Source organism: Bos taurus, chromosome 11, assembly GCF_002263795.3.
Source record: "Bos taurus isolate L1 Dominette 01449 registration number 42190680 breed Hereford chromosome 11, ARS-UCD2.0, whole genome shotgun sequence".
In the NCBI taxonomy this organism is placed as follows: domain Eukaryota; kingdom Metazoa; phylum Chordata; class Mammalia; order Artiodactyla; family Bovidae; genus Bos; species Bos taurus.
In genome coordinates, this window is record NC_037338.1 from 88,602,238 (window position 1) to 88,673,111 (window position 70,874).

Consider the following 70,874-nt stretch of genomic DNA (forward strand, 5'->3'; position numbering starts at 1 on the left):
TGTATTGGTTTTGCCATCAGGTAGGATTAATTGCAGAAATGAAAGGGTAGTTCACATCAGAAAAATCGGTATCATATACTAGAGAAATAATTTCAATAAATATGGTAAAAGTATTTTACCAAATTCACCCCCCAAATTATGATTTAGAATTCTCAAGAAATCCCTAACAATGGAAGGGTTCTTCCTCAAATGGATAAAGACGATATATTACAACAAAATCCTAGAGTCAGGTCATCCATAAGGGATGGAGGGTGACCTGTGCTCCAAGGGCCAGGATAGGACACGAATACCCACTCTTACTCACCCCTATTCCTTTAACACAGCATTGAAGATTCTGGCCAAAGTGCTTAAATAATTCAGAAAAATAAATAAATAAGTAACATTCAGTTAAACAGAAGCTTAAGGTAAGAGAAGGGAGAACGTTCAGGCTTTCGTTGGACTTGACAATCCATTTTTCTCCACAATCGCCTTATCATCTATTTGAGGCCAAGGATCACACCTGATACTTTTTTAAAAAATCTAGGACCCCACCTGGTGTCGAGTTGGTGGTAGATACTAGTTTGCAAAAGGGATCTTATCCAAGTTATGAAGTAGTAAAGATGAAATGAGTCGCATGTAGAAACCACTGTACATGTGCTAGAGAAGTAAGCTTGCAGGACATCATCCTTCGTTTTCAAAAGGCTGCATCTCCCTTCCACTTCTAAGCCTCAGAGCCCCCGCGCCCGCGACCTGCCCTCCTCGAGGCGGCCAGCAGGTGGCGCCCGGCCTCCACCGGCAGGACCCGGAAAGGCCCACTGGGCTCCGACGTCCCAAGTCCCCTCGGAAGGGCGCCCGTTTCCCGGACGCGGCTGCTCCCTTAGGTCTTCGATCGAAAGGCGCGAACGGCCCGCGGCTCCCAGCGACGGTGTGGGCCCGGCTCGCCCCACGCTTCCCTCGCAAAGCCAGGGAGCCCTCGCGCGAGGTCCCCTCCGTCCAAGACACTGTCTCGGTCCGAACCGACCGCGGGCGGGGCACCGAGCCTGGGGTCTGTGCTCCCCTCCCCCCGGAGAGAAAGGCCGCAGGTGGGTAGAGACCTGGCCTGGCGCTTCCCGCCCTCGCCGCTCCCGGGTGCAGCCCCACGCGGGGTGGCCGGTCGTGCCGGGCGCTGGAGGGACAGAGGACGAGTGGACCGACGGCCTAGGCCAGTCCTGAATGGCGGCCACGGTAGGAATGACCGGCTCCGGAGCCCGCCTCCCCGGGGGTATGATGATCCCCGACAACGGCGACGGCCCCTGGATCCAAGGACAGGCCCACCTGTGGGCGAAGATGCGGTCCGGGGGCGGGGACGATGCGCAGCGCGCGGGTGATGCGCAAAGCTGGCCCGGCCGGCTGCACGGCCCCCCCCCCCCCCTCCCCGCGCCCTGGAAGGGTGCAGGAGCCCGGCGAGGCTGGGACCACCGGTGCCCCCGCCCCCGCCCCGCGCTCGGGCGCGATGGATTCCGTGTCGGGCCCGGAAACGCCGCAGCCACCCGGGACAGACTCGCCGGCGCCACCCTTACACCTGCTCGGCTGGGCCTGAGACGGTAGCCCCAGGTGAGACCCTCCCCCCCCCCCCCCACCCCCTATCCTCACCGGCCCGTCCTCCCCGCTCCTTCTCCAGGTCCCGTCCACCCTGGATCGGCCTTACGAGCATCCCACCCCCACCCTCAAGCCACATGCCCTGGCGGAAGTGTCTTCCAACGTGAGAAGGTAGTATCAATACACGGGGATACAGATGATTTGTAAACACGTACCTACACTAGCTCTGCATTTTAAAGCCAAGTCCCAACGTTGCCACGTGAGGGATGCGGTGGACACAGCACTTGGATCCTTCCCTGTGGTTCCCTCTCTCTCCTTCCCTGCGCAGTCCAGGGTGAAGGGCGATTTAAAGATTTAAACAGAAACCTGTCTCAGAGCCCGGGCAGGGCCCAAGCCTCCTCCCCAGGCTGGGTGAGCTACAGGTGCAGGAGGGAGCTCGCGGCCATATTACAGCTTCATCCCCAGGGCGAAGTGGCCTTAGGAGTAGCATGGAGGGTTGTTTTTTTTTTTTTTTTTTTTTGCCCCACCTCTAAATCTTAAAATCAGGTTCAGAAATTCTGTGGATTCTGTTCTTTCCTGATTAACAGCAGTTTCATTTGCTGCAGAAGTGTCTTATCCACTCGACAGGTCGTCATCCAGATTCCACATCTAAAGTGCTAGGAGTCCTCACCACAGTAACTCTTGGGTTGGAAACCCCACCCCAAGGCACAGAACTACTTTTTTCTTGACAGACTAAGAGAAACTTCTGGGTCTATAGACTCCCCAGCACAGTCAGCTTCCCTAAAAAGCAGCAGCAGCCCTTTGCCCCAGAGTGCTAGCCCTGACCACACATCTATCTGATAAGGGCCTTCTCTGAACTGCAGATTCCAAGACTTAGGGGTGGTAGAAGTGATGAAGGAGGAGGAATTAAATAAAATGGCGAGACAGAGACAGAATCTTAAAAATGATTCAGAATTCAGGCATTGACTTCAGACATGTTTTATTATAATCTTATACAGTCTACATAAATTTGAACTTGTATTTATTTGGGTTCAGTTATAACATAGCATAATAAAAATCAAAGCACTGGTCCTCTGAAATAAAGCAGGCAATCACCATTCAATAAACACACTTGATTTATTTTGTATAAAAGGGTTAAGTTTACAACTAAACTTTTATAAAAAGTTTAGCATGAATAAGTACATTACACTTTGTATGCAGAAATGTACATTTCTGCCACTATACAAGAAAACTCTAATTAAAGAGTTCACAAGGTTTCACTCAATATATATATATATTTATATATAAATATATACACAGCATTCAGTAGGCTTGTGTCAAAAAAGGTAATTTCTGACCAAAAGACTTCATTTAAGTAACTGAATACTGATCCTTCTGGTATTCACGCTCCACCTTTGAAAAAAGGCAAAGTCTGCTTAAATTGGGCAATTCCTTGTGATTTTAACGTTTTCGCTCCCCATGGTGGGAATAGTATATAAAGAAAACCTTCCAACTGCAGAAAGGGCATTTAAAAGTCTTTTTCATAAATAACTAATATCACAGTCCAGGTCAGAAAACACCCTGGGGAAGTTGATCATTCTTAAGTTTTCCTTCCATTTTTTTTTTTTTAAAAGGTCCATTTGACTTGTCCTCCTCCTTGTGAAATGGTTGAAAAATAAGTTCAGCGCCTTAAAAGAGCCTGTGGATTTGTTGTTGTTGTTGTGCAAAGGGAAAAAAAAGTCATGAACACCTGCAAGAGATCGAGAGAGAAAGGACTGTTTAGGAGGTTTTACCCTAAGGGCAGAGTCAGGCAGACTGGCGCCAGGAGGAAGCCGCAGTTTGAACATTTAACCAAACACTCAAACATTGGGCAAACCCTGGCGTCCAGATGCAGCGCACACACTCGGCCTGGACAGCGCAAATTAAACATTAAAATAGCAGAGGCTCCGGGGAAAACTTCCCAACGCAATCTCCTATTTGGATCTCCAACGGCAGTGCTCACAGGCGCCAGTCTGCTTCTTGTAACAATTATTTGATTGAAAACAGCCCTTTAGTTAACAGATAGGGAAGTCGGAATCCCACATCACAGGGTCTGAGACACAGGGTAGCAATGCTCAGCTGGCCGATCCGAAGGGGCTGGAGTTTTGGGGAAGGAGGATCCCTATGGAATTTGCGGTGATAAGATTAATTATATGGAGGTTAGTACCTCATAGTACCAGAGCAATAGCAGAAAACAGCCGGGGCATGTTACAGGCGCACGAGAAGCCAGTAGGTATTCTCCTTCACCACCTTGGGAGTGAGTTACAGGCATTGATTTTTTTCTTTTTCTTTCCTTTTTTTTTTTTTTTTTAAAGGAAAACGTTCTGGGATTTTGAGTAACAGGAGCTAGATGACTCTTCATGTCTAGGACGCGTAAACAATGTACTACGTGCAACCCAACGCAGTACACGTTCATTTACCAAACCCCCAAATTTTACAGATACGCAAGTACCCACGCGCGCACACACACTCTCCAAGCGCCAGTTCACCAACGGGGGACACAAGCAGACACTCACCATTTATTCAGCCACAGAGAGCTTTGCTGTCATTTGACATTAACTCAGAAGGGAATTCAGAAGCCTGCGAGAGAAAGGGGGGGAAAAGGCACAAGACGTTAGACAACCTTAAGGAGAAAGAACCTTTAAAAAAAAAATAGTTTTATTTTGAACAGCAAGTTCCAACAACCCACGTTTATACTGAATTCAGACTCGGAGGCATTAATATGTCATAACTTAACAATTTCACGCACACGACTCTTTCCACAGCAGATTTGTTTTTGTTTTAAATGACAGTAACAGGGATAGTGATGATAAAGTTATTAGCCTATCTGTAAGTGAGCGACTAGGGCCCGCCGCCTGACAACGGCTCTACCCGAGCATCGCTGGGGGGAGCGGGTCTTACCTGCAAGGACAGGATGCTGATGTCGGTGTTGAGGGTGGTGAGCGGCGTCCTGGACGCCTGGCTCTGTCCGGGTCGCTGGTGGTGCAGGCTAACGATGGTGGGGTGCGAGTCCAGCGCGATCTGCAAGTCCAAGATGTAGTCGATGACGTGCTGCAGGATTTCCATCTTGCTCACCTTCTTGTTTTGCGGGATGCTGGGCACCAGCTCCTTGAGCTTGGAGTAGCAGTCGTTCATGTTGTACAGCAGGCTCATCGGGTCGTCCACCGGGGTTTTGCTCCGGGAGATGCCCAGGCCGTGGTCCGAAAGGCTGTTTTTCCTAACGGACCTCACTGGACTGAAGGCTTTCATGCTGACCGCGGGGAAGGGAAGCGAAGCGATTGGGAGGAGGGAAGCGGGCTGCCCCGAAGCTCAGGCCGCCGCCGTCGCTGCCGCCGCCTCCTGCGAAGCTCGCTACGTTCGGCACCGCGCTCGGCTCAGAATGAAGCGGGGAGCCCGGCCCGGCGGCTTTTATACGCGCTCGCCGGGGCCACACGACCCGGCTTCCCCGCGCCCCCATTGGTGGAAGGCGGTGCGTCCATCAGGCCGGGCGGGCGCGCCCATTGGCAGGCGCGGGCGCGAGGGGAGAGCTCCGTCCTTCCGCGTTCGCAGCCAATCGCCGTGGGGGTGGGCGGAACGGGCGCCAGCCCAGCTGAGGTGGTAAATAGAGTACAGTGAGCGCCGGGCCCAGGGGGACCTGGGGGTGGGCAGGGGCCGGGGGAGGGCCGAACACCGGGAGCAGGGGGGCGCGGACGCGGTGGGGGCGGGGACACCCCGGGAACGTAAGCGTGCACCCCAATTCCAATCCCGATCACTAGGCGGGACCCTCCCCCTAAAGGTGCCCCCCGACGGAGGCTGCTACACCTCTAGGCTTTCAGCATCACTAAGATCACAGCACCCCCGACGGGATCTGCACGGCAGAGGGGGAAAGCCATCACGGTTCCCCGCGCCTCCCGGAAAGTCATCAAGACGTTATAGAAAGCATTTCCGAAAAAAGGGAAAACGCAAATAAGTTTGCCATCGACAACTGATGTTTGTAGATTGAGATCGGCCTCTTAAGATCAGGAAAAGCTTTGTAAAAACAAACCCCAAAACACCCACGCGCGCGCATTTCAACGACAGGTTTAAGTGTGGGATCGTGCAACCCGGAGCAACGTAGAAGGCAGTATTGTAAACTCTGTGAAATGAGTACTTACTGGATAACCGTGCTGATCGCTAAGGAGCTCCGAGACGCGCGGGACCCTTCCTGGGTTCCTTCTCTAGCACTGGGAAGGGCTATTATAATAAAGCTATTAATCGGAAATCATTAGGAGTATTTGCATATTGAAGCTGTATTTACATACACTACCCTTGAGAGGCTGCTGGTCCGCTCTGCAGTGTCGGTGGCAAAGGAAGGTGACTAGCTATGCACACATCATGATTTCTGGTGTCACATTTCAGCGCCTGCTGTATTTTTAAAGTTCTGTACAGGTAGGTGGCCCTAGCCATGGTCAATATCTTCACACTGTTTAAAAAAAAATCTATCGGGTACCAGGATGGGAATCTTCTCAGCACTAGTACTGGAGGCAGCTTCAGGTTGTGTCCCCGCCCTCAACTTTTTAAAAATTTTTCTTTCTAGAAATCTTTTAAGAACTCATTCCTGAGGTCTAAATAAAAAACGGTTTGCAGTTATTTACTCAAATCCTTTTCAGTGAATTCACACATAATTCTAACTTAAGGGAAGACTACAGTAAATTAGTTGTGTGTTTTGAAAATCATTTTTCTAGAATACAATAAACTAGGAAGTCTGAAAAAGCATTCTATTTTTAAGTGTCTTTTACTTTATCTCAATCTGCATCTCTTTGGCCTTTAAGAAGGAAAAGGAGGGCAGAACTGGAGAAAAAGTAAAGCTTAATAATGGGTAAACAGTATATTTTTCTTCAATTAATGATTAATTCCTCAGCTGGTGGACCAGCCGGTCTGGTCCTGGACAACAACTACAAACATGTGCCTGCACTACAGCTGCTCTCGAGGGAGGAAAAGTTGGTGGCGCTAGGGTAGATATCACCTACCGAAAATCCAGCCACCTCAGGTGGGAGGATGGAGGTGATGGTTTCCTGACCAGCAGAGAAATCTGCTCAGGGCCTGCCCAGCAAATGCTGCCTGAGACTTCTTTGCGAACAGCAGTGGAGTCCCCACCTCTCCTCTGCTATTAAGTCTGGAAATGATTTCATCCTGAGTCCCCACAGTTCGAACCTTTTGATGTACTTTGCGTGCATGTGTTTCTGTCACATACGTGCCACAGTGGAACAGATTTTGTTTTGACACTATTTTGGTTCATGATGTTATACTTTGACTATTTTACAATAATAGCCAATGTAAACAAACATCTTTGGGATTCTCAAATTATTACTTGTGATTCTTGGACATTGCAGCTCTGAGATACTGACGCATTCCTAGCTTTTTCCAAGGACACCGTATGTTAACATCCGTGCCAGCCTCATTATCCCTCCAGCCGGGCTCCGGGCTGCTTCCTAATGAGCGTTGTGCGGGATTACTTTGCACACTCGCAAAGTTGATGAAGGCACTGCCTTCTCCCAGGCTCGTGTGTGTACCCTGATGCAGTAAAACTGCTAAATATGGTGAAAGTGTTCTGGTGTTTCTTCCTCTATCGGCCATGTCAGAGTCCAGTCAGCCTGGGTGAGTGGAATTCGATTCGACTGGCAGGCCAACCAGTTCTACATTCATTTAAAGATCAACTTAAGGGGACTATGAGGGTAAGTTCATGATTTTTTTTTTTTAAAGGCCTGAGTTCCTAGTACGTTCTGTCTCAGCAAGCCCAATACGCCATTACCTTTAAAATTACGTTTTCATCGGGAAAACGGTGAGGTGAGTTACAAAAAAAAAAAAAATCTGTCCATTGGTGTCTCCGTGGGCTTGAATTTGAGGCCTCTAAAGCTACAGATGGGCCCTGGTTCTGCTAGATCCGTGGGTGGTGGGAAGGTGTGAATGGTTTCCGGTGGGGGGGTGGGGGTGGAGATGCATGCCCCCCACCTCCCCCACTTAAAGTCACACGCCGGCCCGGGAAGGTCGCCTAACCTGGTTCCAGGGCTTCACTCCCTCGGTCTCCACCCCGGCCCGGCCGCCGCCGGCTCCCAGCGCGACTGGCCCCTCGCGGTAATGAGAAGCAGCTCCGGGCCGGGCGCGCCAGGCTGGCCGGACGGCCTTTGCAATTCCAACCCCCATCCCCCGCCCCGCGTGATGCAACTGGGGGCGGGAGGAGCCTGCGGGAAGGCGGAGGTGGGGTGCGGAGGAGGGGGTGTCTCAAGGTCCTCCCGGCACATCTGGCGCGCTGGGGAGCGCTCGCCTCTCTTCCCCCCGGTTTTGTTCTCCCAGCTGTGTCCATCCCGCCCGTGACCCCCCGAGCGAGCCCTGACAGGTGATGAATGCGCGGCGGCGGCGGCAGCGGCGCGCGGGCCGGGCCGCGGCGGGGCCGGGGCCGGAGCCCGGGAGCAGACTCTCTGGCGCCAGGCGCGTGACGCCGCCCATTCACGCCGCCCGGCCGCCTTGTCCTCGCGGCGCCGCTCAGGCGGCTGCCATGGCAACCGCGCCGTCACTCAGCGCGCGCGCCCAGCTGATCAATGCCTGCGAGGCCCGGCCGGCCCCGGCGCGCCCCAGCCCCGCCGCTCGGCCTGCGCGCACCTGCAGCCGCCGCGCGTCTTAAGTTTCCAGCGATTTGGGGCAAGGAAGGAGGACCGAGAAGAAAAGAAAAGGGGGGCTGGTTGGGAGAGAAGAAAAAAAAAATACACACAATAAAAGCCAGGAGAGGGAGAAGAAAGAAATCTTCCTTGTGCAGAGGAGGCGTCATGTGGCTTAGAGGTTGCCAAAGCAAAAGGTTTTGCTTTATTTTGTTTTTGCAACCGAGACGCTCAGGGTGGGGCCGGCGCGAGGGGAGGGCGGATGGGGAGAAAGTGACTGTCTCAGTGGAGGGCAAAAGTGATTTATTCCTTGGGATCCTCACGAGGAGGAGCTGGACTCCCCAAAATACCTTTGAAGGGCCCCCCTCCCTCCCGCCCCCACATACTGCCCATCCTCGGAACCTTGGGAGGTTGCCCTAAAGAAAAAAAAATCAGATTTTTTTTTTTCCTCCCAGGACGGCCCCCTCCCCTCGCCCTCCGGGAGGCTGGAGGATGGGCAGCCGGTTCCCGCGGCTCCCAGTCTCTGCGCGCGGCCGACCCGTGTCTGCGTCCTCATTACCACTACAAAGCCGGGCAGACGTCGCCTCTTTCCAGAGCTGCGCTTTCAGCTGCGAACATCAAGAGGCCAGAAAACATCCAAGTGGGCCCGAGGACGCAGACGCCGCCTCGGTCCTGGCTTTATCTCTAGGGAAAGTTCCATTTTAAGAACCAGATGCCAACATTCCCGGACAGTTTATGGTATCCGGATCCCTCGGGGTGCGCATCCGCGGCTTAGAGTGTTAGCAGCAATTATTTATCGTCTGCCCTGGAGAGGAGGTCCTGAACACGACTGTCCTCGGCGGACCCTGGGGGTGGGGGTGGGGTGGGGACACACGACTGTTCCCGATCCGGTTATCTGGTTTAGCAGAGTTTGTTGTGGTTTTCGAGGAAACAGCATCTGGGTTACATAAGGATTCAAGTTTTTGCTTTGCTTGTTTATTTAATACCTTGGCAAGAGGGAGCCCTCACTCTGAAACTAGATAACCGAATTTGGGTTTAAAACAGCCTTAGATGAGGGGCAACGAGAGGGGAAGAAAATGAATCAAACCACGAAAAGCAAACAAGGGGATGTTTATTTTTCTCCCTTTGGGTAGTTTTGAAGACCTGCCTAACCTCTTACTTCTCGTCGCGCACAGCTAATAAATCGCATTAACAAAGCACTTCAGCTACTACCGTGGCTTAGCGGACATCCCTCCCCCGCGCCACCCCCACCCCGGCCCTAATTCCTTCTAGGATTCGCGCGCGGTCCTGTTTGCCCAGAGATCTCAAGAGCACCAGGAAAAACGGCGTGCTAAATCCAATTTCTTTCAACCGTCTGATCTCCTTGTAGGGAGATCACCTTTCAGCCCCGTTCAAAGAAAGCAAAGTTTGGAAAGTTTGGCGGAGGAGCCGATTTAACTACCAGCACGGCAAATATTTAGTTACAAACGCTGTGAAGTGCCCAGATTTGTGGCCGCGTTTGGCTTTCACAAAGGATTTTCCTGTGACTTTTGTTCCGGTCACCAAATTAAAAAAGAAAATTAACTTGAGCGAGAGATAAGGGCTTGGAAAACAACCCCGGGCCGCCCGCGAGCTGGCGGGCGCGGGAGTGGCGTCGCCGAGTCTGCGCCGCCCCGAGGCGCGCGTCGCGGGGGTCCGGCCCCCGCGGGGAGCCCGGGTCACCGCTCGGACCCCGGGCCGCCGCCCACCGTGAGCCAACCCTCGCGGCCTGCAGCGCCGCGGCCGCCGGGCTGCCTCCCGGCGTCCGTGGGAAACCGCGGTAACCCTCTCCAGCCAGCGACAAGGGCGGGCTTGTCCGGAATCAGGCTGCATCTTAATATTATAATACGGCCCTCAAAGCAAAACCCAAGGCCCCGCTTACGAGTCTCTTAACAAGAAACACATTGTGCGCTTTTTTTTTTTTCCTCCTTTTTGGCCGAAGCCACATTGGCGCGCTGGCCACGGTACTGTGAGCCAAGTCCATGACTTCAGAGGGGAGGGACCCGCCTGCCCCGCACCACGTGCGCGCTCGGCCCGGATGGCCACCCCGCCGCGCCCTGCCGCCCTGTCCCGCCGACAGGTCAGGGGCTCCGGCCGGGGCCAGGGCGCGCTCGGCGGACACGCGTCCTGCGCCCGCGGCTCTTTGGCCGCTGCCTTTTCACGACCCGGGGAGGTACCCAGGAGGCGCCAGTGCGGGTAACTGATCGCTGGCCGCTCTAGCCGGCTGGTGGAGACGCTTTATTTTAAAATACTTTGACAGCCTTCTGTGTCCCCCACCCCCAAGTCCTTGCCTTGGGGCTTTTACTTCCAGGTTCTATCATCCCTCTTCCCTAAAAAGGACCTTCTCTCAACTGGAAATAGCCCAAGGTTCTGCAAGCCCTCTGACCCCTGTCATGTGTCATTGCTGTCCCTGTCCAGAGGAGGTGACAGGATCTAGGGCTGCATTTTCAGGGAGGTGAGTGCTGGGAACCTGTGGGGGCGCCCCGGGAGGAGCAGTCCTGGGCATCCACCCTCAGCCCGGTGGTGATCACGCTGTCTTCCCAGTGCTGCTGATGTCAGGACCCTCATCTGTTTCAATGCCAATGCTGCCCATCATCCAGGTTGAATTAAGTGGTCCATTTCATCTTAACCATTTCTGCCTTTCCTGGAGTCTTTGGGAAGAGCACAGATACATTACATTTCAAAGCAAAAAGGGAACCGTGATGACCCTCTTTATTTTAAAATTTTTATTGGAGTACATTTGATTTATGGGGCTTCCCAGGTGGCTCAGTGGTAAAGAATCTGCCTGCTAATGCAGGAGAGTCAGGCAGGAGACCTGGTTAGATAGCTGGAGGACAAGATCTGGAAAAGGAAATGGCAACCCACTCCAGTGTTCTTGCCTGGAGAGTCCCATGGACACAGGAGCCTGGTGGGCTACAGTCCATGAGGTTGCAAGAGTCAGACACCATTTAGCAACTGAGCTCCGGCATGCACACACACACACACACAACTGATTTACAATGCTGTGTGAGTTTCAAGTGTACAGCAAAGTGAATCAGTTATACATATGTATGTATCCACTCTTTTTTAAAGATTCTTTTCCATATAGGCCATTACCCAGTATTGAGTAGAGTTCCCTGTGCTATATAGTAGGTTTCTTTTAAGTCTTTATTTTCATTTTCTTCTGTTATGTATGTGTGTGTGCATGTATGTGTGTGTTAATCACTTAGTCCTGTATGTTTTTTTCGACCCCATGGACTGTAGCCCACCAAGCTTCTCTGTCCATGGGGATTCTCCAGGCAAGAATACTGCAGTGGGTTGCCATTTCCTTGTCCTACAGTAGGTTTTTTTTTTTTTTTTTAGTTATCTAGTATATATATAGTACTGTGTATCTGTCAGTCCCAATCTCTCAGTTTTATCCTTCTAACCCCCTTATCCCCTGGTAACCATGAGCTTGTTTTCTAGTGATAGCCCTCTCTAAGGGGAGGTTAATCATTCACACTGAGTAAGAACAATCGTTTACAAGCTCATCACAGCTTGCCTGTTTTGCTGTTCACTTTGCCCCTATGAGTTAGGAGAGGCAGATGCTGCCTCCATTTTACAGACGAAGCCGAGGCATAGAAGGAGGACAGACGCCTCTGTGAGCCCACACTCCCTAGAACAGTACCTATGATGATCCAGAGGTGTGTGACCTTGACCCCAGGTGGGATGTCAATTACTTCTTTAACCTTGAAATTGGTTCCAGTCCTGCAGGGAATTTATAAAACACTTTGCTTTCCCCTTCCTCAGGTATTAACACTGAGGGACTGAGCCTGACTCTCTACTGACAGAAGTTCACCTCAGGTCTGAGGACTTCACTTCTTAGTGCGGGTAACCTTTACAGGCAGAGTCCTGGGGCCCACATCTCTAGAGATTCTGCTTAACTGGGTTTGGTGAGCGGCCAAGGAAACGCTGAGGAGACATGGATGCAGGTGGTGCGGGTTCCACACTGATGGAATGACAGGTAATCTGTGAAATCAGTCCTGCGGCAGGTGCGGTTGGCCTCTTGAGGGCCCGTGCATTTGTTTTTGGAAAGCCGAAGAAGACAAGGAAGACAAGGGGTGTGTTGCATTTACCCCCATCTTTACTTTCTCCCTTGTTTGTTCTTCCTTCCTGATGTTCCAATATTCTTTCTTTTAGAAGGAAATTTAAAAAAAAAATTTTTTTTTTAATTTATTTGTTGGCTGTGCTGGGTCTTCGTTGCAGCACGTGGACTTTCTTTAGCAGCTGCAAGTGCGGACTACTCTCCAGTTGCGGTGCATGGGCTTCTCACTGCAGTGGCTTTTCTTGGGCAGAGCATGGGCTTTAGGGGCATGTGCTTCAGTAGTTGTGGCACGTGGGCTCAGCTGCTCCGAGACATGTGGAGTCTTCCTGGACTAGGGATCAAACCTGTGCCCCCCACATTGGCAGGTGGACTCCCAACCACTGGACCGCCAAGGATGTCCTTTTTAAAATATTCATTTGGTCTTAGTCGTGGCACGTGGGATCTAACTCCCTGACCAGGGATCAAACCCAGGCCTCCTCCGTTGGGAGCATGGAGTCTTAGCCACTGGACCATCAGGGAAGTCCTTCCAATATGCTTTCTTTTATTATTTCCTTTCTTGTTCAAGGGCATCCTTTAGACATTGTTTAAGGGTAGGTCTGCTGGTGACAAGCTCTCTCAGTTTTCCTGCATCTGAGAAGGTCTTTTTATCTTCTTGATTCCTGATAGATGTTTTTGCTGGATCTAGACTTCTGGGCTAACCCACTCCAGTGTTCTTGCCTGGAGAATACCAGGGACGGGGGGGGCTGGTTGGCTGCTGTCTGTGGGGTCGAGTAGAGTCGGACACGACTGAAGCGACTTAGCAGCAGCAGCAGACTTCTGGGATAGAATTCTTTCCGCATTTGACATGCTATGCCGCTTTACTCTAGCCTCTGGTTTCTAATGAGAAATCTGCTGTTTCTCAAATTGTTTTTTCCTTTGTAAATAAGATGCTTTTTCTCCCTGTTCTTTATGTCTTCAGTTTTCAGAAACATGTCCATGATGTATCTTGGCAAGGATTTCTTTGTTTTTCCATTTTATAGGTGTCTCAGCTTCTTGACTCTGTAGTTTAAGTCTTTTGCCAAATTAGAAAAATTTTCAGCCATTATTTCTTAACATACTTTATCAGCCCCTCCCTCCTTCTCCTCTCCTGGGGCTCTGATGACAAGAATGTTAGATCATTTCTTATAGTCCCACAGGTTTGTGAGGCTGTCCTTGTGTGTGTTGGGGGGGGGCGGTGGTCTACTTTTTCTAATGGTCAAATTGGATTATTTCTATTTTTCTATCATCAAGTTTTCTACTTTGGCCACCCAATGTGAAGAACTGACTTACTGGAAAAGACCTTGATGCTGGGAAAAATTGAAGGTGGGAGGAGAAGGGGGATGAGATGGTGGGATGGCATTACCAACTCGATGGACATGAATTTGAGCAAGCTCCAAGAGTTGGTAATGGACAGGGAGGCCTGGTGTGCTGCAGTCCATTGGGTCACAAAGAGTGACTGAGCAACTGAACTGACCTGACGTTCAAGTTCACCAATTCTTTTCACTGTTTTCTCCATTTTGCTTTTTGAACACATCCAGTGAATGTTTTAGAAGGCACTGGCAACCCACTCCAGTACTCTTGCCTGGAAAATCCCATGGACAGAGGAGCCTGGTAGGCTGCAGTCCACGGGGTCGCTGAGAGTCGGACACGACTGAGCGACTTCACTTTCACTTTTCACTTTCATGCATTGGAGAAGGAAATGGCAACCCACTCCAGTGTGCTTGCCTGGAGAATCCCAGGGACAGGGGAGCCTGGTGGGCTGCCGTTTACGGGGTTGCACAGAGTCGGACACGAATGAAGCGACTTAGCAGCAGCAGCAGTGAGTGTTTTGCTTTGGCTATTGTACTTTTCATTTTGGAATTTTCCATTTGGTTCTTGTCTATATCTTTTATTTCTTTACTGAGATTTTCTATTTCTTCCACTTTTTGGAGAGTATTCAGAATTGCTCCTTGAAAGACATTTTTTTGTGTGTGTGGCTGCTATAAAATCCTTAATAGTTAACTCCAACATCATGTCAACTCAGTGTTGGCAACTGTATTCTTTTCTCATTCAATTAAGCTTTTCCTGTTTCTTAGAAAGAAGAGTGATGTTTGTTTGAAACCTGGACTTTTTGGGTGTTATGAAACTCTGGATCTTATGTACATCTTCTGTGAGAGCAAGTCTCTGCTGCCACTACCCTGGCTGGGGGCAAAGGGGAAGGGTTGGGGGAGGGTGAAGTCCTTTTGCTTCCGGAAGGGTGTGAATGCTCCAGCTCCCCACCCAACTCCTGCTGAGACCAGCCTGTGGGGAGGGGGAGCAGGGCCTGATTACTGCTGGGTGGGGGTGAGAGTCCAGGCTCCCATGTGATCTCTGTTGACACTCTTGAGGGGGCTGCTTGCCGAGGAACACCGCTACTCCCCACCCCACCATCTGTATTACCACCCTGTCGTGATGGGAGGCTGAGATGCAGGCTCTCCACTCGGCCTTTGTGATGGGGGTGGAGTTGGTGCCTCCCCTCTATCTGTGGTGCTTCTTTCGAGTCTCATAATTATTGTCTGAAGTTTGCTGTCTTACCAGGCTGCCTCGTTCCTGATCTGCTGCCTGAAAGTACAGGCTTTTCTTTTTCTTTTTCCATGTCCATTGATGCTTCTGGATACCTACTTCCCCAGCTCCTGATCCAGGATATAAGAAGCACAAAGAAAACCCAGGGAAAACATCACCATGTCCTTCCTTGGCCCCCAGAGTCAGCAGCTAGTCTGCCCTTCTCTTCGCCTCTCAGAGTCTCCCGATGTCTGTTTTATCGCTGATCTCCAGGGTTCTTAGCTCTCCTTGGCAGGAGGAATGAGGAGAAGTACATCTACTCCATCTTGCCTGGAATAGAAGTACCAAATGTTTATCATTTAATGAAATAGAGAACATGAAGCAGTGGTCTCTGTTTGAAGAAAACTATTCACATTTCTTTATTGTTTGGATTTGCAAGTGCTTTCCCAGGTACATTATTTCATCAAGTCCTGGATTTAAAAAAAAATAAAAAATATGATTTAACTGTTGTTTTCATCAAGCCCAGTCAGGCCCTGACAGCAGGTGCGTAGAGGCATCCTTACGTCTGATGGTTGTCGAGTCTCCAGTCTACATGAGTACTGTCCTCGCCCTTGGCTGTAAGAATTGCTTAGAATTCTTTTCAGTGGAGTCTGATTCGTTCCACTAGCACCGTCTGGGTCCTGGCTAGCTGGACAAGCTGGAGGGATCGTTCCCCTCCCATGCTGCTGTCACTCCGGCTCTATCATTTCTCCTTGGCAGATCCAGCCCCAGTTGCATGTCTGCTGGGCGCCTAGCTCAGGGGGGCCCCATGCCTGGGGGTTAATGTTCTGCAGGTGTTATCTTGGGAGTCTTAACAATTCTTTCAGTTGTGTTTTCTGAGTGGTACTTTTGATGGGAAAATGGAGTATGTACTGGGGGTTGGTGCCTGGACCATGTTGGGGTCCCATCTTCCTACCTCCCTGGGTTCTTGCCACTTGTTCCCTGCCTCTTGCTGACCCAACACTGCTCCTCTGTTCGCCGAAACCTAGGACTGGGGGCAGAAAGGCTCAGAATGGGTGAGTGTGGCCCGCATGCTGAGTTGAATACCAGGGCCCTGGGCACCTGTGTCTTTATTTGCCTAAGTATCCTTGTGACCAAGAGAATGCCATTAAATCACAAATGAACCTTGATGACAAGTAGAGAGAGATGTAGAAGACAAGAAGTCTTTTTTCTGCTGTTTGAATGAGGTGGGGGTGCTGCACTTTTACTTTGCAGTGGTCCCTGAAAGTTATTTAGCTTGTCCTTCACCGATAGCTTTTGAGGTCACTACTTTCCACTTCAGTTCAGTTCAGTCGCTCAGTTGTGTCCGACTTTTGCAACCCCATGAATCGAAGCACGCCAGGCCTCCCTGTCCATCACCAACTCCCGGAGTTCACTCAGACTCATGTCCATCGAGTCAGTGATGCCATCCAGCCATCTCATCCTCTGTCGTCCCCTTCTCCTCTTGCCCCCAATCCCTCCCAGCATCAGAGTCTTTTCCAAGGAGTCAACTCTTCGCATGAGGTGGCCAAAGTACTGGAGTTTCAGCTTTAGCATCATTCCTTCCAAAGAAATCCCAGGGCTGATCTCCTTCAGAATGGACCTGTTGGATCTCCTTGCAGTCCAAGGGACTCTCAAGAGTCTTCTCCAACACCACAGTTCAAAAGCATCAATTCTTCGGCACTCAGCCTTCTTCACAGTCCAACTCTCACATCCATACATGACCACTGGAAAAACCATAGCTTTGACTAGACGAACCTTTGTTGGCAGAGTAATGTCTCTGCTTTTCAATATGCTATCTAGGTTGGTCATAACTTTCCTTCCAAGGAGTAAGCATCTTTTAATTTCATGGCTGCAGTCACCATCTGCAGTGATTTTGGAGCCCAGAAAAATAAAGTCTGACACTGTTTCCACTGTTTCCCCATCTATTTCCCATGAAGTGATGGAACCGGATGCCATGATCTTCACTTTCTGAATGTTGAGCTTTAAGCCCACTTTTTCACTCTCCACTTTCACTTTCATCAAGAGGCTTTTGAGTTCCTCTTCACTTTCTGCCATAAGGGTGGTGTCATCTGCATATCTGAGGTGATTGATATTTCTCCCGGCAATCTTGATTCCAGCTTATGTTTCTTCCAGTCCAGCGTTTCTCATGATGTACTCTGCATATAAGTTGAATAAGCAGGGTGACAATATACAGCCTTGATGTACTCCTTTTCCTATTTGGAACCAGTCTGTTGTTCCATGTCCAGTTCTAACTGTTGCTTCCTGACCTGCATACAGATTTCTCAAGAGGCAGATCAGGTGGTCTGGTATTCCCATCTCTTTCAGAATTTCCCACAGTTTATTGTGATCCACACAGTCAAAGGCTTTGGCATAGTCAATAAAGCAGAAGTAGATGTTTTTCTGGAACTCTCTTGCTTTTTCCATGATCCAGCGGATGTTGGCAATTTGATCTCTGGTTCCTCTGCCTTTTCTAAAACCAGCTTGAACATCTGGAAGTTCACGGTTCATGTATTGCTGAAGCCTGGCTTGGAGAATTTCGAGCATTACTTTACTAGTGTGTGAGATGAGTGCAATTGTGCGGTAGTTTGAGCATTCTTTGGCATTGCCTTTCTTAGGGATTGGAATGAAAACTGACCTTTTCCAGTCCTGTGGCCACTGCTGAGTTTTCCAAATTTGCTGGCATATTGAGTGCAGCACTTTCACAGCATCATCTTTCAGGATTTGGAATAGCTCAACTGGAATTCCATCACCTCCACTAGCTTTGTTCGTAGTGATGCTTCCTAAGGCCCACTTGACTTCACATTCCAAGATGTCTGGCTCTAGGTCAGTGATCACACCATTGTGATTATCTGGGTCGTGAAGATCTTTTTTGTACAGTTCTTCTGTATATTCTTGCCATCTCTTCTTAATATCTTAAAGATGCCCCTTAATGAACTATGCTTCCAAGGGTTCAATGAGGGTGTCATCCTTCCCAGGCTGGACCTGGGGAGGCCCTGTGCACCCAGGAGAATGCAGTGGGTGTGGTCCTGTGTGACTTCCCAGGCTACAGTCGAGGATGCCTTCTAGTTTCCATTTTGCTTTCTTGGCTTTTCTCTTACAGTCTCCATGGAAGAAATCTGGGTCTCTTGAGCTCCAGCATGCTTTGGGGAATCCAAGCTCCCTGCAGGGAGAGGCCACACAGAAAGAGCTAACCAAGGGAAAGACCAGTCCTGGTCCCCACGTCATCCCAGTTAAGCACACCACTGTGAGTTAAGGAGACACCTTAGATGTCCAACCTAGAAAAGCTTGAAGGTGACTTCACCCCAGCCGCTAACAGACCACATTCAGCTGAGAATCCAAGCCATAAGATTATGAGAGAAGGAACTATGGTCTGAAACCATTATGCTTTGGAGCAATTTGTTACACTGATGACTAAATTGCCACCAAAAGAGAAACTAGAGATGGGTGGGGGGCGCGGGGCTTGGTGGTGAATCAGGGTTTCTAAGTGTAATCTTACGTATGCCTTGTAGCTGTAATCATTGATGACTTATTTCGGCTTTCCCCCCCGAAAGTTTCACAACAGATGATTTACAATACACAAAATAAGTGTATCTCCACTTTTAACAAAAACGCCTTACTTTTAAAAAGTGTCTGATGTTGTATTTGACATCCTGGAGCATGTATTCAGGTATACAGTGTGAGTCTGGCTTCCCCAGTGGCTCAGTGGTAAAGAATCCACTTCCCAGTACAGGAGCTGCAGCAGACATGAGTTCGATATCTGTGTTGGGAAAAACCCTGGAGGAGGAAATGGCAACCCACTCCAGTACTCTTGCCTGGGAAATCCCACGGACAGAGGAGCCTGGTGGACAGGTCCATGGGGTTGGACACGGCTGAGTGTGCACACACATAGTGTGGGTCCATTTTTAACCAATCAGAATCCCTGATAACCTTCCCCTAATGTATAGAGTTTATCACCATAATGGATCACTATATGTTTTGAACCCAAACCAAGTAGGATAAATGGGCTGACTGACTCCAGGGCCCTGGAGAGGATGAAAAAGCTGAGCGGGAGAGGAAGGTGACCATCCGTGGACCCCTCCCCCCCAACCCCAGCCTTTTTGGGATGGGATTAAGAGCATCTGGGGCCCCCAGACATTCTAGAAACTGTATCATAGAAACATCTCATCACTTCTCAGCATCAAGATCTTAAGGTGATTTTGGTGTTTTCTTTACATGTCATGGATTTGAGTGTGGAGCCATCGGGCTTCCTAGTTGGGCCCAGGTTCTTCATCCCATTATCTCACTGATTTGACTTCCAGGGACCCCTGGGGATACTGTTTTCCCCCTGAAAGACCCTGTTGGCATGAGGACTTTAAGGTTGAGTACCGAGAAAGAGGCTGGAGCCCTCTGACAGTGGCTGTTGGCCATCTGTCTTCCTGTGATACCATCTCAGGGTGGTCATTTCTGGTCCTGAGACTGGAGTCAGGAGGGGGCTGGTGCAGCTACAGTTCATGAAGTCCTGCCCAGAAGCCCTGAGCCCTGCTTTCCCAGAGATCTTGGCCTGATCTCCATAAACCCTATAAGACCCTTTGGGTGGGACCAGCTCGCTCCGCTTTCCCAGAGATCTTGGCCTGATCTCTCTAAACCCTACAAGACCCTTCAGGTGGGACCAGCTCGCTCTTCATTTCACCTGGCAGGAAACTGCCCTGTCATCCATCCTGTCGATGCAGCCAGCAGGCGGGAGCCAGAATCTGGGCCTGTCCTGTTTGACGTCAGTCTCCTCTCTGTGTTAAGTTACCTAATAAGACTTTCTCAAAGTGTATTCAATCCATTTAACTATCATCGCGAGAAATGCTTGCTTAAAAAAGAAACGCTGACAATGGATATTTTACAAGCATTTGAAACATAACATTTTGAAATAAAATATTCCTAACCATCCTCACCATGTCTTAGGGTCCCAGTGAGCTGATGGTCGCCGGTAGGAACAAAAGCCCACGCATTGTAGGTGGGGCTAGAAGAAGTGATGCTGAGACTGGAGCATCCCTGAGCGCAGGTGGTCCTCAGAGCAGCCTCCCCATGGGGAGCCCCCAGCACTGCCACGCATGGTATGTGATGTGGGGAGAGCGCAGGCTCTGCTGACTGAGAATCCGGATGGTAACAGCACCTCGCTCTGGATGGCATTTTAAACATCCTCTGCCACCCGCTACTCCTTTTACCTTCAGTCTTCCTTCCCCAGCATCAGGGTATTTTCCAATGAATTGGCTCTTTGAATCAGGTGGCCAAAGTATTGGAGATTCAGTGTTCATCACATACAACACCTGGAAGAACGTAAATGCTCTGTAAACACGGCTGGCGGACAAAATGCAGCCCACATTTCAGGTGCACAGTGAATACTTTTTAAGTGTGAGTGAGTCCCTGTACTTTACCTGGTAAGTCTAGTCTAAGCCTTCTCAGTAAATATCACTATCACGGCAGCAAGTGCTCCTTATGAAAGAACTAAGACATCCATAAAGAAAAAGAAACTGGCACTTAAGTTTACTAAGCTCTGACTAGTTAAGATAACTGGGAGAGAAGATGTCTTTCACTAAACTCGTAGAATTCAGAGTAAAAGAGTTCTAATTTGAAGTCCTTGGGGACCAGAATGGCCAGAAGTGAACTTCAGAGGGTTTATTTAAAAAGCTGCAGTTTCAAAGATGGACAGGTCCACGGGCCCCTCCCACCTCTCTGCACAGGCCAGCTTGTTGTTTCCGTTACAAATTGATTTCCACGGTAATACCCCCGGAGGCCTGTCTCCCACGTGAGATAGGAGTCTAGACTCCAGCATCCCCCCAGGTCACGTCTGCTGATCCAGGCCCAGCTCACGCACAGCTCAGAGTCTGTTTCTCGCTCCAAGTCCAGAGTGGGTGCCAGGGATGGGAGGCATCTTTCAGGCACTTGGTCTCTGCTTGATTCAGTGGCTCAGCCTTACTCACCCTGCACTTCCAAGGCGTCTGGGCTCCTCTGCACAGAGCCAGAAGCGGGGAGAACTTGGAGAGCCCTGTGGGGAAGCGCTTGGCTGGATTTATGGATCAGGCCTGGACTTGGCTCCGAACACTGAACTTATCCCCTGGGCTGGACTGCGATCTTCCAGCGTCAGCACTGCTGACACTTGGGCTGACGGTTCTTTGTTGTGGGGGCCGTCCTGAACAGGATGTGCCCTGGCCTCTCCCCACTAGTAGCTGTTCAGTTGCTCGGTTGTATTCAACTCTTTGTGACCCCGTGGACTGCAGCCCACCAGGCTTCCCTGTCCTTCACCACCTCCCAGAGTTTGCTCAAACTCATGTCCATTGAGTCCATGTTGCTATCTAACCATCTCATGGTTAACCAGCCACTACTCCTTTTATCTTCAGTCTTCCCCAGCCAGCATCAGGGCCTTTTCCAATGAACTGGCTCTTTGCATCAGATGGCCAAAGTATTGGAGTTTCAGTTTCAGCTTCAGTCCTTCCAATGAATATTCAGGGTTGATTTCCTTTAGGTTGGATTGGGTGGATCTCCTTGCGGTCCAAGGAACTCTCAAGAGTCTTCTCCAGCATCACCTCCCACTAGCTCCTCATAGAAATCCCTCTCTCTGCCAGTGGTGACAACCAAAGATGTCTCCAGACATTGCTAGATGTCTCCTGGGGACCGCGGAGCAAAGTCACCCTGGCTGAGAACCACTGTCTCATGGCCCCACCTGACTGCAGCGAGGCTGGGAAAGGTAGCCCAGACGTCTGATTGGGAAGAAAAGAAAGCTCATTTAGATCCTGCCAGCCAGTCTCTCTTTCTCAGTGACCTTCGACGGTTCTTCTGGTGCTGTGGGGACACTGGAGGGGCCCAGTGCAGAGCCATTTCTATGGGTGAGGGGGTGGGTAGCAGAGCCTGAGGGATGGGACAGGAGCTGCACAGGACAGGGGGGGCATCTGGAAACCAGCTGCCAGTGTGATCAACAGCCCTGAGTGTTTACTTGTGAGCAGATGAAGAGGAAATGACCAAATGAAGAGGAATATCCCCATCATTCTCAAACACTTACTTAAAAGATGTGACTGAGTTCCCAGGCTGCCCTGGGGTGGGAATGGAGGTGACTGGCTGCCGTGTCACAGGGAGGGTGCTTTGATGTCCTTGTCTTACTTGAGGACCCTTGAATCGTGCAGAAAGCAGAATGGATTGGGGTTCCCAGAGGTAAAAATCTGGGATTTGCTGTCTTCCCGGGAAGGGGCTGTCATCTGGAAGCCCGGTGAAAGGGTTATTCCACCGCCCACGTGGCTTGCTGCGTCTGCACGTGATTATGCCTGGAAGAGGAAACATGTAGGAAGTTGTTTTCATAGCTTCTTTTTATTAGCATTTATATGAGTTAATGAGCATGCAAACAGATCTGGCAAAAATGTCGGTAGTAAAACAACCAATATGGTCTTAAAGAGGGAAGTCACCAGCTTGTGAGTAATCAGATCTTACCTTAGCTGGAAAAGAAGACAGGTTTTCCAAGCTCAGATGTGCAGCCACTGTGAGTTGTGGTATAGTAAAGTAGAGCTCAAAGACAGGTTCCCTCCCACCGACCCACCCATCCACCCACCCATTCACCCACCCATCCATCCATCCACCTATCCACCCACCCATTCACCCACCCATCCACCCATTGATCCACCCACTCACCCATCCATCCATACACCCACCCATCCACCCACCCACCCATCCACCCACCCATCCACCCACCCACCCATCCACCCACCCATTCACCCACCCATCCACCCATTGATCCACCCACTCACCCATCCATCCATACACCCACCCATCCACCCACCCACCCACCCATTCACCCATCCATCCACCCACTCACCCATCCATCCACCCACCCATTCACCCATCCACCCACCCACCCATCCATCCATTCACCCACCCATCCACCCATCCTTCCACCTATCCACTCACCCATCCATCCACCCAATAATTCACCCACCTACCCATCCATCCACTCACTCATTCACCCACTCACCCATTCACCCATCCATCCACTCACCCATCCATCCATCCACCCACCCACCCATCCACCCACCCATCTATACCACAGATCCATCCAGTATTTACTGAACACCTACTTCAGTAAAGTAAAGTATCAGGTACTTTTCCAAGAACTTGAGTATCATCAGTGAACAAAATTGATAACCATCCTGACCACCAGGATGTTACATCCTATTGGGGAGAGATAAAGAAACAAAATTGTTGAGTAAATCACAGAGGTTATTAGAAGATGATGAAGATTGGCAATAAAGCAGGGATGGGAATGTGCAGTGCCAGTAGCAAGGTACAAAAGTGACCATTTCAGATAGGGTGGTCCTGGTAGGCTGCATGGAGAAGGTGACATTTGAACAGAGCCTTGAAGAAAGCGGTCTCCCCAGTCACATTGCTAGAACTTGAGTACAGTAAAGGAGGAGAGGGCCGGGCACTCATTAGCCTGTACCTGATCCCAACAACAACCCAACAGAAACAGCTACAGATTTAGGGGCTCTGCTTTGGTGTGAGTCAGAAGCTGAGACTCAGAGAGGTTAAGTAACAAGTCTAAGGTCACAGAGCCACTGAGTATCAGGGTTAGGGAGTAAAGCCCGGGATGACAGATACACTTTCTGTGCACTTTTCAGACAAGTATGGGGAAAATAGTGAGGAAAGTTATTCTCAAGTGGAAGAGGGTAACAAAACTCATAGGCCACATTTCCACGTCTGCTCAGAAATTGAGGGTCGTCTAGGCACTGGTGGGACTTGGCTGTTTTGTTCTTGATAGCAGAGCTGGAGAAAAGCCAACTTGAATGATTTGGAGGCGTCTGGAATCTATGGATTTGTAGATCCCCCTCACCCTGCCTCTACCTAACCTGAGGGTAGTGAGAAGATTAGGGCTGAGAGTACTTTACACTTTTTCACAAGATTCCTAGGCAATCCTGGGATCATGTTTTAGGGAACTCTCCTGGGATCCCCAGCTTCTTAGCAGAGGTAGAAAGATGATCACAGAACCTGCATGTTAGGTAAGATCTCCCAGGTGATTCTTATGGCCAAAAAGTGACTAGAAGTGGCCATTTTGTTATCCCATGAAGGTTCCGACTTTGGGGACATTGAAGGAACTATAGGTACTAACCACTCAGACTTACCCATTTCCATTTAAATACACAGCTACTCATAATCAAAGTCAATTAGTTTATTGACTCTTGAATGTACGCCATACAATAGTCACACAATGTCACAGTGCTTAGTCACTCAGTCGTGTCTGACTCTGTGTGACCCCATGGACTGTAGCCCACCAGGCTCTGTCCATGGGATTTCCCAGACAGGAATATTGGAGTGCATTGCCGTCCCCTTCTCCAGGGGATCTTCCCAACCCAGGGTTCGAATCTGGGTCTCCTGTATTGCAGGCAGATTCTTTACTCTCTGAGCCACCAGGGAAGCCCTCATACAATATTGGACAGGACAAATTAAAAAAAAAAAAAATATATATATATATATGTGTATATATATAAGCAATCCTTATGTTTTGCTAGTGATAAAATTCTGGTTTTTATTTTTAATTTTTATCTAACACTGTTTCTGTCTACACATGTCTTTAGTCCTGCTTATTGCTCTGGCTTCATCTCAGGCAAAGTTCTAGAAATCCAGTATTAACAGGACTTTACTATTTGGTGATAGCCATGCTGCTTTGGCCCCTTGTGGAACCTTGACCTGATTCGTCCAGCTCTGCCATCCCCTCCCCGTCCCTCCAGGGAGGCCTGGCCACGGCTGCCTCAGCTGTTTTGGTTGCCCTCTCTCCGGATTTCTCCGGGCGAGTGACTCAGCATGACTCAGCATTTAGGGGAGCCAGAATATTCTGCCATGCAGCCAGCATATGGTGAACATTCACACTGCTTAGAAAAATCATTGTAAATGAAACACACAGGAGAAAAAAAAAAGGCCCAGATTTCGTCACACCCAAATGAGAGATTGGGTCAAGGAGGAGGAGGAGAAGTTGAGAAAGGGCCTTCCGGCTGGGGCTGCAGAGCAGAGCGGCTGCCTCAGAGGTGAGCTGGGGAGAAAGAAGCAATGACACCTGGTCTTCCAGGTGGAGAGGGGCCCAAGTGGCCCTCCAGTGAACAAGAAGACAGCTGGCCACAAAAAAAACCAGTGCAAATGCATTCATTTATTGTGGGGGAAAGTACCCTTTATTCCCAACTTTTAAGCTCAGTGAATCTTTAGCTTCTCTTCGTCCCTTTTTCTTTCTCAGTGGCATGAAGGCATGGCTCTTTAAAAGGGCCACCGGGCCGCTGACACTTGGCAGTCTCTCCAAGTGGGATTTTGAGGCTGTGAATCCTGCCGGGAGGGCCCTTCTGACACCCCTCCTTGGAAAGCTGGCGCAAGCTCTCAGACGGTTTCTAGGGTCATTGTGTTAAGCCTCTGGTTAAAGAACAGCCTCTTTGAAGCAGCTGGTTTGGGCTGGCCTCCTCGTCCCGGGATGGTTTCTCGGTATTTGGTGCTCACGTGACTGAGAACATACACTGGATTCCTCGCCTTTTAGAGTCTGCTGTTTTCTTCGTCTGAAGTAGCTTGTTATGCTTCAGAAAAATTTTGCTTTTTAGGTCATAAAGTGGAGCTTGAAAACTGGAAGAGGCTTTTTTTTTTTTTTTTTTTTTTGCATGTGTATTTTTTGTTTTAATGTCTTGACTCTGTGCTGAATGCTTGAAGGGTCTTGGAGCAAGAGATGGGAATTTGAAGCTGGTGTGGAGAGGTTCTGTAGGATGTCCAGCTCATGCTAAGGGAGCAGCATTGAAGGGTCAGTCATTGAAGGGTCAGTCTTGGGCTCGGGGTTAAGCCCTGAGGCAGATGGACTGGATGGCTTTCAGGTAATCACTCTCTCTCCTGCCAACCTGGTTTGGTTCTTTGAACAACAGCTAATGCCCTTGGAAGATTCTCACAGAATAAGCTCCCTGAGAGCAGGGCCTGGTTCATCCTTTATACCCCGGTACCCCAATACCAATGGAGAAGGAAATGGCAACCTACTCCAGTGTTCTTGCCTGGAGAATCCCAGGGATGGGAGGGGAGCCTGCTGGGCTGCCATCTATGGGGTCACACAGAGTCGGACATGACTGAAGCGACTTAGCAGCAGCAGCAGCATCCCAATACCAATAAAGAAGGAAATGGCAACCCACTCCAGTATTCTTGCCTGGAGAGTCCCATGGACAGAGAAGCCTGGCGGGTTACAGTCTGTGGGGTCACAAGGTTGGACACGACTGAGCACGTATGCACCTCTGTGTAATATATAAATAGATAACCAACAGAGACCTACTGTATAGCACAGGGAACTCTACTCAACATTTTGTAACAACTCATAAGGTAAAAGAATATGAAAAAAAATACACCCACGTACTGAATCACTTTGCCGTGCACCTGATCAGATCAGACCAGTCGCTCAGTCGTGTCCGACTCTTTGCGACCCTATGAATTGAAGCACGCCAAGCCTCCCTGTCCATCACCAACTCCCGGAGTTCACTCAGACTCATGTCCATCGAGTCAGTGATGCCATCCAGCCATCTCATCCTCTGTCATCCCCTTCTCCTCCTGCCCCCAATCCCTCCCAGCGTCAGAGTCTTTTCCAAGGAGTCAACTCTTTGCATGAGGTGGCCAAAGTACTGGAGTTTCAGCTTAAGCATCATTCCTTCCAAAGAAATCCCAGGGCTGATCTCCTTCAGAATGGACCTGTTGGATCTCCTTGCAGTCCAAGGGACACTCAAGAGTCTTCTCCAACACCACAGTTCAAAAGCATCAATTCTTCGGTGCTCAGCCTTCTTCACAGTCCAACTCTCACATCCATACATGACCACTGGAAAAACCATAGCCTTGACTAGACGAACCTTTGTTGGCAGAGTAATGTCTCTGCTTTTCAATATGCTATCTAGGTTGGTCATAACTTTCCTTCCAAGGAGTAAGCGTCTTTTAATTTCATGGTTGCAGTCACCATCTGCAGTGATTTTGGAGCCCCCAAAAATAAAGTCGGACACTATTTCCACTGTTTCCCCATCTATTTCCCATGAAGTGATGGGACCGGATGCCATGATCTTCACTTTCTGAATGTTGAGCTTTAAGCCAACTTTTTCACTCTCCACTTTCATCAAGAGGCTTTTGAGTTCCTCTTCACTTTCTGCCATAAGGGTGGTGTCATCTGCATATCTGAGGTGATTGATATTTTTCCCGGCAATCTTGATTCCAGCTTGTGTTTCTTCCAGTCCAGCGTTTCTCATGATGTACTCTGCATATAAGTTAAGTAAACAGGGTGACAATATACAGCCTCGATGTACTCCTTTTCCTATTTGGAACCAGTCTGTTGTTCCATGTCCAGTTCTAACTGTTGCTTCCTGACCTGCATACAGATTTCTCAAGAGGCAGATCAGGTGGTCTGGTATTCCCATCTCTTTCAGAATTTCCCACAGTTTATTGTGATCCACACAGTCAAAGGCTTTGGCATAGTCAATAAAGCAGAAGTAGATGTTTTTCTGGAACTCTCTTGCTTTATTGATGATCCAGTGGATGTTGGCAATTTGATCTCTGGTTCCTCTGCCTTTTCTAAAACCAGCTTGAACATCAGGAAGTTCACAGTTCACATATTGCTGAAGCCCAGCTTGGAGAATTTTGAGCATTACTTTAAATTACTGTAAAGTACACCTGAAACTAACATAATATTTAAAATCAGCTACACTTCCATTTAAAAAAAAAAGTTTTCTACATCAAAAAGCATTCACCGATTCTTCCTCTGAAACAAGGGATCAAGGACTACACTGGTGGTCCAGTGGCTAAGACTCTGTGTTCCCAATGAAGGGGGCCTGCGTTCTGGCCTGGGTTCGATCCCTACCGCCAGGGAACTAGATCCCTTGTGCCATAGCTAAGATCTGTTGCAGCCGAATAAAAAGTAAATAGTAAAAAAATCATAGGATGCCATTTGAAAAAAAAAAAAAAATCAGTGTTTCCACTTCCTCCCAAATCAGCGGGAATGTGGCAATGAGAAGACCTGCATGTGTACTGAAAAATGTTTGCTGAGCAAGGGGTCCCAGGGAGAAGCAAGAGCTGAAGAACACGGCGCTGAACGGAAGTGCCGACATCCACCGCTGAGCAAGGACTGTGAAACCATTGACGGATGGATCTTGACCGTTAGGGAAGAGATACCAAATGTTTTTTGATCCTGTCAGGATCAAGAGAAAAAACCAGTAATTGAGTGATTACTTAAAACAAAAATTAATTTATTTTAATTGGAAGCTAATTACTTTACAGTATTGTAGTGGTTTTGCCATACATTGACATGAATCGGTCATGGGTGTACATGTGTCAGTGATTGCTTTTTAAAAACATGTGACAGTCACATGGCCTGAGTTTCATTTTGTTGTTTAATTTTTAACCGATTGTACTTCCTTCCAGCTTGCTACTGAAAGAAAAATGTATCTAGAGGTGACCTGCTGTTTACTAGAGTAGAGGGAAGACAGCATGGGACTTCTAAAAAGCTGTCCCAGTTTTTCTTACATTGCACTGTTCCCCTGCCCCTACCATGTAAAGCCTTTTGGAAATTTGAGTAAATGTCAGCTCTGGTGTTTGTCCCATTCCCCTTCCCTCCACTACTATGGACTGAGTGTTTGTGTCCCCCACAAATTCATTATGTTGAAGCCCTACACCCCAATGTGATGGTCTTTGCAGGTGGTCCTTTGGGAGGTGATCAGGATTAGATGAGGTCATGCAGGTAGGGCCCTCATGGGCCCTCATGGTGGGCTCAGTGTCCTTCTAGCTAGTGGGTAAAGAACCCACATGCAGTGTGGGAGATGTGGGTTCAATCCCTGGGTCAGGAAGATCCCTTGGAGAAGGAAATGGCAACCCACTCCAGTATTCCTGCCTGGAGAATCCCATGGACAGAGGAGCCTGGCGAGCCACAGTCCAGGTGGGTCAAGAAAGAGTTGGACACGATTGAGGCAATTAAATAACAACAGCGACGACAAAGAGGAGGCACCAGGGAGCCCGAGGCCCCCACCCCACGTGAAGAGTGGCTGCAACCCTGAGGAGGGCAGAGGGCTCCTGCCAGACCCTGCACCCGCTGACGTCATGATCTAGGACTTCCAGCTTCCAGAACTGTGAGAAGAAATGTTTGTCTTTTAAGCCCCAGACTGTGCTGTGTTTTGACACCAGCCTGAGCTGCTGCTGCTGCTAAGTCGAGTCAGTTGTGTCCGACTCTGTGCGACCCCATAGACGGCAGCCCACCAGACTCCCCTGTCCCTGGGATTCTCCAAGCAAGAACACTGGAGTGGGTTGCCATTTCCTTCTCCAATGCATGGAAGTGAAAAGTGAAAGTGAAGTTGTGTCCGACTCTTAGCGACCCCATGGATTGCAGCCCACCAGGCTCCTCCATCCATGGGATTTTCCAGGCAAGAGTACTGGAGTGGGGTGCCATTGCCTTCTCCCAGCCTGATCTACAACCCCACAAACACTCCCCACCTCAGTCCTGGGTCCCGGCCCTCCCAGGGCCTTTCCGTCTGGGAAGTCGTGGCTGCCCGGGGTCCAGGACCAGACATCTGACCCCTCGCCGCTGCCCCTGCCTCCTGGGTTGTGTCCCGACTCTGACCCACAGGTCGTGCCCTGGCCTGTTGTCCAGCCTGAGCTCCTGTCCTGCGTACTTGCTGCCCCTGGGACACCGGTTTACTCTCGTGCTGGGTGGGGGTTTGCTGGCGTCCATCCAGTTCTCTGGAGCTCCCTTCACACCCCCTGAGGGTGGCCCCAATGTCACTTTCTCTGGAATCTTCTGTGGCCCACTGGGGCCCCCTCCCTCAGGGCCGTCTGCACTGGACTGGGCTGCTTCCTGTTCGAGTGCCGTGAGCTCTTCAGCAGAGGGTCTGCCGTGGCCTGTGACCCCGATGGGGAGCTCTGACCACAGACCCTTCGGGCAGAGCGGTGTCCAGGGGACAGGACTGCCCCGTCTCCACCGGGGCATTAGGGCTAAGACTCGAAGTGTGGCCTTGACCTCAGCGCTGCTGGGGTTATCAGGGATGCCAATGATCAGACCTCACTCCAGAGATGAATCAGAGGCCCTGGAGAGGGGCCAGAGGGTTTGTGCTGATCGTCCCCCTCCCCGGAGGGACTAGAGGAGAATGTGAAGTCCAGAGGGTCTGGCAGTCTCCTCCTCCCCCTCCCCCATCCCCTGCCCACTTGGGTTTCAGCAGAAGCCTCCAGACCCACCGGGTGAGACCCCCGTGTCCTAAAGGAACCCTCAGAGGAGCTAGATTGTCACCCATCACTTAAAACCAGGGGTCCACCAGCCCACTGGAGATGAGGCCAGACCAAATTTTGGCAGAAAGGGAGCTGAGTGTCCATCAGTGGTTCCAGCTAAAGGCTGATCAGCGACTGCCTTGGGTCCTGGGCTGCTGGCCAAGTGCACCTGATTGGACTGGGAGGCTGCACTAATGAGGGCTGGTGGGGAAAGAAAAGGAGGCGGAAATGCCAGGTGAAAGTCCGAGACTCGAGTGGAGGACGCTGCCTGGAATCCTGGTGATGCTGGCTGCTTTGTCAGGCCTGGACATTTAATTTGTCGTGTTCGTGGACTCGCAAAATGTTCCTGCCAGAAACGAACCCTGAAGGTCATTTTGTGCTGTTCCTAAAATTACAGTTGAGAACAGAAGTCTCGGCCACTCTTGTCTCCCTGCAGCCTCCGTTCACCCTGGGCACCGGATGCTCTCAGAGCCTGGAGGGGAGGGGGGCCTCTTCTCCCCTAGGCTGCTAGGGGGTGGGGGTGAACATCCAGGGGTGCCAGGAAGTCATCAGAGTGGTTATGCCAGTTCCAGTAAGTCTACCCTGGTTGTTGGAGGCTTTCAAAGAACTGAGGATACGTAACTCCTTTATACTCCTGATTTTTGCCCATTTCTTGGGCCAAAGGGAAATTTGCACTCAGTGCCCACTCTATCCAGCATTTGCCGTGCTGAGAAACCAAAAACGTCACGGGGCTCCATCTCTGCCTTCCTCCAGGGAGCTCACAGGCAGGGCCACTCAGGGGGCAGACGTGCATAACCCAGCCTCCTCCTCAGCCTTGATGTACCAAGCAGCAGTGTCAGGACTGGGGTCACCACGTGAGTCACTCTCCAAAGCAGGAGGTTTGTGACCGGAGCTGGGGATACCATACACAGCCAAGGACGACCCCACAAGCAGGCGTGAACTCAGACCCTCCTGGGCAAGTGAGGGGCAGGCTCGCCTCCCTGGGAACTGGTCGAGGGTAGTCATGAGGTATTGCCGCTGTCGTGTTGCAACCGAGCAAAGACACAGCACACAGCAGCTGCCAAACGCTGTGCTGACCCCTGTCTGTGTTCAGCAGAGAGGTGACGGCCACGGCCTTGTGGTTAAGGGCAGGTAGGATTTGATGTAAGAAAAAGCAGAGAAATTACTTTGCCAACAAAGGTCCATCTACTGAAGGCTATGGTTTTTCCAGTAATCACATAGGGATGTGAGAGTTGGACTATATAGAAAGCTGAGCGCCCAAGAATTGATGCTTTTGAACTGTGGTGTTGGAGAAGACTCTTGAAGAGTCCCTTGGACTGCAAGGAGATCCAACCAGTCCATCCTAAAGGAGATCAGTTCTGAGTGTTCATTGGAAGGACTGATGTTGAAGCTGAAACTCCAATATTTTGGCCACCTGATGTGACTCATTTGAAAAGACCCTGACTCTAGGAAAGATTGAGGGCAGGAGGAGAAGGGGACGACAGAGGATGAAGTGGTTGGATGGCATCAATGACTCAATGGACATGAGTTTGGGTAAATTCCGGGAGTTGGTGATGGACAGGGAGGAGGCTTGGTGTGCTGCGGTCCATAGGGTCGAAAAGAGTCGGACATGACTGATCGACTGAACTGAACTGAACTGACAGATTGGCATGGAAGGTGGCGGTTGGCTAGGTGAGGATGCAGTGGAGTAGCTGAGTCCTGGAGCGTGCCTGGTCTCCTCCCATCCTGCCTGCTTCTGCACAGATGAGGCCACAGCCATTTTCTCCCAGCAAAACTGGGACCCTACTGTTCCCCTGCTCCCAGCTGCTCACAGTTGGCAAAACAGCAGGACCTCTGTGCCCAGGGCCCCCTCTGTGGGTCCCCATCCTGGAGGCTCAGCCTCCCCCCAGGTGGCCTCCGTGCTTTTTCTCCCTCAGCCTCTGCTCAGGGGCCCTGAGATGCCGTTCACCCACAGCTTCTGGGGAGGTTTTATGGCCTGCTGCCCCATCCCCTCTTCAGAAAGGACTTCTTGGCTGCCCTCTGGCAGCTGCAGGCCCTGCTGGCACCCTCTTGGCCACGCTCTGTTCTGTGTCAGACCCTGACTGGGGGTGGGGGCCGTCTCTCACACCTCAATTCCCCTGCAGTGACGAGCTGCAGGATCTCCCTGCAGGAGATCAGCTGCATTTTCTTTCTAATCGCTTGTCCCCCACAGTGACCATGACAGCGTAGACAGCTCTCAGATAGCTGCTGAGTCAGTTGGCTTCAGTCTCCTGATGCATCTCCAGGAAAGGAGATCCCTCTATCCACCTGGTGCCACCTCCAGCATCTTCTAGGGACACGGAGCATTGGTGCTAGGGAATCTCAGGGTTCGGCGGGATCCGGGGATGGCCTGTCCACCCCGAGCCTAGTGACCGCTCCAGGGCGCACGGGTGGCCCTTGTGTCTGCCCTGGGACCCAGGGTCTCAGTTCAGTTCAGTTGCTCAGTCATGAGCATGAGCATGCTCAGTTGCTCTTTGCAACCCCATGGACTGTAGCACGTCAGGCCTCCCTGTCCATCACCAACTCCTGGAGTTTACTCACACTCATGTCCATCGAGTCAGTGATGCCATCCAACTATCTCATCCTCTGTTTAACCCTTCTTCTCCTGCCTTCAATCTTTCCCAACATCAGGGTCTTTTCCAATGAGTAAGTTCTTTGCATCAGGTGGCCAAAGTATTGGAGTTCCAGCTTAAGCGTCAGTCCTTCTAATGAATATTCAGGACTGATTTCCTTTGGGATGGACTGGTTGGATCTCCTTGCTGTTCAAAGGACTCTCAGAGTCTTCTCCAACACCACAGTTCAGAAGCGGGGTCTCATACTTAGGCTTTGAAGATGGTAGGTGTGGTGGGCGATTAATGTAATGCTGATGACAGGCGAGAAGAACGCTCACCATGGGGGAAATGCCTTAGACGGTCTGTCTTTGGGTTCCTTCCCCCTGAGGCCGTACCACTGCTCTCTCTTTAGGAATTAGCTCAGGGCAGGGAGGAGCCCCCCTGTGTGTCCCACAGCAGGACCTCAGGCCAGGCCACGTCCCTGGGTTGGGGTGGGGGGGCACTTGAAAGTGTGAGCTGATCCTGTGGGCAGCGGTGCTCCTTGCAGGTAAATGCTGGACATGGGTGGTCAGGGGCATTCTGAAGCAGGTGGGTAACCAGGTATGACTCAGTGTTCACAGGGATCCCGAGAGCCAGCATGAAGGGTTTCCACAGGGAGTGGAAGAGGAGGAACTGGTCAGGGAACAGGACTGGAGTGAGAAGGAGTGCGAGGGAGGGCACATCAGCCCTCCATCAGCCCCAGCCCTTGTCTCATGAGGACACAGAGGGTCAGGGTGGACCTCAGAAATACAGCAGGCATGTCGTAGGCTTCCAGGGGAGCTCTCTTGGCTCCGAGGTGAGCTGGCTTTCCACCACACCAGAGAAACCCCGTGTGACCTTTTATCCTCCGCGTTCTGTGATTTTTTTGGTCTAAGTCTTTCCATCCAGCCCTGCAGGCTACAATTGGGTCTCTTTCAGGGTCACAGGAAGGTGAAACCCTTTCCTCTGAGCTTTTCCCTTCCTGTTCTGCTCCAGTGGACACTTATATGCTCTGAATGGAGACCCTGGGCTCCTGGCTCACACGGGCTGGCAGGTGGTTCTGAAAGCAAAGCAGCTCCCACGTGCGGCTGGCCATGCTGACCGGGCGGCAGACCCCGGAGAACACTTGGTCCGGGGCAGGCGGACCGCCCCCTCCTCACTCCCTTCTCGGAGGTGCAGCTTTCCGCAACCCTCATGCTCCCCTGTGTTGTGCTATCTGGCCCTTGAGACTTATCGGATTCACTTTTACTGAAATAACACATTGCAAATATTTCATGGCTTCTGGTAAAGTTCGGTTAAAATGAGTTGAAATTGGAACTTAACAAGAGAAGTTTGAAAATCTTACTTAAACTCTGAAAAGAAGTTCACTTGGCTAGCATCCAAGAGGAAGAAACTTCATCCCCAGTGATAATTCTCTTGAGAAGCTGAGGAGTCACTAATGGCAGAAGAGAAAGGGTCTTGAGCAAACAAGCATCTGTAAGGAGGGTGTAAAGGCAGAGAGGGGCTTCTCCGGTGACTCAGTCAGCAGAGAATCTGCCTGTGATGCAGAAGCCTTGGGTTCGATCCCTGGGTCAGGAAGATCCCCTGGAGAAGGAAATGGCTACCCACTCCAGTATTCTTGCCTGGGAAACCCCATGGATAGAGAGCCTGGTGGGCTACAGTCTAGGGGGTCATAAAAGAGTCAGACACGACTCAGTGACTAAACCACCACCATCCCCAAAGGAGGAGAGAGCCTGCCTGCCCACCCCACTGCTGGCCATGCTCCATCCCACCTCAGGGACCCCTCTGGACCTGCCCCGAGGCTGCTTATCCTGTTTCTATCTGTGCCTTTAGGGAAAGTGCTGGGCGCCACAAAGCTGGCCTGGCTTCCTCCCTTTTCCTTTGAAACCTGCAATCCTATTAATTACCAGATTCACTGCCATACACCTTCTTTTGATAAGCCCGGGTTTATTCAGGCCAGCCCCGCTGGGCGTCTGCATAAGCCCTGCCCGCTCCGTAATTGCAACTTCCTGCCAGGTTTGGCTGCTTCCGGCAGGATGCACACGCTTCCGCAGGCTCCCAGGCCAGCTTTGGGCCTTTGGCTGCACATTTGGCTTGCTCGTTGGGTTAACAGAGGAAAAGGGTGTTGAACAGGATTCAGTGGGAGGGAAAGCTTCCAGCTCCTGGACTCTCAAGTATTTAGTTAAACATGTTTTGATTTTCCAAAAGAAGGAGGGAATTTGTAGACGGAAGAGTTTGCTGAAGACCAAGACAGGAATGCATGAGCTTTTGGTTCAGACTGTCTTCGTGTATTTTTTTTTTTTCTCCCTCTCATTTTCCCTGGAAATAAAGGGAATTCCAGATAAAGACAAGGGCAAAAATACCCATAGTGAAAATGAGCCAGAAACAAAAGAAAAAATCAGTAATAGTGATCTTGTTTTCATTTAAAAGTGTAGTATTTTGTTAGCCATGGATTATGCATTAATTTTGATTCCTTAGGTACTGCATTAAAAAAAAAAGATGTATCGTGAGCACTGATTTTTTTGTTGACATCTTCAGTTTTACACTCAAAGCCTCACTGTTCTGTGTCCCTTCACCCACTCCTGGCTTGGCGCTGACCCCTGTGTCACAGGCCATTGGTATCACTTTAGCATAGATTCACTGATGGAGGTAAAGAAATGGACTCACTCATGCCTCCCTGGCCCCGTGCCTGGGTCTCTCTTCTCCCTTCTCTGTCTGGCAAACTCTCACCCTTGGAGCACCTGCTCCATGTGCCCTTCTTTTTAACCCTTTTTTGTTCCTCTGACGCTTGGAGAACCCCCCTTGTCCATGCTACTACACCACTTGTGCCCATCTGTGCTCTAGCCCTGACTTCCCTGCATGTAAAGTTCCCCCATCCGGGTCTGCTTCTGTGTTCCTCAGCAGACATCAAGGTTGGGTGCAAGCTTTATTTATTTATGCCTTGCTTGGTTTTCTTAGTATATGGTTGGTGGGCATTCACTGAGCGATTGAAATGCAGTTACCTGGTGCTGAGATGGGTTTTTTTCAGTATCAATAAACTGTTAGTCTGAAAAAAGGAGCTGGTCTGTGTGAGTCCTTGGCCTTGTTCCTGCAACCATGGGGCCCATCCACTGGTCTAGTGATCAACGGTCTCTGGTCAGCGGCTTGTGGACCAGGATGAAGAAGGTAGGAATTTGAAAGTGGGGGAATGACCCAACAGGAAGCCCAGTGGCTGGATGGAGAGGGAAGGGGAAGGGGTAGGGAAGATATTGGAGACACCCACTACCTGAGGCTCATTAGTCAATATTTGCTGACAAATTTGATTGACTAAGAGATAAATGAGTTATGCTTTAAACCACAGGTGTAATTGGATACGGGATGGTGGGGGGGGGGTGGGCTGGCAGGAAAGGTGGGGGACCCTGCAGACAGGGGACTCAGGCAATGAGTCCTTGGGGCACCGAAGGGCCCAGTGCATGGATGATACTGACAGAAGGAAGCGATTAGGTGATGCCTTTCCAAAATGTAGATCTTCGGAGGGATCTGCACATATATTTTTTCCTTTAAACTCAGGTCAGGGAAACGAGGAAGCTAAATGCTGTGGAAAGGCTATTGGTAACTCCTGCCAAAATAACTTGATAATATTTTTAGTTTTACTGCTCTGGGATATTTAAGGAAGATAAATAGGTTTTGTAATGAGATGACAGTGCACAGACTGGCTGTTATAAGCTGGACTTCTGGAGAAATGGTGGGTGATGATTTAGGAAGGTCGTAAAACGGAAAAGCAGAAAACGAAAACAAAAACAGTGGTATGTCAGAATCCCAGAAGAGACTCAGGCCTGAATGGAGACGGTTTAGTTCTCCGCTGCTGCTGCTAAGTCGCTTCCGTCGTGTCCGACTCTGTGCGACCCCACTAGGACTATATGATAAAGTACCCCTACGTAACCACCTGAAATGACAGCCATCGTATCGGGTCTGGTTCTGTGGGCCCGGAACGGGGGCTTGGGCACCTGGATGCCCACCCTGGGGCACTAGGGAGAGGGCTCTTTCTCACCATCTGGTCATCTCCCTGGAGTTTCTTTCCATGGACCCCCATCCTTCTTGGCGGCAGCTAATCTCGTTGGTTGGTGACGGTGTACATATGGTGGGTGGGCTTCTGCCTGCGGAAACACAAGCTATGAGATTTGGAGGCAGGGGTAGGTACTGATATTAGGTGTTAGATGGCTTCTCAGGTGGCGCTAGTGGTAAAGAACCCACCTATCAGTACAAGAGTCACAAGAGATGCGGGTTCGATTCCTGGGTTGGGGAGATCCCCTGGAGGAGGGCACGGCAACCCACTCTAGTATTCTTGCCTGGAGAATCCCATGGACAGAGGAGCCTGGTGGGCTACAGTACATGGGATCACAAAGAGTGGGGCACAACTTTGCCCCAAGCACTCATGGGGCGAAGAGAGGCGGGATCTGGGCATAGGGGACCGACTGCTGACTCATGGAGAGGGGGTTGGGGCACTGGGAGATCCCTGTCATGAAGGCCCTTTAGCTACCCCTCTGGAAATGTCTGTCTAGTCAAAGCTATGGTTTTTCCAGTAGTCACATATGGATGTGAGAGTTGGACTGTAAAGAAAGCTGAGCGCCAAAGAATTGATGCTTTTGTGCTGTGGTGTTGGAGAAGACCCTTGAGAGTCCCTTGGACTGCAAGGAGGTCCATCCAGTCCATCCTAAAGGAGATCAGTCCTGAATATTCATTGGAAGAACTGATGCTGAAGCTGAAATTCCAATACTTTGGCCACCTGTTGCAAAGAACTGACTCATTTGAAAAGACCCTGATGCTGGGAAAGATTGAAGGTGGGAGGAGAAGGGGACGACAGAGGATGAGGTGGTTGGATGGCATCACTGACTCAATGGACATGAGTTTGAGTAAACTTTGGGAGTTGGTGATGGACAGGGAGGCCTGGTGTGCTGCAGTCCATGGGGTCACGAAGAGTTGGACATGACTGAGCGACTGAACTGAGCTGGAAATGTCAGGGGTTCCTTCATGCTACGATTTCTGCAGATCCTGCCAGTCAGGTGTGTGTGTGGGGGGCATGATTCCAGCCAGGGTAGGGGGTTCTAGCCTGAAAGAGTCCCAGATTGGCTGAAGCCCAAGGGCCCTGTGACCTCAGAGGAGGCGTCTGCCCTATATCACCTGCCATGTCAGATGGTCTTGGCCGGGGTGGAGGTCCTAGGGAAGAGAGTGATGCCTGCAGACCCTGTGGGAGCACTAGGGGCATCCCTGCCAGGGGCTTGCCTCGAAGGACACATGGCTTTGAAGGCTCTGTGTGGGGCAGAGGCTGGGGCCCCCCACGGGGGCAGCGTGGCTCCTGACTGGACAGCCCAGCAGTGCTCAGAGGTTCTTAATGGTGCCTGGAATCAGCAGGAGTCGCTTTGCAAGGACTGTTTGCCCGAGGGTGCGGCCACTGCAAGAGAGTGGGTCTTGATTAACTGATAAACCAGGGGCCAGATTGTTGGGAAAATAAAGGAATGGGGATGTTCTCTTAGATCCACAGTGTCCTGTCTTCCAGAAAGAACCCCTGAGGTCTGAGTCAGGGCCCCCTCTGGTCCTCTCTGCTCCCCACAACCCTCTGGCCCAGAGGAGGAGGGTGAAGGGGGCGGGCTCACTGCTGATAGTCAGGGGTCCCAGGATGGGGGTGGGGCAGGGGTCCCCTCTCCAGCCTTCCCTTCTGCATCCCACTCCCTAGTCCGTCCAGCATCGTGAAGGGTACCACCAGTGGTCTGTGGACGCTCCAGGTCTAGAACCCAAGCTCCTTCCCACACCCCCCAGAAAGCGGATCCTCAGACCTGGGGTGTTCACAGCAGGGTGCGGTCCCTCCTGGGAGGACACCCAGCCCACTGCCTGCTTTTTCTCTGAGCCTGTGGCCCCCAGATGTCAGCAGGCAGAGGGCTTCTTTTTCAAGGATGATAAGTGTTTGCCAGGGACACGTTTCCACGTCCTGTGATGGCAGGACATTTCAGTCTTGACCTAGAAGCTTTGGAAAGATTCTGAAGAGGGATCGGGTCGCTGGCAGAAGCCTGGGGCCACGCTGGCCTGTCTCCCTGCTGCTCTGTATGGAGAGCCTGGTTTCTTGGCTGCCGCTCTGGGTGTCCCTGTTGGCAGCCAAAAATCCATCTCGTATGTGGTCAAGAACATTTTATGCAAACCATCACTTGAAGCTGGACGCAGGGAAACAAAACAAAACAAGGCTGAGTGCTCAGAGGCCAAAGGGGCCCCCAGATATTCCATGGGAACAGCCCTGATCTGCCCCTCCTGGGCAACCCCCTCTCCAGGAAGCCTCAACGGGGTGCCATGAATGTGACCTTTATTCTTCTTGGCCTTGTGCAGAGTCAGGTGAGGTTATTGCAAGTAGAATATAGAAATATTCCTTTTTCATTCCAAAAAGGGCTCTTAAATGTCAAATCAAATGAAATGAAATCATTGTATCGGGGCAGAACGCATATAAGTTGCAGATGGCGTGGTCTTTCTATAAATTCCCCCAGCCTCACTGCCTCCCCTTGGGTTTTATTGACCTGGGCCAGTTTAAATAAAGTTCAAACACACTTATTAGTTGAGCAAATGTCATCTGCTAGAGTCTGAGCAAAATTCATTAGCTCACTTCTCCCTCCCCCCACCTCCCCACTCCCCCTCCCACCCCAACCCCCCAGTGTTCCTCTGGCTTCCTTGCCAGGCTAATTATAAGGTTCTCTGACAGCAAGTTCATATGACATAGTTTAACTCTTTGGTCCACCTTTAACACCTGAAAGTGAGCAAATAAAATGCCAGGTGCTCAGCATCCCAGCGGAGAAGGCAATGGCAACCCACGCCAGTACTCTTGCCTGGAAAATCCCATGGACGGAGGAGCCTGGTGGGCTGCGGTCTATGGGGTCACACAGAATCAGGCACGACTGAAGTGATGCAGCAGCAGCAGCAGCAGCATCCCAGGGGCCTCAGCACCTCTGGGTGCAGCCCCTTTAGAGCAGGGAGGCTGCAGGGGAAGAGGGTGTTTGGGGTGGGGGGCGGTGGTGTGGTGGAGGTGAGAGGAAGGGACCCACCCGGAGAGGGAAGGCCGGGTCACGTGATAAACATGCCCGGCTCCAAAGACGGGAGCCCTCTGCACAGATGTTGCAGTGTTATGAGATAATTTGGGGGCCTCCGCGGGGTGAAAGGGTGGATTTGTCAGAAAGGGCACATACCTAGGGCGGTCTTTTCAGGAGCCGCACGGGCACTTCATTACCATGTCAATCCTGGGAGGAGGCCCTGCTTTAGCACAGCAGTTGGCGGAATGCATATGGAGTGCAGGGACCCCTGAATGAATAGTGAATGGAGAACCAGCTGAGATCTGCCTCCAGCTTTGTTCGCGGATGACCAGGGTAAGGGACCCCGGAGCCTGCAGCCCAGATGGTAGGAGGAAGCTGTGACCTGGAGGGTTTCTCTCCTTTCCCTCGCTATCCTATCGCTTGTGGGGCTTTTTCTTCCTTACTTGTATAGATTCTGTGTTGTGTTAGTGACAAAGTCGTGTCCGACTCTGCAACCCCATGGAGTGCAGCCCGCCAGGCTCCTCTGTCCCTGAGATTCTCCAGGCAAGAATACTGGATTGACTTATCATACCCTCCTCCAGGGGATCTTCCCAACCCAGGGATCCCACTTGGTTCTCCTGCATTGCAGACAGATTCTTTACCATCTGAGCCTCTAGGGAAGCCCAATATGTATTCATACTGCGGTGGCCTAATCGCGTCTGCTTTGATTTCCTCACTTCACTCATGCGAACTTCTCTTTGGGGGACTCGGAGATGAAACGCAAGAGGATCTGAAGCAATAAACATTTACAATTTCTCCCCCCCAAAATAGAAGTTTAAGACACTCAAGTCTGTGAGTTGTAGAAGTCGTTGAACATGTAATTAAGAAATCATGGAAAAGACAGAGTATTTGAATGGTGAGTTCAGAATTACTTCTGGGTTCTCCTGAGTGAGCTGGGCGACATCCTGAGGAGGAGTGCTGTAAATCAAAGGACTGGCATTATCTAGTTTCCTTTCTGGCTTTAAAAGTTAGAACAGATGTCACCAGAGAGGACAAAATGGATTTTACCCACCAAGAGGGGCTTTTCTTGCCTCCGTAATAGGAAGCGCCTTGAAATGCTAATATCCGCAGTCTGTGTTGCCGGGGTTTGCATAGAGATGGTGGGAAACAGCTCTGATCCCAACAAAACCTTTTGTTATTAATCAAGAAAATCTGGTCTTCTGAAGCAGCAAAGAACTGGAAATTAGCGAGGCCACTGGCAATGAGGCCAGGGAGCAAAAGCGAGGGAGAAGATTCCAGCACCCTACTAAGACATGCTGTGGGGGGGTGGGGAGGGGGCACGCTGGACGGCGGGCGCCCCCCAGCCTTCTCTGCTCTCCCGGAGCCTTCAGATTTGGAGGGGGAGGGATGACAGCTCTTGTCTCTTGTGCGTTAAAGCCGTGTGTTTTCTTTTTCGGCAATTTCAAGAAGCTGGCTGGAAGAGTCTCCGTTAAAAGCACGCTAATGAAGTAGTGCTAAGAAAAGAAAGCTAAACACCACAAAATCAAAGTGGAGCATTTTGCTCAGCTAATGGGCTTGATTATGAGATTTTACAGGCCCTTTTATAAACTTGAATTTTATTTTGTGCTGGGGAACAGGAAATTTCTGTTTGGTTTTAAACATACATGATCACACCACCAAATATTCCTAATTTAAGCCTGTGAGAGTCGAACAAGATTTTTATGTCTAAGAAAGGGGTGGAATCAGCTCCACCAATGCTAGTTAATAAAAGCACAAACTTTAAGCCTCATATTTTACAAAAATGGAAGTGGGGGCTGCAGCCCCCCTGGTGGCCTGTCTTCATTTCCTCCGCCCCTTGGGGTGCTCAGAATCTCCCTGCCCCGTTCCCTTCCCTGTCAGGTGTGTCCATCTGGCCGTACCTCCTCAACTAGAGCAGGGCCAGCCACTGCCTCGGAGGGTGTACAGCATCCCTGGCCTGCTCCCACTAGATGCCAACAGTGACCCCCCCAAATGTCTCCAGACTTCACCAAGAGAGTCCCTGCTTGAGAATCCCTGAGCTTGTTCAACCAGCTGCCCCAGGGTGATAACAACCATGCTTGGAACTTTCTAACTGCTCAGAGTCCAGCCTGGCGTGGGACACAGAGTCGCGGGTGAACCCATGCTGGGGCAGTGATGTCACTGAGAACTTGGTAAAGGACGGACTGTGAAAAGTCAAAGTCACTCAGTCGTGTCCAACTTTTTGCGACCCCATGGACTATACAGTCCATGGAATTCTCCAGGCCAGAAGACTGGAGTGGGTAGCCTTTCCCGTCTCCTGGGGATCTTCCCAACCCAGGGATCGAACTCAGGTCTCCCACATTGCAGGCGGATTCTTTACCAGCTGAGTCACAAGGGAAGCCCAAGAATACTGGAGAGGGTAGCCTATCCCTTCTCCAGCAGATCTTCCCCACCCAGGAATTAAACCAGGATCTCCTGCATTGCAGGCAGATTCTTTACCAACTGAGCTATCAAAGGACAGACAAGCCAACACCACCAGCAGGCTGCATGCCCTCATTCTCCTTCCCTACCGGATGGACAGCTTTGGATTTTCCCTTCTAGGAAGTCAGCTGGAGGGGAGAAAATAGAAGGAAGCAAGAAGTCCCAACAATCCACAGCCCCGATGAGCAACTCCACGTTGGGTGTGTTAATCTAAGGTCTGCATATTGGCCCCGTGAGCCGATGGCATCCACGAAGAATAGAAATGGGGCTGCCATTGGGTTCTCGGTCCAGCAAGATTTCAAGTGAGGCCTTGCTACTCTTTCAATGATGCTACATTATCCTTGTAGGGACACCTTGCTTTTTGGAACGAGTTATTAAAAAGTTACTTGTAGGTATGATGAGAAGTGTTCACCTATGAAAAATGTATGCATTTTTCTACGGAAAGTGAACTTAGAGAAAACTTGTTATAAAGAATTTAATTATATCATCATTGACTAAATCTGTACCTTCACTCAATTAATTTCTGAGAGTTTGATATTGAAACTCTAAAAATCTTAATTTATCTACTTAAACAGTTATAATATATAGTGGCACTATACGTAACTTTGTTCTATATTTTCCAAGTCTCCTATAATGTATTATCATATTTTCATAATTCAAAAAATAAAAAGGAAAGATAAAAATAAATAAATATAAACAAATTTAATTATACCATCATTGATGGTATCATCAGCCTCTTTCCCCGTCCTGGGTTTGCCAAAACTATGGTGCGTGCATCTCTAGAGAAACACTGGAAGTTCCATGGCCTCTTGGAGGTTCCATAGCCATATTGTGATTGCTTTATGTGTAGCCTGCTCACAAGAGCTTCATGAGAGAATGGAGGTAAGATAATACATGGAGAGATCAAGGGTACCCACAGGCAGAGGCCAGTCTGTGTTACACTTAATTCCTGACCTGTGGATCAGTGGCACTGCTCATTTGGGGTGGGGAGGAGGGCCCAGGGGGCATGCTTCCAGCTGTGTGCAGACGTGGGCTCCCAGGACAAAGGAGGTCCCAGCTTCACCAAAACGTGGGTTCGTAAAAGACCACTTGCCTTCTCTGCCAAGGGAGCACTGCTCTCTTTGACCTAGAGCCATCAGGGAAAGCTTGGGGCTTTGGGGAAGGGAAGGTCCTGAAAGTCAAGGCCAGCCGAGGAGAGGGGATTGGCGGGGCAGGGGGCTTCAAACTAGCTTCTTCTGAACTGTCCCTGCTCTCATTTCATGTCTCGATGCTGCGTGCAAGTCTTCAGCCAGCTGTGTGGGGCCGTGGCTGCTGCTCACGGGAGGGTGCTCACCTGGGGACCTGTCTCCAGACCTGCAGGGATCTAGCAGGGCCCTGGGCTTGGCACTGGGAGCAGGGATTAGCCTGCAGGGGGAGTGGAGGCCTGGGGATGGAGGGGTGGACAGGCTTGTCTGGCCTCATCTCCTCCAGAGGACAGGGTGTTGTAGACTGCACGCTTTGGAATCAGAGCTCAGGACTGGTACCCAGGGAGAGAGGGCCCAGAGATGGATGGGTGAGGCATCACAGAGGACAAACACTACCCACTCTGCACTTCGCCATGATCACCTTGCCTGGAGAGCGGCGGGGTTTTGGGTTGAGCCCTCTCAGGCTCTCCTTCCGCTGGAGCTGCCTCTCCCATCCGCCCCCTCCCTGCCAGACTCAAAACACAGTGTCATCATTAGTGTGAAAGACCAGAAACCAGGGAGGGAATCCAATTTTGTGGGCTGGCTGGGGCCTCTGGGACGGCTGAAACATTGCTTCTGAGGACGAAAGGACTGACTACTAGTCTACCTAGGAGCTGTTTAACTTTCCAATGATTTTTATTTTGGAGACCAGCTGGTGGATAGGGGCCAGAGGGAGAAACGGGCACCAGCAAAGTGCCTTTCTCAGCCTTGTTCCCACGAAGCTTTCCAGTTGCTTGGTCAGTACCCAGAGCATCAGAATTCTCCCAGTTTCCTGCCCTGCCCCCTCACACCCCGCCCCCACCCCCACCCCCTTGCTCAAAAGCAGCCTAGCTTATTCCCAGGCATTAAGAAAAGAGCATGTGTGACTGGAAAGCAGCGGAATAGCCTTCCAGACTGAGATTTCACCTATTGGGGGTGTGAGCGTGGAGCAGAAAAAAGACTCCATTATAAGCACCTTAAAAACAGACCACAAAGGAAATGCTGACACGGCCGGGCCCCCAGGGCCGGCTCCAGCGGGCAGTTAGGGGAGGGAGGGTTTTGTGCGGAGTTCAAAGCCCCAGTGAAAGCGACCGAGGACCATTGTGTTTGGGCAAAAGACAGTGCTTATCAGAAAGGAGTGTTAGGTTACCCCGCCTCTGGGCTCCGGGGAGTTTTAAAAGGCAGGCTTTGGAGCCCTTGGAGGCTTCCGGAGCTGTTTTCTAGGGGACCCTGTGTGGGGACAGTTCCTGAGACACACTGGCTGTGCTGGCTGAAACCACTGCAAAGGGGCCGATGGAGGGTGGGGGGAAAGGACCCAGCGATCACTTTCCTGAGTCCAGGAGAGTCAATATTTCTGGGGAGTCTTAGTAGTTTTAGGGACGAGAGAGGTTGCAGCTTTGGGTCAGTGGAAAAACCAAGAGCTGAGATGCCTTTTCTGATGGATTTTGAGGCAGTATCCTCAGTTCAGGCGTGAGTCCGTGTGTGCTACGTGGCTTCAGCCGTGTCCGACTCTCGGGGACCCTACGGATCGTAGCCCTCCAGGCTTCTCTGTCCGTGGGATTCTTCAGGCAGAAATACTGGAGCGGGTAGCCGTTTCCTACTCCAGAGGATCTTTCCGACCCAGGGATCGAACCCACATCTCCTGTGTCTCCTGCACGGGCAGGTGTGTTTTTTTACCTCTAGCACCCCCTGGAAAGCCCAGTTCAGGCACATCGGACGAAAAATCAGCTGCACTTATGGTTGCTGGGGGAAAAGGGAGGGAAAGGGAGGGAAAGGGATGTTTAGGGAGTTTTGACAGGTACATGGTTCTGTGTTTAAAATGGATAACCAACAAGGACCTACAATATTGTGACCCCAGGGACTGTAGTCCAACAGGCTCCTCTGTGCATGGAATTCTCTGGGCAGGAATACTTAACCATCTGAGCCACCAGGGAAGCCCAGGGAACTCTGCTCAGTGTTATGTGGCAGCCTGGACAGGAGAGGAGTTTGTGGAAGAAGGGATATATGTGTTTGTATGGCTGAGTTCCTTTGCTGTCCACTTGAAACTATCACAACATTGTTAATCAACTATACCCCAAAACAGATGAAAAGTTAAAAAAGTTTTTTTTTTTAAAAAAACTTCAAAAATCAGCTGCTCCCATTTAACACTGACCAACAAGTGAGTCTTAGTGGACGGTCCTTTCCCAGAGTCAGCCCTGGTCCTGAGAAAATGTCTCATTACTGCTAGGGACCTGGGCTGATAGGGGACCCACACCCAACTTAGGGGGCCCAGAGATGTCCTGAGAGGAAGGTCTTTCTGTGCATTTAGGGGGCCCCGTGCCACCTCCTAGTCGCTGAGCAGAGATGAGCTGTCCTCCTGGGAGGACTCAGTTCACCATGCCCACCCCTGTCATGTGCCACCCTAGGAACACCTTTCTCTAAATCTGCTCCAGAGTCACTCACGTTAAGAAATCTTCTTTCACTTTGTCCTTTTACTTCCCCATCTATGGAATGAGAAAAACAACAGTTTTTACGTAAAAAGCAAACCAACCCACTCACCGACAAGACAAAACAAACCCAGCCATGCCCACTTGGGGAAAATTACACACTACTATTAAAGTGGACGAGGAAGAAGCCTGAAAAATTATAACATGAATGATGCTGAATGAATGATAATGAAAGAAAAATGGAAAATAATTATGCAGCAGTGTTTCTGAGAAAATCTGCCTGGCCCTTCAGTAAGAATTCCCATTGGCCGAATGTTAACGTCTAATTAAGATGTTAGCTCCTCTTTCCTCCCAGTGTTTCATTCTTATCAGTTCTTCCAAAAGTCTCCAATTTCGTGCAATGTAAACAGAAATAAGAGAGGCCAGCCACACAGGACTGCAGGGGTGGGGGAGAGAGTTTTAGGAATGCGAGGGAGGAAAGTGCAAGGAAGGGAAAAGAGATTTTAACAGCCTTGTCTCTGTCATGCGTTAAGAACAGAGATTCTGGCCAGAGGAGCCCTGGGGGCAGGGAGACAGTTTGAGACCAACTTCCCTGCCTGGACCAGACCCTGGAGGGTGAGGTGAGACAGTCTGGGGGGCCTCATAAGGACAGGCAGCCTGCAGCCTGAGCACAGAATTCCCAACCTGCCAGGAGTCTTCAAGCCACCGGGGGCATTTTCAGAACAACAGGAAATTTTTTTTTCTTTTTATTGAAATATAATTGATTTCCAGTGTTGTATTAATTTGTGCTGTACAGCAAAGTGATCCAGTTTTATATATATATATGTGTGTTTGTGTGTGTATATATATACAGATTACTTTTTCGTATTCTTTTCCATTATGGTTTATCACAGGATATTGAATAGAGTTCCCTGTGCTCCACAGTAGGACCTTGTTGTTCATTCATTCTATATGTAATAGTCTGCATCCGCTAATCCCAAGCTCCCAGTCCTTCCCTCCTCCACCCACCACCCCCTTGGCAACCACAAGTCTGTTCTCTGTGTCTGTGAGTTTGTAGGTAAGTTCATTTGCGTCATATTTTAGATTCCACATATAAGTGCTATCGTATGGTATTTGTCTTTCTCTTTCTGACTTACTTCACTTAGAATGATAATCTCTAGTTGCATCCATGTTACTGCAAATGGCATTATTTCACTCTTCTTCATGGCTGACTAGTATTCCATTGTATATACGGACCGTGTCTTCTTTATCCAGTCATCTGTTGATGGGCATTTAGGTTGTTTCCGTGTCTTGGCTGCTGTGAAAAGTGCTGCTGTGATTATTGGGTTCGTGTAAATATCTTTGTGAATTGTAGTTTTGTCTGGATATGCCCAGAAGTGGGATTGCTGGGTCATATGGAAACTCTAGTTTGAATTTAGAACAAAATTAATTTTAATTCCCTGGAGTTAGAAATATGTTTGCTGTCAGCGGTCTAACTAGATATCCTAGGCTGGGTCGCCACTGAGACAGAGAGGAAGAGAGATGTCTAGGAGAGGTGGAAGCAGTGGGGAAAGAGTCTCTCTGTGGGACTGGACATCAGCTCTGTGCACCCCGGGGGTCTTTTGAGTCATTCTCCCTCCAGGAGCTCCTGACTTCCAGCTCTGAGTGTAGAGAAGCTCTAAGTGAAGTGGCTTATGGGACCTCAAAGGGAGGACTCTGATGAGGCTCAGCAAATAGCTTCTTATTGAATTTAGGAAGGTGTTCTTGCCTGGAGAATCCCCATGGACAGAGGAGTCTGGTGGGCTACAGTCCATGGAGTCACAAAGAGTCGGACATGACTGAAGCGACTTAGCATGTATGCAAGCAGGCTCAGAAAAGAATCTGTCTGCAATACAGGGGACGCAGGTTCAATCCCTAGGTTGGGAAGATCCCCTGGAGAAGGAAAGAACAACACACTTCAGTTTTTTCGCCTGGTAAATCCCATGGACAGAGGAGCCTGGTGGGCTACAGCCCATGGGGTCACCGAGAGTCAGACACGACTCAGCAACTGACATGGTCACTTTCAAGTTTGGAAGAGAAGCACCTCTGGCCTTGCTCTCTGGTTCATGGAGGAGACTCTCCTCGCCCAGGAGAAGTGTTGGCACAGAGACTGGAACAGCTCACAGGTCCTGAGCCCTCGGGATCTGCCAGGTACCTGCTGTGTCACGAGAATATTCCACCCACCTTCACAGCCCGCCCATGAAGGGCACGCTAGTATTTCATGGATGAGAAATGGAGGGGGTTCAGATTGCTGGAAGGACTTGTCCATGGCTGTGCAGCTAGTGAGGCGAGCTGGGATTCAGGCTCTCAAGGAAGCGACAGCTGCCCTAGGCTGTGGGGAAGGGTGAAGAACAGAGGCTCTCTAAGAACTCAGAAACTCTGTGCTGGATCGAAATGGATGGCTCTTATTTGTTTAAGAACAATTGATGCTTCAAGAATTGATCTTTGGGGATGTCCCTGGTTGGTGGTCCAGTGGCTAAGACTGTACATTCCCAGTGCAAAGGAGTAGACCCCAGGTCAGGGAACTAGATCCCAGAGGCTGCAACTAAGAGTTCGAATGCTGAAGATCCCGCACGCCTCAATGAAGATGGAAGATCCCATGTGCTGCGGCTAAGACCCAGAGCAGCCAAAGAGTAAAAAAAAATTAAAAAAACAAAACAAAAAACCAACCAAAACAACCCTCCCCCAAACCCAAAGTTGATCTTAGTAATAATGTGGCAAAGTTGTAATTAAAACTTAATTAAAAAGAAAAAAAGTTGTGCAGATTTCACGTTTGGTCCCTGGGATCATCACTCTCTCTCTGAGGTTTTTGAGAGAGGAAGAAAGAAAGGAGAAGCAGCGGCAGGTGGGCCCAGAATCACACCTGCAAGGACCTCTTGTGGGTCTTGACAGAAAGGGTTGAGCAATGAGCGCTGGGAAGTGGCCAGTCTCCACCTGCGTTATTTCATCACATCCTCACAACCTCCCCGAGGGAGCGGGTGCTGTTACCTTGAAGATAAGAAAACTGAGGCTCAGGCAGATACAAGATCAATGTTGACAGAAATATTATGTACCCCCAAAAGGCGTGTTCATGTCCTAAGCCCTGGTGCTTGTGAATGTGACTTTATTTGGTGAAAGTGTTAGTCGCTCAGTCGTGCCCAACTCCTTGTGACCCCATGGAAAATAGCCCATTAGGTTTCTCTGTCCAGGGGATTCTCCAGGCAAGAATACTGGAGTGGGGAGACATTCCCTTCTCCAGGGGATCTTCCCAACCCAGGGATCAAACCCGCATCTCCTGTGTCTCCTGCACTGAAGGTGGATTCTTTACCATTTGAGCCACCAGGAAAGGCCTTTATTTGGACACAGGGCTTTTGTAGATGTACTCTAATTAAGAAGAAGTCCATGGGTGGGCCTAACTCAATGACTGGGGTCTTTATAAGAGGGGCGTTTGGGCAAATATGCAGAGAGGACACAGGGAGGAGCCATGGATGATGGAGCCATAGCTGGAGTGATGCAAGCCAAGGATCGCTGAGGGCTGCTGGCGACACTGGAAACTGGGAAGAGGCAAGGAAGGGTCTGGGCCTTGAGTTGTCAGAGAGAGCGTGGCCCAGCCAATGCCTTCATTTTGGACTTTCAGTCTCCAGAGATAAGACAGAAAAGCTTTCGGTAGTTTTCAGCCACCCACTTTGTAGCAGTTGGTCACAGTGGCCGCAGGAAATGAACACAGCAAGCACTCACCTTGCTTCCATTGTGTGGTTTAGGCGCTCAGTCCTGTCCGATTCTTTGCAACCCCGTGGACTGCAGCACACCAGGCTTCCTTGTCCTTCACTGTCTTCTGGACCAGGCTTCCCTGTTCTTCACTGTCTCCCAGAGTGTGCTCAAACTCATGTCCTTTGAGTCGGTGATGCCATCCAACCATCTCATCCTCAACACTTCTCCTCCCGCCTTCAATCTTTCCCAGCATCAGGGTCTTTTCCAATGAGTCAGCTCTTTGAATCAGATGGCCAAAGTATTGGAGCTTCAGCTTTAACATGCCGAGGGGCACGGCCACAAAAAAAGAGAGAAGACTGTGGAGAGTTCCCTAAGGACATGGGGGTGTTTGAGAGCAGATGGCGGGGGGCAGGAAGGGGATATGAAAGTGGCTGGGGTTGGGGAGGGGGCCTGGAGTCTCCAGTGGCCTGGAGGTGGGGTTTCCATGGAGACCATGGTCAAGGAGGGGTCAGGGTGCCAGGAGGAGCAGACGGACCCCGGGGTGCCGGCTGGGAGCAGTGGAGACAGGAAGATGGAGAGGGGGCTGGAGGCAGAGAGCCGCCCTGGGGAGGCCAGGGAAGTCAGGGTGGCCGTGAGAAGTTGCCATGAAGAGCCGACGTGACTCCTGACGACAAATAACCCTGTCCAGGCATTGACCATGGTGCTGGAGAGTGACTCAGAGCCCAAGCATGCTGGTCCCCTTGTCCTGTGGGCGGCAAGCTATGCTGGACCAGATGAGGGTGAATATCTCATGAATGCGCGTGGGAGGCCGACCACATTGGAGAAAGAGTTAATAGTTAAACCATTTGCACCACCACAATGGGCCGGGCGGGCCCAGGGTCCTTGGGGCTGACCCTGCTCCTGCCCACCCCGTCATCAGCCTCAGTATGTAGTCCACACGGAGACACCACAGGAAGCTCAGCCCAAGAGCCCCCAACAACAAGGTATTTTAGTTTTGGAAGCTGCCAGGACAGGAAATTAGTGAGAAATTACTGATTAGGAAAAATCAATTTGGCCTGACTTGAATTGGTAGGAGGGGGAGAAAGGGCAAGGTGGGGGCTGCATCTGACAAGGCACTCCTCCTGGGGGGCTCTGAGCCCCTCTTTTCTGGGGAACCTGGAGCTCCAAGGGGTTAAACAGTTGCCAAAGGCTCTGAAGCAAGCAAGGGTGGCGGGGCCAGGAGTGAGGGGGAGGCCTGTTGGCTCCTTTGGCTCCCAGGTCCCCCCCACCTGAACCCCCCATGGTGGTGCTGGTGCCGGCAGACTCCCGAAGCTTCGAGAGGAGGCTCTGAGACTGCAACAGGAACCAGGGGCCTGGACCTCCTCTGACTCTGCCCTGTCTTATGTGGTCATGGGGGGAGAAGCCAGAACAGGGCGGCCGGCCTCATGCCACCATCACCTGCCTGGTGACCCTGGGCGACCTCAGGGCTCCTGCAGAAGGCTTGACAGAGCCTTTCTCTGGCAGATGAGGCTGACCAGGTGACTTTCTAGGGTACTGTATAGTCCTAAGATTGCAGGGTTGGTGATTTCTGGAGATTCGAAGGGATAAAGACTGTCTTTGTGCTCAAACGAGCTGGGCTCTGGGGCAGAAAGTCACTCCCTCGGGGCAGTGACTGGAGATCAGTGTCCCCCTGAGCACCCCCTGCCAGCCTTCTTTGCTCTGGACTGCCAGGGGCCACCCTGCAGCCCCTATTCCTTTCCCATCACCCCTGCCTGGGGCATAGCAGGGCATAGGCCTCTGGTGTCCCTTGGCTGGGTGGTCCTGCTTGTTTTCCATGCTGTCTGGCTGCCCACTCTCAGGGCCTGCCCCACCATCACTTAGATGAAGTCCCTGCGTCTTGTCGTCCCTCCTGGGCTCCCCAGGTTCTGCACGTCACATGGCAGGCCTCACCCCTGCTTCTGAGCTCCCCAAGGGTTCCCCAGGATGGCCCAATTGACTGAGGGGTTCCTTGGTCAGAGCTGCCCAGAGTCTTGGGGCTCCTCTTTCTTCCAGGGGGCCCCGGCCACTCCCTGTGGACCCAGCCTTTCCAGCTCTTTCCAAAGCAGGAGAAAGGCTGCTTCCTGGAGGAGATGTCCCACAGAAGGCACATCCTCTGTCTCCTGCCTGCTCACAAGGGTACTTGGGTCCCGGAGACGGTCCTTCCCCAGGGCTGTGAGCACACAGGGGCCCCAGCAGATGTGGCTTTCTGATTACAAAGACCACATGTGGGTGCCACCCAGGGGCTGTCTAGTGCCCCCCGATGCTGATCCAGGGGGAGGTGTCTATTCGCAGTGTGTCCTGGGGAAAGCACCCTCCTTTGACTGCGGTGGGCAGAATAACTCCCCTCCTCCCCGCAAATGAACACATTCTCAGCCCGAGAAACTGAAAGGAAGAGGCACTTGGCAGATATGGTTCAGCCAAGGGCACTGAGGTGGGGAGATTGCCCTGGATTACCCAAGTGGGCCCAGTGTGGAAGCGTTACTCGCTCAGTTGTGTCCGACTCTTTGCGGGCCCATGAACTGTGGCCCACCAGGCTCCTCTGTCCATGGGATTCCCCAGGCAAGATGGCTGGAGTGGGTGCCATGCCCCTCTCCAGGGGATCTTCCCAACCCAGGGATCGAACCTGGGTCTCCCGCATTGCAGGCAGATTCTTCACTGTCTGAGACACCAGGGAAGCCCCAGTGTGGAAGGGGGAGGTGTCCCAGCGATGCTGTGTGGAAAGACCCAGCTGGCCAGTGCTGACCATTAAGGTGGAGGGTCCACAAGCCAAGGAATGCAGGCAGCCTCTGGAAGCTGGAAAGGACAAGGAAGCAGGCTATCCCTGGGAGGCTCCAGGAAGGACACAGCCCGGCTAAAACCTTGGTTTTAGCCCTGTGAAACCTACTTTGGACTTCTGGCCTCCAGAAGTGGAAAAAAATAAATGTGTGTTGTTTCAAGCCACCAAGTTTGTGGTAATTTGTGGGGTAATTTCTGTTTGTGGCAATAGAAAAACTAACAAATCCAGTGACATCTTCTCTCGTGACCTGTCTCAGGGAGCAGCTCTCCATGCACACATGTCCAGGGTGGAAATGGACCACAGGGAGGGGGCCCATGTGATCTGGCAGGCCCTGGGGCTTCTTGCCTGTGTCCCCCAGCTGGACAGCCCCATGGATGCCACGCTCAGAGAGCTGTACTTTCTCACCCCCCTCCTTCTCGTTGACCTCAGAACATTTCCTTAGAGGCTGCGGTGGGGGCGGGGGGTGGGGAGATACCAGGCGACTCTTTGGTCTGTTTAGCTGGACAGATGGGCCTGCAGCCCCTGGGAGGAGAGCCTTGAGGTTGGAGGAGGGAGGCCCCGACTTGGCTTTCAGTTCAGAGAAGATCCCCAAACAGGGCTGCACTCAGGCCATAATCAGAGAACACTGGGAGGGCATTGGAGGTCACAGGGCATTTGCTCCCACTCTCAGTGGAGGCCAGGTCCATAGGGGTGTTTACAGCAGCCTGAGAGCTGGGCAGGGACCCAGGATCTAGGCAGATGATGGAAGCTCTGCAGGCACGGATCCAGACGCAGAACTGGGGTGTTGTGACCCAGATTCCTCCTCTTCCCGGGCACTTGGATCCTTGCCAGCCTCCCCACTCTTGGCCCCTTTGGCCTTTGGGCTGTGAGCAGTGTTGATGTGTGCTGATCAGTCGCTTGACTCAGCAGACCCAGAAACCACGTGTTCATGAGTCCAGGTCCCCAGACATGGAGCCCATGGGCCCCAAGCACTCAAGTGAGCAAGGTGTGACCTTGGTTCCTGAAGCCCTAGAGACTCCTGGGTGAACCCCTCACCCCAGCACGGTCTGCCTATCTAGGAGGATTAACTAGGTTTAGAAAGAGCCCCCGGGTCTTGTGAAGGGCGTGTTGTGTGCGAGGAAAACAGGAACACAATGAGCTGATAGGATGGAGGTTGGAGGCCTGAGAGACAATTGCAGGGAGGTGGTGGGATGGTGGGAGCAGGGGGATGGGCAAGATAGAGCCGAGGCTGTGGAGGGACAAAGGCCACCTTGGAAGAAAGCCTTGGATTCTTGCTTCCAAGCAAAGGATCTGATTTTCAAGATTGCTCTCAAGTCTTCTCTGTTCCAAGTGTGGGAGTGTTCTTAACTGTTTTCTGGGAGACCTGTACAGCGGGCCCCAGGTACCCGTAGGTGCTGGAACTATGAGTAAGTCATTTTGAAATAAGGCAACCCTATTTAGACATAGCCAGAATAGGAACTTTTAAAAGTGAATGTTTTTGGAAAATAAACTTTTGAGACATTTCAGTTGAGATGTCAATGAAACCCATTGAAGTAGTACATCCATTGGCATTTAGTCTATGATTTTATGGAGTAAAAATTTTGTTCCCTGAATCCTTAAAGGTGAGTATATCCCTCCTGTAAGACTACTGATAACATAATAAGGATCGGCCGGTGCCCTTTAAAATAAATTTTAAATCCAAGTATCAGCTCAGTTCAGTTGTGTCTGACTCTCTGAGACCCCATGGTGCAGCGCACCAGGCCTCCCTGTCCATCACCAACTCCTGGAGCTTGCTCAAACTCTTGTCCATCTCACCAGTGATGCCATCCAACCATCTCATCCTCTGTCATCCCCTTCTCCCACCTTCAATCTTTCCCAGCATCAGGGTCTTTTCAAATGAGTCAGTTATTCGAATCAGGTGGCCAAAGTATTGGAGCTTCAGCTTCCCAGCATCAGTCCTTCCAATGAATATTCAGGAATGATTTCCTTTAGGATGGACTGGTTGGATCGCCTTACAGTCCAAGGAACTCTCAAGAGTCTTCTCCAACACCACAGTTAAAAAGCATCAATTCTTCGAGCCTCAGCTTTCTTCACAGTCCAACTCTCACATCCGTACATGACTACTGGAAAAACCATAGCCTTGACTAGATGGACCTTTGTTAGCAAAGTAATGTCTCTACTTTTTAATATGCTGTCTAGGTTGGTCATAGCTTTTCTTCCAAGCAGTAAGCATCTTTTAATTTCATGGCTGTAATCACCATCTGCAGTGGTTTTTGGAGCCCAAGAAAAGAAAGTCTCTCACTGTTTCCATTGTTTCTCCATCTATTTGCCATGAAGTGATGGGACCAGATGCCATGATCTTCATTTTCTGAATGTTGAGTTTTAAGTCAGCTTTTTCACTCTCCTCTTTTCATTTTCATCTAGAGGCTCTTTAGTTCTTCTTCACTTTCTGCCATAAGGGTGGTGTCATCTGCATATGTGAGGTTATTGATATTTCTCCCGAAAATCTTGATTCCAGTTTGTGCTTCATCCAGCCTGGCAGTTCGCATGATGTACTCTGCATATAAGTTAAACAAGCAGGGTGACAATGTACAGCCTTGATGTACTCCTTTTCCTATTTGGAACCAATCTGTTCCAGTTCTAACTGTTGCTTCTTGATCTCCACACAGATTTCTCTGGAGGCAGGTCACATGGTCTCGTATTCCCATCTCTTGAAGAATTTTCCAGTCTGTAGTGATCCACACAAAGGCTTTGGCATAGTCAATTAAGCAGAAGTACATGTTTTTCTGGAACTCTCTTGCTTTTTTGATGATCCAATGGATGTTGGCAATCTGATCTCTGGTTCCTCTGCCTTTTCGAAATCCAGCCTGAACATCTGCAAGTTCACAGTTCACATACTGTTGAAGCCTGGCTTGGAGAATTTTGAGCATTACTTTATTAGTACGTGAGATGAGTGCAATTGTGTGGTAGTTTGAACATTCTTTGGCATTGCCTTTCTTTGGGGTTGGAATGAAAACTGACCTTTTCCAGTCCAGTGACCACTGCTGAATTTTCCAGATTTGTTGGCATATTGAGGGCAGCAATTTCACAGCATCATCTTTTAGGGTTTGAAATAGCTCAACTGGGATTCCATCACCTCCACTAACTTAGTTCATATAGATGCTTCCTAAGGCCACTTGACTTCACATTCCAGGATGTCTGGCTCTAGGTGAGTGATCACACCATCATGATTATCTGGGTCGTGAAGATCTTTTTTGAATAGTTCTTCCGTGTATTCTTGCCACCTTTTCTTAATATCTTCTGCTTCTTTTAGGTCCATAACTTTTCTGTCTTTTATTGTGCCCATTTTTGTATGAAATGTTCCCTTGGTATCTCTAATTTTCTCCAAGAGATCTCTAGTCTTTCCCATTGTATTGTTTTCCTCTGTTTCTTTGCATTGATCTGAGAAAGGCTTTCTTATCTCTCCTTGCTATTCTTTGGAACTCTGCATTTAAATGGGTATATCTTTCCTTTTCTCCTTTGCCTTTGCTTCTCTTCTATTCACAGCTATTTGTAAGCCTTCCTCAGACAACCATTTTGCCTTTTTGCATTTCTTTTTCTTGGGGATGGTCTTGATCACTGCCTCCTGTACAATGTCACGAACCTCCGTCCATAGTTCTTCAGGCACTCTGTCTATCAGATCTAATCCCTTGAATCTATTTGTCACTTCCACTGTATAATCATAAGAGATTTGATTTAGGTCATACCTGAATGGTCTAGTGCTTTTCCCTACTTTATTCAACTTAGGTCTGAATTTGGCCACAAGGAGTTCATGATTTGAGCCACAGTCAGCTCCCTGTCTTGTTTTTGCTGACTGTATAGAGCTTCTCCATCTTTGGCTGCAAAGAATATAATCAATCTGATTTCGGTGTTGACCATCTGGTGATGTCCATGTGTAGAGTCTTCTCCTGTGCTGTTGGGAGAGGGTGTTTGCTATGACCAGTGTGTTCTCTTGGCAAAACTCTGTTAGCCTTTGACACGCTGTGTTTTGTACTCCAGGGCCAAATTTGCTGGCATATCGAGTGTAGTAATCCAAGTACAGTGGGCATAGATACGTGCTATGTTTCATTCAGTGAATGATCATATCCACTGCTGTTGTATTTCCATAAAATGATCATTAAGGTGAAATAAATAACACCAAAAAATTTTTAAAGTTTTTAAAAAAACTTCGTTTATTTGTGGCTGCACTGGGTCTCTGTTGGTGTGGGCAGACTCTAGTTGCGGCGAGCAGGCGCTACTCTCCAGCTGTGGGGCACGGGCTTCTCACTGCAGTGGCTTCTCTTGTTGCAGACCTCGGCCTCTAGAGCGCGGGCTCAGTGGTTGTGACACACGGGCCTAGTTATCCCTTGGCATGTGGAATCTTCCCGGACCAGGGATTGAATCCAGGTCCCCTGCATTGACAAGCCAATTCTTAACCCATGGACCACCAGGGAAATCCTAGAGCCAGAGTTTTGGGATCAGTGGCATTCTTCTTTCCCTTTAGATTTTCTATTAATTAATTTGACTACTCCAAGTAACTTGCTGAGCACCATGACTTTTTGTTGTAAGCCTGGCTAAAGTTTGTGATCTGCTGGGGCACACGTGTTACTTTAATGAATCCTCACAAGGATCTAAGTTGATGGCTTCTATCGTGATCTCTGGGCTTCCCTCATAGCTCAGTTGGTAGAGAATCTGCCTGCAATGCAGGAGACCCCGGTTTGATTCCTGGGTCGGGAAGATCCACTGCAGAAGGGATAGGTTACCCAGTCCAGTATTCTTGGGCTTCCCTTGTGGCTCAGCTGGTAAAGAATCCACCTGCAATGCGGGAGACCTGGATTTGATCCCTGGGTTGTGACGATCCCCTGAAGAAGGGAAAGGCTACCCACTCCAGTATTGTGGCCTGGAGAATTCCATTATACAGTCCATGGGGTTGCAAAGAGTTGGACATGACTGAGCAACTTTTACTTTCACTATGGTGATCCCTAATTCAGAGACAAGGAAACTGGGGCCCAGAAGGATCAGGTAGGGGCCAAGAGTCACACAGCAAGTGTTGAAATTAAAGGTCCAAGTGGACCCTCTCACCCTAGGGTGTCACCTCTCCGTAGGGTGGCCAGGATGGCAGGGGCATGATGCAGTTCACCCCAGGCCAAGGCAGGCTCTCTTTCTGTAAACATTTATCAGACAACTCCTGCTCAGGCACTGGCTTTGAGACTGGATGGGTAGGCTGTCTTGGCACCTCCCCATTTTTGCCAGAGATAGAGGGAGAGGCAGGTGATATTGGGGCCACTGGCAGTCAGCGGGGAGGCTGAGGGCAGAATGGGAAGCTTGAAGTTGACACATTTTTCATTTTAAAGTTTGCTACACTGACTTGACAAGTAGGAATTAGAAAAGGTGCTGATTTCTGGAAGTTCACACGCCTAAAATAATCTAGAGGTGATAGGCAGCATGCCTTAACCTCTTGAGGTGCGTGTTCATTAGTTGGTCACATCTTAAAGGCTCGGAGCGCATGACTGAGACCAAAGGTGTTCATCTGGCCTTTATATAAAATTCCTTAAAAAAAAAACAACAAAAAAAAAAACAGAGAGAAGTTCTTTCTCTCAAATCAGATGAGAACCATCAGCCTGAGGACTTTAAAAAGAAGAGCATGACTGTGGCACCCCAAACGTCCCCTCCGGAGGTGACAGTTCTCTGGGAGGTGAACTCACTGCTCTCAGGACGAGTGCCGGCCGCCACCCTTACCCTCGGGGCTCCCGAGGCCAGTGTGTGCCCAAGTCCCGTGGCCTCATTCGGGGCCTTGAAGGGATCAAGTGCCTGAGTTACTCACATCCCAATTCCCCGTGGGGCAGGTGACGGTGACCACCCACGGCTGGGGACACGGGCTGAGGCCTGGGCAGCAGATGTCAACCAGGGCTGGGGAAAGGCATAAAACCTTCTCCATAAAACCCATAAAACCTGTTCCTGGTGAAGAGAAACCCCCTCAGGGCTCCCCAGGCCATCTTCTGCACAGAAGCAACAACCCAGACTTACACTCCTCTGACTCCCCCACTGCAAGCAACCCCGCTCTGAGAACCTGGGTCAGGTGGTCTTGGGGTGAGTCTGTCATTTGTCCTGTTTGTGGACTTGAGTGGAAGATACGGACCCTGTTCCTGGTGGCCGAGCACCTGCTGGGCTGCCGGGCCCAGTGCCCTGGCCTTTCCTGCTCCTCGCTCTGTGGCTGAGGGGCCCTGGGGTCTGCACACCCTGTCTGCATGTGGATGGGTGAGGTGGAGGGGGTCGAGCATGGTCGACTGAGAGCACTCAGTGAACTCCTGGCCACACAGGGACAGCAGGAAAGCCATGGGCTGTGAGCACTTCGCTGGAGACAGTGTGTTATCAGGGCGAAGGGCCACTGTGGCCGGCCTGAGCAACAGCACCCTGACGCCTGGGCCCTGGGCCTGGCCTGCTGTGCTTCACCGTCCTGCTCTGCTGAGCGAGGCCAAGACCCCCACCTACGTAGCAGGACGCCAAGGCCACGAAGTGCAGGCCCCGGTCACCCCTTGCCGGCCTCCCCACTCCCAGCTGGTCCTCTGATTCTGTCTCCGTGGGTTCATACCTGGCTTGGACGCTTGTTAGCTGCGTGACCATGGGCGAGTGTCTTAACCTCTCTGAGTCTCAGTTCCTTCGTCCATCAAATGGATACACTGATTCTGACTTTGGAAGACTCTGTTGAAGGTGCTAGGCATTGGACATAGGGCATGGCATTGCAGATGCTTAAAAGAATGTCACTGCCGTCCGTGCTCCTGCTGTCTTTTAAGTGGGCATTCTCTTCCCTCCGGCTTCATCCTGTCCAGTCTCGTGCAGCTCTCTGCTCTCTGTGGGTCTCCTCTGCTGCACTTCCACGGGCTCCCCCTGACTGTCTGATGGCCCTGGCTGGTCCTGGCCACTTGGGCAGCACGGAGCCAGAAGGAAGGAGTGGCAATGAGAGCCCTGGGTGAGACCCTCTTCACGCTGATTGGGGGAGAAGCCCCCCTCTCCCTTTCTCAGAGCAATGCCAGCCACAGGATCCTAAGTTTGAGGCCTTCCTTTTTTGGAAAAAAGGAGAAAAACAGTGTTTCACATGACTATTCAGTTGTAGAGAACAGTTCCTCTTGGGAGCTGAGGAGTGCAGACCTGGATTTGGGGGACGGGGCCCCTGGGAACTGGGCATCCCGCCTTGGGGGAAAGATGGTCCCTGAGCAGGTTGTTTGGACGGCAGGCATCAAAAAGCATGTGTGTGCATACACACGTGTATGTGTGCATGAATGTATGTGTCTGTGTGCATGCATGTGTGTATGTGTGTGCACATGTGCGTATATATGTATATGCGTATATGTGTGTTGCGGGGAGAACTGGACCCCATCCTTGCCGAGTGTGTCCCCTCGTCCCGGTTGCTATCATGGGGGAGGCGAGCCCGGTTCCCAGGAGGGGTCATGGGGACCTGCCCTCGACCCAGGCTCTCAGCCTTGGAGAAGGTTTTATGGGTTTTATGAGAAGGTTTTATGCCGGAGAGAAATGGGGCCTTGTCTATTTGTCCACTCCACCCGGGTCATTGCAAGTTTGACCTGGTTCAGATAGTGCTTTATCACACCACTCCCTACCCAGAAAAATCCCTGCCATTTAGGGATTCCCTATTTATCTTGCAATTTTATGGCCACTTGGCAAAATGGCCATGACTGTGGCCTGTGTGTTTAACTATAGAGTCAAATTATATATTGATTGAGATCTCTCTTTGTGTTTCTCTCTCTGTGCGTCTCTCCATGTTGCTCACACACTGACACACACACACACATTTTCACACAGACACACAAGCACACCCCTTACAGGCACAGCTAGGCACAGAGGCACCTGGGGTGGGTGAGGGTTGGCCCTCCAGCCAAGCTCCTTTTTGGAAGTGTAGTCAGACCAGCTGCATCCCTGGGAAGAGATGTGTTTCACTGGGGTGCCTGGTGGCCCTGATCCCTGCTATTTAATGGTGTCTGTGAGGGTCAGTGAGGGGGATGGAGGGATAGGAAGCCACAGAGCCTGGGGGCTGTCGGAGGCCTGTGTGCAGGACACCCGGCGCCCAGCCCCTGCGCAGGTGCACACTTCTGGCCTCAGCCCCACAGACATTCAGAGCCTCGTGGTCAGATTGAAGGCTTACCAGTTTTCACTGGTTTCTCTCCATTCCAGTCCTACAGATGGGGCTGATTGCTGTTTTCAGAGGCCGACTGGATTGCAGGGCGGCATGCTGGACACAGGGCCCTGCCGGAGTAGCCCTCTGTGGCTACTACTCTTGGCACGTTAGCCAGTATGGCCCTGGGTCCACAGGTCACATCTGGCTCTTCATGGGTGGTTGGTTTGCAGTACTGCCTGTGTGGTTGTGGGTTTGAGGCCCGGGTGCTGCCCTGGTGCCAGGGCTGTCGCGGCCCGTCAGGCCCCTGCGCCTCGGGTCTTGGGAAGATGGTGGCCCCTCCCCGGGACAAGTGGCAGACAGCACAGACAGCTCTCTGGCGATGGGGGCACATGTGGCCTGGGTCACCTGGACACCCACTGCAGCCAGGATGCAGGGCTTCTGCTGAGGTCAGCAGTTTGAGCTTGTCTCCCTGTGACCATGCGTGGTTGGCCTGAAACGCTTTCCCAGATCCTATGGAGATCATTCCATGGGATGACAGGAAGGGGGCGGTTAATGCAGGGAGCCACCCCAGAAGGGCAGAGAGCCGGAGACCAGGGCATGTATGCTGTTCTCTAAGATGAGAGGCATCAGTGTTGAAAATTGATTGCAGGAAGCTGGTGGAGAGAGAAAGAACAGGAGAGAGAGAGATGGCCCATCCACGCGACAGGGGCCTCAGGAAGCTGGAAAGGAGTTGGTCAGGAGCCCAGCTGGAGATGGGCTTTGAGGCGAGGGAGGGACCAGACGGGGCAGAGATGGGCCTGGCTGGATGCGGGGAGAGCTCCTGCCTGCAGGTGGCCTCTGAAGTGCTGACACGAAAGGAGGAGGCAGCTCTGAGTTTTCAGGAGGGGGCACATTTCCGGAAGTTATCACGTGGCTAGAAGCAGCGCTGGGGGTCAGGGCAGGGGTTCCAGGTGGCGGCAGGGAACAGGGCCCTGTGGGACTGGGGCTTCTCCTCGTGGGGCCCACGCAGGTAAAGCCAGGGGCAAGGTCACACTCTGGTCCCTGCTGCACCTCTGACCTTGTGTGACCCTTAGTAGGATGCTATCTCCCTGGGCCTCGACTTTATCCATGTGATGAGGAGGCCAGACTAGAAAAGCAGTAAGGCCCCTAGAGACCTGGGAGTAGACTGAAGGCCACAGGTTGAAGATGGAAGATCTTTCTCACTCCTGATTAGTGCTGGAGAGGAGGAAGTGAAAGTCACTCTGTTGTGTCCAACTCTTTGCGACCCCATGGACTATACAGGCCATGGAATTCTCCAGGCCAGAATACTGGAGTGGGTAGCCTTTCCCTTCTCCAAGGGATCTGCCCAACCCAGGATTAAACCCAGGTCTCCTGCACTGCAGGAAGATTCTTTACCAGCTGAGCCACCAGGGAAGCCCTGGAGTTAATGTGTGGCAGGCCTGAAGTATGAAACCAAGAAGCAGGATTTGATTACTGCCTTGGGATTTTGCACTGGGTTCTTTTGCACAGAATTTAGGTTTGTAGGTTAATTACAAAAATGTTACCAGAAAAAAAGAAAACCCTCCTGATTTTTCATGGGTGATTGATCTAGATGTTGAGTTCCCTTCTGTCCCTTTGATGTCTGCAAGCAGAGGATTCTGCGGCTCTTTGGCATCAACAGTTGGCAGTGGGGAAGGAAGAAAGGAGGTGAAAGCGTTCAGCATTTTTATGTGTTGGTTTAGTTGTTGTTTAGTCACTATGGCATGTCCGACTCTTTGAGACCCCATGGACTGCAGCATGCCAGGCTCTTCTGTCCTCCGCTATCTCCAGAGTTTGCTCAGAATCATGTACATTGAATCAATGATGTCATCCAACCATCTCATCCTCTGTCGTCCCCTTCTCCTCCTGCCTTTAATCTTTCCCAGCACCAGGGTCTTTTCCAGTGAGTTGGCTCTTCACATCAAGTGGCCAAAGTATTGGAGTTTCATCATCAGTCCTTCCAATGAATATTCAGGGTTGATTTCCTTTAGGATTGACTTATTTGATTTCCTTTCTGTCCAAGGGACTCTCAAGAGTCTTCTCCAGTACCACAGTTTGAAAGCATCAATTCTTGGGCACTCAGCCTTCATTATGGTCCAGCGCTCACATCCATATATGACTACTGGAAAAACCATAGCTTTGACCATATAGACCTTTGTTGGCAAAGTGATGTCCTTGCTTTTCAATACACTGTCTAGGTTGGTCACAGCTTTTCTTCCAAGGAGCAAGTGTCTTTTAATTTTTTGGCTGCAGTCACTATCTGCAGTGATTTTGGGATATAAGAAAATAAAATCTGTCACTGCTTCTACTTTTTCCGATTCTATTTGCTGCGAAGTGATGGAACTGGATGTCATGATTTTTTGTTTTTTAATGTTGAGTTTCAAGTTGGTTTTTTCATTCTTCTCTTTGATCCTCATCAAGAGGCTCTTTAATTCCTCTTCACTTTTTGCCATTAGAGTGGTATCATCTGCATACCTGAGATTGTTGATATTTCTCCCAGCGATCTTGATACCAATTTCTGATTCACCCAGCCCGGCATGTCACAAGATGCACTCTGCATATAAGTTAAGCAAGTTGACAGTAATACAGCCTTGTTATACTCCTTTCCCAGTTTTGAATCAGTCTATTGTTCCATGTCCGGTTCTAACTGTTGCTTCTTGACATGCATACAGGTTTCTCAGGGGACAGGTAAAGTGGTCTGTTACTTCTGTCTCTAAGCATTTTCCGCAGTTTGATGTGACCCACACAAAGACTTAAGTGTAGTCCAATGCAGGGGGAGTGGATTCAATCCCTGGTGGAGGAGCTAAGATCCCATATACCTCTGGCCAAAAAATAAAAAAAAATAAAACAGAAGCAACATTGTAGCATGTTGAATAAAGACTTAAAAATGGTCCATATAAAAAAATTTTTAAAAGTGAGAGAAAGGGTATGGTGAGATCATTTAATAACTTTACTTCTCTCTGCTTTCTTGGCCTCTGCCTGTTATAATGAACAATTAAGGAAATTGAAAATAAGCCATTTATTAGGTCCAAGAGGGGAAAAAAAGCAAAGATAAAACAAGCCGGTTAGGAGCGCATTTCATTTTGTGTGTACAGTGTGATGCTCAGTCATTTCCAGCTCTTTTGTAACCCCATGGACTGTACCCCACCAAGCTCCTCTGTCCATAGGATTCTCCAGGCAAGAATACTGGGTTGGGTTTCCATTTCCTCCTCCAGGGGATCTTCCAGGCCCAGGGATCAAACTTGCATCTCCTGAGTCTCCTGTGTTGCAGGCAAATTCTTTACCACTGAGCCACTGGGGAAGCCCCGTTTCACTTTGTCCTGAAACTGAAACTGGAATTTACACCCGTCTCAAGGAATCTGACAAATTTGAATGGGTCATTGTTCTTGCTCATAAAACAATCGCCACCGAGTCACATGACGATACACAGAACGCATCCACTCAGAAGGAAGTATGTTAAACAAGAAAACAGTATTTCTGTTTCTTCAGACTCCATTCTGCCTGTTTGCTAGGACATCAAGGAGCACTAGGGGCTCTGCTTATTTCAGCTTAAGCCGGTGAATCTTGATCAAAGTCATCAAATCACCTATCTGCCCCTCTTTCTTCCTCTGTGAGAGAAGAAAGTTCTTTGGGAGAATCTGTACCTTCGAGGCGTCTATGCAGATACGGTTCCACCTCTCTTGCCCCTGGGTTCTCTCCTCTTTCCCCCCAGCTTCTGGATGTTTGGGAGCAGGTCACTTTCCTCCTCCCAAAGTGACCTACTCTAGAATTTCCTGAGATGCTCCAAGCTGCATCTCAGCGGCAGCTCTTTGGAAACTGTGCGGACTGTCCTACAGGCAATTCTGTTATTTCCAGGCATCCCTTTGCTTCCATGTCTTTAAAAAAATTAACTTACTTGAAACATAATAAGCACACGAGAAGTGCACAAAGCATAAATGCATGTCTTGATGAATTATCCTAACATTCACATACAACTGTCACAAGCTAGAACTTTGCTAGGAGCCTCATGCACCGCCCAGGTGCCCTCTTATCCTACTCCCCAAATCTAACCACTATCCTGACATCTAACAACAGATTCGTTTTGCTGTTTTCACCTTTATGTATACTGAGTTATGTTCTCTGAGAAGACAATGTTTGTGCTGTGGGATGGAATATTCTCTAAAGGTCAAGTAGACTGCATTGACTATCCAGGTCATCTCTATCTTCACAGATTTTCTGCCTCTTGTATCTACCAGTTGCTGATAGAAAGGTATTGGAGCTTTCAGCTATAACAGTTGATGTGCTTACTTCTCCTTGAAGTTCTATCAGTTTTTGCCTCTCATATTTTGATCTCCATTATTAGGTATTCATGTATTAGGGCTTTTATGTCCTCTTGGAGAACTGACCCCTTTATCATTATGTAAGTCCCCTCTTTATCCCTGATAATCTTCCATATTTTGAAGTCTGCTTTGTCTGAGATTAATGTAACTACTCCACCTTTCTTTTGACTAGTGTTCAGTCCAGTTCAGTCACACAGTCGTGTCCGACTCTTTGCAACCCCATGAACTGCAGCACGCCAGGCCTCCATCACCAACTCCCAGAGTTCACTCAAACTCACGTCCATCGAGTCAGTGATGCCATCCAGCCATCTCATCCTCTGTCATCCCCTTCTCCTCCTGCCTCCAATCCCTCCCAGCATCAGAGTCTTTTCCAATCAGTCAACTCTTCACATGAGGTGGCCAAAGTACTGGAGTTTCGGCTTTAGTATCAGTCCTTCCAAAGAACACCCAGGACTGAACTCCTTTAGAATGGACTGGTTGGAGCTCCTTGCAGTCCAAGGGACTCTCAAGAGTCTTCTCCAACACCACAGTTCAAAAACATTAATTCTTCGGCACTCAGCTTTCTTTGTAGTACACCTCTCCCATCCCTAGATGACCACTGGAAAAACCACAGCCTTGACTAGACGGACCTTTGTTGGCAAAGTAATGTCTCTGCTTTTGAATATGCTATCTAGGTTGGTCATAACTTTCCTTCCAAGGAGTAAACATCTTTTAATTCTATGGCTGTAATCACCATCTGCAGTGATTTTATAGCCTCAAAAAATAAAGTCTGACACTGTTTCCACTGTTTCCCCCATCTATTTCCCATGAAGTGATGGGACCAGATGCCATGATCTTCGTTTTCTGAATGTGGAGCTCTAAGCCAACTTTTTCTTTTTCTTTTTTTTTTTTTTAAGGTTTTTAAATAACATTTATTTCTTAAAAGTTAATATGTTAAGCCAACTTTTTCACTCTCCTCTTTCACTTTCATCAAGAGGCTTTTTAGTTCCTCTTCACTTTCTGCCATAAGGGTGGTGTCATCTGCATATCTGAGGTGATTGATATTTCTCCCGGCAATCTTGATTCCAGCTTGTGTTTCTTCCAGTCCAGCGTTTCTCATGATGTACTCTGCATATAAGTTAAATAAGCAGGGTGACAATATACAGCCTTGACATACTCCTTTTCCTATTTGGAACCAGTCTGTTGTTCCATGTCCAGTTCTAACTGTTGCTTCCTGACCTGCATACAGGTTTCTCAAGAGGCAGGTCAGGTAGTCTGGTATTCCCATCTCTTTCAGAATTTTCCGCAGTTTATTGTGATCCACACAGTCAAAGGCTTTGGCATAGTCAATAAAGCAGAAATAGATGTTTTTCTGGAACTCTCTTGCTTTATTGATGATCCAGCAGATGTTGGCAATTTGATCTCTGGTTCCTCTGCCTTTTTGAAATCCAGCTTGAACATCTGGAAGTTTACGGTTCACGTATTGCTGAAGCCTGGCTTGGAGAATTTTGAGCATTACTTTACCAGTGTGTGAGATGAGTGCAATTGTGCGGTAGTTTGAGCATTCGTTGGCACTGCCTTTCTTTGGGATTGGAATGAAAACTGACCTTTTCCAGTCCTGTGTCCACTGCTGAGTTTTCCAAATTTGCTGGCATATTGAGTGCAGCACTTTCATAGCATCATCCTTCAGGATTTGAAAGAGCTCAACTGGAATTCCATCACCTCCACTAACTTTGTTCGTAGTGATGCTTTCTAAGGCCCACTTGACTTCACATTCCAGGATGTCTGGCTCTAGGTGAGTGATCACACGATCATGATTATCTTGGTCGTGAAGATCTTTTTTGTACAGTTTTTCTGTGTATTCTTGCCACCTTAATATCTTTTGCTTCTGTTAGGTCCATATCATTTCTGTCCTTTATTGAGCCAATCTTTGCATGACACGTTCCCTTGATATCGTTAATTTTCTTGAGATCGCTAGTCTTTCCCATTCTGTTGTTTTCCTCTATCCTTGCATTGATTGCTGAGGAAGGCTTTTTTAATCTCTCCTGGCTATTCTTTGGAATTCTGCATTCGGATGCTTATATCTTTCCTTTTCTCCTTTGCTTTTTGCTTCTCTTCTTTTCACAGCTATTTGTAAGGCCTCCCCAGACAGCCATTTTGGTTTTTTGCATTTCTTTTCCATGGGGATGGTCTTGATCCCTATCTCCTGTACAATGTCACGAACCTCCATCCATAGTTCATCAGGCATTCTATCTATCAGATCTAGTCCCTTAAATCTATTTCTCACTTCCACTGTATAATCATAAGGGATATGATTTATGTCATATCTGAATGGTCTAGTGGTTTTCCCTACTTTATTCAATTTAGGTCTGAATCTGGCAATAAGGAGTTCATGATCTGAGCCACAGTCAGCTCCCGGTCTTATTTTTGCTGACTGTATAGAGCTTCTCCATCTTTGGCTGCAAAGAATATAATCAATCTGATTTTGGAGTTGATCATCTGGTGTTGTCCATGTGTAGAGTCTTCTCTTGTGTTGTTGGAAGAGGGTGTTTGCTATGACCAGTGCGTTCTCTTGGCAAAACTCTATTGCCTTTGCTTTGCTTCAAAATTAGAGATACCTAGGGAACATGTCATGCAAAGACGGGCTCGATAAAGGACAGCAATGGTATGGACCTAATGGAAGCAGAAGATATTAAGAAGAGGTGGCAAGAATACAAAGAAGAACTGTACAAAAAAGATCTGCACGACCAAGATAATCACGATCGTGTGATCACTCACCTAGAGCCAGACATCCTGGAATGTGAAGTCAAGTGGGCCTTAGAAAGCATCACTACGAACAAAGTTAGTGGAGGTGATGGAATTCCAGTTGAGCTCTTTCAAATCCTGAAAGATGATGCTGTGAAAGTGCTGCACTCAATATGCCAGCACATTTGGAAAACTCAGCAGTGGACACAGGACTGGAAAAGGTCAGTTTTCATTCCAATCCCAAAGAAAGGCAGTGCCAACGAATGCTCAAACTACCACACAATTGCACTCATCTCACACACTGGTAAAGTAATGCTCAAAATTCTCCAAGCCAGGCTTCAGCAATACGTGAACCGTAAACTTCCAGATGTTCAAGCTGGATTTCAAAAAGGCAGAGGAACCAGAGATCAAATTGCCAACATCTGCTGGATCATCAATAAAGCAAGAGAGTTCCAGAAAAACATCTATTTCTGCTTTATTGACTATGCCAAAGCCTTTGTGTGGATCACAATAAACTGTGGAAAATTCTGAAAGAGATGGGAATACCAGACTACCTGACCTGCCTCTTGAGAAACCTGTATGCAGGTCAGGAAGCAACAGTTAGAACTGGACATGGAACAACAGACTGGTTCCAAATAGGAAAAGGAGTATGTCAAGGTTGTATATTGTCACTCTGCTTATTTAACTTATATGCAGAGTACATCATGAGAAACGCAGGACTGGAAGAAACACAAGCTGGAATCAAGATTGCCGGGAGAAATATCAATCACCTCAGATATGCAGATGACACCACCCTTATGGCAGAAAGTGAAGAGGAACTAAAAAGCCTCTTGATGAACGTGAAAGTGGAGAGTGAAAAAGTTGGCTTAAAGCTCAACATTCAGAAAACTAAGATCATGGCATCTGGTCCCATCACTTCATGGGAAATAGATGGGAAACAGTGGAAACAGTGTCCAACTTGATTTTTGGGGGCTCCAAAATCACTGCAGATGGTGATTACAGCCATGAAATTAAAAGACGCTTACTCCTTAGAAGGAAAGTTATGACCAACCTAGATAGCATATTCAAAAGCAGAGACATTACTTTACCAACAAAGGTCTGTCTAGTCAAGGCTATGGTTTTTCCAGTGGTCATGTATGGATGTGAGAGTTGGACTGTGAAGAAAGCTGAGTGCCGAAGAATTGATGCTTTTGAACTGTGGTGTTGAAGAAGACTCTTGAGAGTCCTTTGGACTGCAAGGAGATCCAACCAGTCCATTCTAAAGGAGTTCAGTCCTGGGTGTTCTTTGGAAGGGCTGGTACTAAAGCTGAATCTCCAGTACTTTGGCCACCTCATGCGAAGAGTTGACTGATTGGAAAAGACTCTGATGCTGGGAGGGATTGGAGGCAGGAGGAGAAGGGGATGACAGAGGATGAGATGGCTGGATGACATTACTGACTCAATGGACATGAGTTTGAGTGAACTCTGGGAGTTGGTGATGGACAGGGAGGCCTGGCATGCTGCAGTTCATGAGGTTGCAGATAGTCGGACACGACTCAGTGACTGAACTGAACTGCTTCATTCCATATTCCAAGGCCAAATTTGCCTGTTACCCCAGATGTTTCTTGACTTCCTACTTTTGCATTCCAGTCCCCTATAATGAAAAGGACATCTTTTTTGGGTGTTAGTTCTAAAAGGTCTTGTAGGTCTTCATAGAACTGTTCAACTTCAGCTTCTTCAGCACTATTGGTTGGGGCATAGACTTGGATTACTGTGATACTGAATGTTTTGCCTTGGAAAGGATCAGCGATCATTCTGTCATTTTTGAGACTGCATCCAAGTACTGCATTTTGGACTCTTTTGTTGACCATGATGGCTACTCCATTTCTTCTAAGGGACACCTGCCCGCAATAGTAGATATAATAGTCATCTGAGTTAAATTCACCCATTCCAGTCCATTTCAGTTCCCTGATTCCTAGAATGTCAACATTCACTCTTGCCATCTCCTGTTTGACCACTTCCAATTTTCCTTGATTCATGGACCTAACATTCCAGGTTCCTATGCAATATTGCTCTTTACAGCATCGGACCTTGCTTCTATCACCAGTCACATCCACAACTGGGTATTGTTTTTGCTTTGGCTCCATCCCTTCATTCTTTCTGGAGTTATTTGTCCACTGATCTCCAGTAACATATTGGGCACCTACCGACCTGGGGAGTTCTTCTTTCAGTATCCTATCATTTTGCCTTTTCATACTGTTCATGGGGTTCTCAAGGCAAGAATACTGAAGTGGTTTGCCATTCCCTTCTCCAGTGGACCACATTCTGTCAGACCTCTCCACCATGACCCACCCATCTTGAATGGCCCCACATGGCATGGCTTAGTTTCATTGAGTTAGACAAGGCTGTGGTCCTAGTGTGATTAGATTGACTAGTTTTCTGTGATTATGGTTTCAGTGTGTCTGCCCTCTGATGCTTCTCGGAACACCTACCATCTTACTTGGGTTTCTCTTACCTTGGACGTGTGGTATCTCTTCATGGCTGCTTGACTAATTTTAGCATGATATATTGGAGAAGGAAATGGCAATCCACTACAGTATTCTTGCCTGGAGAATCCCCTGGACAGAGGAGCCTGGTAGGCTGCTGTCCATGGGATCACACAGAGTCAGACATGACTCAAGCAACTTAGCATGCATACATGCATGAGAAGGATATAGCAACCTACTACAGTATTCTTGCCTGGAGAATCCCAGGGACAGAGGAGCCTAGTGGGCTGCTGTCTATGGGGTTGCAGAGAGTAGGACACGACTGAAGAGACTTAGCAGCAGCAGCATGATATATCCTTCTCTATCTCTTTACTTTTAATCTATTCATGTCTGTATATTTAAAGTGGATTTTTGTATTCAGCATAGTTGGGTCTTGTTTTTTATTCACTCTGATAAACTCTTTTAATTGGAATATTTAGACCATTCATGTTTTAAGTGATTACTGATATAGTTGGGTTAATATTGACCATATTTCTAACTGCTTACTATTGTTACATTTCTTCTTTGCTTCTTTTCGCCCCACGTTTTCTGTTTTTTTCCTCTTTTTTTTAGATCCATGGTGACTTGAGAAATCTACATTTTATTCAAAATTTTAAAAAACTTAATTAATTATTTTGGCTGTGGTAGCCTTAGTTGTGGCACACGGGCTCTTTAGCTGCAGAATGCAAACTCTTAGTTGTGGCACTTGGGATCTAGTTCCTTGATCAGAGATTGAACCCAGGCCTCCTGCATTGGGAGTGTGGAGTTTTAGCCACCGGACCACCAGGGAAGTCTCTGTGTTCTCTAGTTTTAATTGAGCTTTTTATACGATTTCATATTATCTCCTTAGAGTATCAGTCGCGCTTTAAAATATTTTAGTAGAAATTG

At 49.6% G+C, this 70,874-nt stretch overlaps 1 protein-coding gene and 1 long non-coding RNA gene across 2 annotated transcripts; one reads left to right on the top strand and one right to left on the bottom strand.

Annotated features, from left to right (window-relative positions):
• Window positions 1–2,654: 2,654 nt before the first annotated feature.
• On the bottom strand, window positions 2,655–4,959 carry ID2 (inhibitor of DNA binding 2). Its single transcript, NM_001034231.2, has 3 exons — window positions 4,477–4,959; window positions 4,092–4,155; window positions 2,655–3,286 (listed from the first exon to the last, which is right to left on the bottom strand). The coding sequence occupies exons 1-2, from the start codon at window positions 4,822–4,824 to the stop codon at window positions 4,099–4,101; spliced, it is 405 nt and encodes a 134-aa protein (NP_001029403.1). The 5' UTR covers window positions 4,825–4,959; the 3' UTR covers window positions 2,655–3,286; window positions 4,092–4,098.
• Window positions 4,960–8,129: 3,170 nt separating this feature from the next.
• LOC101905845 (uncharacterized) lies at window positions 8,130–28,186 on the top strand. Its single transcript, XR_009496533.1, has 3 exons — window positions 8,130–8,386; window positions 8,645–12,189; window positions 27,816–28,186. It is a non-coding gene; the product is annotated as an uncharacterized lncRNA (long non-coding RNA).
• The last annotated feature ends 42,688 nt before the right edge of the window (window positions 28,187–70,874 follow it).

What these genes read in the sequence shown, in the direction of transcription:
- ID2 (NM_001034231.2), bottom strand. Translation starts at nt 4,824, where the DNA reads ATGAAAGCCTTCAGTCCAGTGAGGTCCGTTAGGAAAAACAGCCTTTCG. An exon ending in TCAGCATCCTGTCCTTGCAG is followed by an intron (nt 4,156 to 4,476) that starts GTAAGACCCGCT and finishes TTTCTCTCGCAG; the next exon opens with GCTTCTGAATTCCCTTCTGA.